The sequence below is a fragment of the Pyrus communis genome, chromosome 9 (assembly GCF_041283825.1).
Source record: "Pyrus communis isolate YQ-2024b chromosome 9, ASM4128382v1, whole genome shotgun sequence".
Taxonomy (NCBI): Eukaryota; Viridiplantae; Streptophyta; class Magnoliopsida; order Rosales; family Rosaceae; genus Pyrus; species Pyrus communis.
In genome coordinates, this window is record NC_142573.1 from 11,109,960 (window position 1) to 11,182,048 (window position 72,089).

General features: G+C 35.6%; 6 protein-coding genes and 2 long non-coding RNA genes across 10 annotated transcripts; 6 read left to right on the plus strand and 2 right to left on the minus strand.

The window, feature by feature from the left end:
- Window positions 1–13,676: 13,676 nt before the first annotated feature.
- On the plus strand, window positions 13,677–14,933 carry LOC137739058 (uncharacterized). 2 transcript variants are annotated; one of them, XM_068478535.2, is made up of 3 exons: window positions 13,677–14,024; window positions 14,223–14,347; window positions 14,650–14,933. In XM_068478535.2, exons 1-3 carry the CDS (start codon window positions 13,857–13,859, stop codon window positions 14,789–14,791), a joined length of 435 nt encoding a protein of 144 aa, XP_068334636.2. In that variant the 5' UTR covers window positions 13,677–13,856; the 3' UTR covers window positions 14,792–14,933. The 2 variants fall into 2 exon arrangements, with proteins under 2 accessions (XP_068334636.2, XP_068334637.2); XM_068478536.2 differs by having other exon boundaries at window positions 13,710–14,024; window positions 14,653–14,933.
- Window positions 14,934–15,497: 564 nt separating this feature from the next.
- LOC137739059 (1-phosphatidylinositol-3-phosphate 5-kinase FAB1B) lies at window positions 15,498–24,620 on the minus strand. 2 transcript variants are annotated; one of them, XM_068478538.2, is made up of 12 exons: window positions 24,074–24,620; window positions 22,858–23,702; window positions 21,949–22,686; window positions 21,173–21,326; window positions 20,705–21,049; window positions 19,639–20,550; window positions 19,222–19,553; window positions 18,847–18,970; window positions 18,600–18,770; window positions 16,702–18,231; window positions 16,302–16,568; window positions 15,498–16,166 (listed from the first exon to the last, which is right to left on the minus strand). In XM_068478538.2, exons 2-12 carry the CDS (start codon window positions 23,463–23,465, stop codon window positions 15,846–15,848), a joined length of 5,502 nt encoding a protein of 1,833 aa, XP_068334639.2. In that variant the 5' UTR covers window positions 23,466–23,702; window positions 24,074–24,620; the 3' UTR covers window positions 15,498–15,845. The 2 variants fall into 2 exon arrangements, with proteins under 2 accessions (XP_068334639.2, XP_088556079.1); XM_088699953.1 differs by lacking the exon at window positions 24,074–24,620 and having other exon boundaries at window positions 22,836–23,026.
- A 4,698-nt stretch (window positions 24,621–29,318) lies between these two features.
- On the plus strand, window positions 29,319–30,734 carry LOC148694245 (uncharacterized). Its single transcript, XR_015966950.1, has 3 exons — window positions 29,319–30,351; window positions 30,442–30,571; window positions 30,677–30,734. It is a non-coding gene; the product is annotated as an uncharacterized LOC148694245 (long non-coding RNA).
- Window positions 30,735–30,960: 226 nt separating this feature from the next.
- On the plus strand, window positions 30,961–31,591 carry LOC148694246 (uncharacterized). Its single transcript, XR_015966951.1, has 2 exons — window positions 30,961–31,258; window positions 31,410–31,591. It is a non-coding gene; the product is annotated as an uncharacterized LOC148694246 (long non-coding RNA).
- Window positions 31,592–35,749: 4,158 nt separating this feature from the next.
- Window positions 35,750–36,709, plus strand: LOC148694247 (uncharacterized). The gene has a single exon (XM_088700653.1). It carries the CDS (start codon window positions 35,750–35,752, stop codon window positions 36,707–36,709), a length of 960 nt encoding a protein of 319 aa, XP_088556779.1.
- Window positions 36,710–42,669: 5,960 nt separating this feature from the next.
- Window positions 42,670–43,615, plus strand: LOC137740039 (protein LURP-one-related 11-like). Its single transcript, XM_068479826.2, has 3 exons — window positions 42,670–42,909; window positions 43,000–43,230; window positions 43,433–43,615. The coding sequence occupies exons 1-3, from the start codon at window positions 42,670–42,672 to the stop codon at window positions 43,565–43,567; spliced, it is 606 nt and encodes a 201-aa protein (XP_068335927.2). The 3' UTR covers window positions 43,568–43,615.
- A 5,506-nt stretch (window positions 43,616–49,121) lies between these two features.
- Window positions 49,122–49,715, minus strand: LOC148694248 (uncharacterized). The gene has a single exon (XM_088700654.1). It carries the CDS (start codon window positions 49,707–49,709, stop codon window positions 49,122–49,124), a length of 588 nt encoding a protein of 195 aa, XP_088556780.1. The 5' UTR covers window positions 49,710–49,715.
- Window positions 49,716–54,555: 4,840 nt separating this feature from the next.
- Window positions 54,556–57,881, plus strand: LOC137740037 (uncharacterized). The gene is made up of 5 exons (XM_068479825.2): window positions 54,556–55,557; window positions 56,225–56,377; window positions 56,493–56,634; window positions 56,975–57,216; window positions 57,500–57,881. The coding sequence occupies exons 1-5, from the start codon at window positions 55,093–55,095 to the stop codon at window positions 57,704–57,706; spliced, it is 1,209 nt and encodes a 402-aa protein (XP_068335926.2). The 5' UTR covers window positions 54,556–55,092; the 3' UTR covers window positions 57,707–57,881.
- Window positions 57,882–72,089: the final 14,208 nt, after the last annotated feature.

The following is a 72,089-nucleotide window of genomic DNA, read 5'->3' on the forward strand; positions in this document are numbered from 1 at the left end:
TAAGCGAAATCAAATTTGGAGCTATGATAGAGATTTTGTGGATTTACGAGCATGAAGGACGATTAGATAATTTCAATTGGGAGATATTTTGTGACTTGTTTTATGAGACATGTGGGGCCCACGCCCCAGGAACATGACATATCTTTGCCGCTACTGTTCAATAATTTTCCCCAGCGAAGGTGAGCCTCGAAACCAAACTAAACTTTCTTGGAGCACGTTTTAGTGTAGGATTATAGTAGTTTTGAAAGTCTATTACGATGGTTGACTGCAAAAGCAACTAGGGGAAAACTTCCTAGATTTTTCGGCGGACTCGAAGCTTTTGCAGGTGTTTTTCAGCCATGGTTGTGAGCTAAAAGGGTATTAATCAAATCTCCATCCTCCTATTTTAATTTTGACACTTAAATGGTGAAGTCTAGTTGTGAATGGAGCTTGATCAGAGCTCTAGAGAACAAGCCAGCTCCAGCTTTCTCTTTCGTGGAATCCGGAGACCCGTGACTAAAAACCTGCCCAACTCAGTTATTAGGCCAATGATCCACAACCCAAAACCTGCCCAACCCAGTTGATGGGGCCAATCCAAAAACCCTTGGCCTATTAACCCAATCCAACCCATCTAGGCAATGCCCAACTTAAAAACCCAAGCCCAAGTCCAACTAGACCCAATTTCAATTCCTTGAGCCGACGCGTGGGAGCGTGTCATGGCTAGTGCGTGGGGCATACGAGCCTTCACCAGAAGTATTGTGCTCAGGCATCATTAAAGACAGTGTCGGCGAACTTTTCGGCAACCAAAATTGGCACGTGCAATGGCGCTTGGCTTTCCGAGCAGCCCTCTTATGGCGGTATGTGTAACAGTACATGGAAGAACCCGAGGTCCCTCCTTAGGTTTCTCAAAATCCGAATCTACCATCCACTTTTTGAAATTTTACCGTTTTAAGATATTTCTTTATTAGCTATACTTTGTACGAAAACACGTAATTACATTACTACGTTATATTTACCTAAATGGTTTCGTTTCTAGGCAAAACGCATCACAAGGACTCTCAATGCTATGAGGCGGGTTCGACTCGACGACATGATCTGTGAGTGGGTCTTTTCTTTGATATATACATATATTTATTTAGTTTCCATATATGCATCTAATAATGAATTTTCTATATGGCTACCATAATTAAATTATTTATAGAAAATGACACAACGACAAGAATTAGGAAATCATTATAAATCCTATGGGATGCCTTAGCTTAACTTATAGCTATGAATAATGTTATGTCGACTAGAATTATCGAATCATTATGACATGATTATATTTGTGTTAAACTGCTCATTGGTTGATGCACCAGTGTTAGTACTCTCCCAGGTCAAGGCCAGTCTTTCACGTGTATGCGCACATCGCATCGTACGCTCACTTTGGATGCATTGTAGGTGCTAGTTCTATCCTAGATTGCTATAGGCAATTAAGATTCATATGTGATGTGCATAAGCACCAGTCTTCACGTGATTGTAGTACTAGAGCGTATATTATTGTTACACTAGGGTTGGGTTCGGATCAAAACAGGTCGGTTTTTTGCCAAAACCGAAACTGAATCGAAATTTCGGTTCGGTTCTTTTTTTTTCGATTTTTTTCGGTTTCGGTTTTTTCCGATTCGGTTTTGGTTTTTTTCGGTTTTTTATTTTTATTTTTAAATGATGTAAATGGAAGGAACCTACCTATCAACCTCCTAGTTCTCATATATCAGAGAATTGAGAGCCTCAAAATCCTGAATATATTCAAGTAATTCAACTACTTGTGATCAAGCAGAACGAATTCAAATTTTCAAAAGTTAAGCAAATACATAAACATATATTCTTTAAGGAAATGTACATCGCCAGGATTCAAAATTCAAAAACTTTAAAATTTACAAAATCATGAAATAACTCAACAAATTAACTGATCGATGCAAATAAAAAAATAAAAAAGCAATTGAGTTCTTCTAAATACCATAATCGGACTTCAATAGCGCATGCCCAATGCCCACATTCAAATTCATAGTCAAGTCCACAATAGATCTAGAAAATTCCAAAACATATTCAGAGAAAAATACAAACTTGTTCACCTTAAATTACATAAATTTCAAATGGGTAACCATACAATTAAAAACCTATGAACTGACAAATAAATAAAACCACAACCTTTGTTGCAGCGATATCGCCATGATCGTCGCAAGCTCTTTCAATTCCTCTTTTCATATGATCTCGAAAAGGGCGAGGGAAAATCATGGTTTGGAAGAAGGAATCCGCGAGGAGGACAGGAGAAGACTGAAGAGATAGTGATTTGGAGGAAGAGAGGAAGGAGAGAGAGGGGGAAGGAGAGAAGGAGAGAGAGATAGAGAGGAAGCAAAGGTAAAGAGGAAGCAGCGGACGGAACAGATAGGTGTTTGAGATCTGAAATGAAATGGGAGTGAGACGGCTAGGGTTTGTAAAGTTAAGAAATTTTATAAAGCATTAAATATAAGAAACCTATAAATAAATTACGGGTACAATTATAACAACACAAAGCCTACAGTCAAGTTGGCTTGCAACAACCAACCCCAACCCGCAGGGAAAGGGTTCAAACCCTGACGGCAACATGTATTTTTTAGTATTTATATATGATTTTTTCTTCAGTTCGGCTCAGTCCAGTTCGGTTTCCAAACCTCAAAAATCGAAACCGAACCAGCCAAATTCGGTTCGGTTCAATTTGGTAGTTTCGGTTCGATTTTTTTTGGCCTCGGTTCGGTTTGGTATTCAGTTTTTTGAACCCACCCCTAGTTACACCCATTCATGTTCATGTCAGAAAAAACTCTGCATGAACTTATGTCTCAACATGTGTCGATGAGCACTCGATATGATATGTTTGCTTATGCAAGATTATGTGACTGCGGACGTCATGTGCTTTACTTACGAAATATTGTGCTGTATTGAATTCTTGAGATGTTGCAAGCGACAGTAAGTATTTTCTTACTATACGTAGTATGTATGACACATCCCGACCCAGAAAGTCCACTTGGACCCTGAATCGAGCTGTGTTGGCCGACACCTAGAAGGTGACAAAGCCAAAAAATGTGATAGTGTACAAAAAGTGAATAAATTTGAATGTAAAAGTGTCTAAGTACCAGAGTGCGCTACGAGTGGGAGCGAACCCATTTCACACACGATGTCAGAGCATAAGTAAGGTACAGTAGTGTGGGTAAGAATCATACCCTTAAAAGTAGCCACCAATACTAAGATTAGCTATATATCCTCGTCGATACGAACTCAGCAGTTAAAACCTGAAGGGGTACAAAACAGAAAGTGTGAGTAAGCAGTAAAACCAAGCTTCCCAAAACTATTACCTTTCTAACAGTAATAACCCCTCACTGTAATTCCCTTATCGTTTTCTATATGACAGTATAACATATATACATATATCCAAACCATACTCAGAAATGACCAAGACCACGGTTTGCCATCAACTCCATTATACATTAATAAGTAGGTCAAATGAACTTAATCAATACAAAGTGATATATCAGTCAGAGTCATCTAAAATGACATGTACAACTTATCCATATCTCATCAATCATGGCTAGCATATAAGTCGGAGTCACCTATAGTGACCTGTACGACTTATCCATATCTCATCCATATCTTATCAATCCTGGCTAGCATATAAGTCAGAGTTTCCCATAGTGACCTGAACGACTTATCCATATCTCATCAATCATGGCTAGCCAATAGCTCAATAAGTATACCTGCACACGAGTCGGAACCACCTAAAGTGGTCTGTACGACAGGACTGGGTGTAAATAAATACGCTCAAGTGCTACGATCACGTGAAGACTGTGCGAATAATCGCGGGTCACCTGCGAGTCGGAACTACCTAAAGTGGTCTGTACGACAGGACTGTGCATCTACCTTGGATCCAAGGTGAGTGTAAGCTACGGGAGGTGAACATCACGTGAAGGACTGTGCCCTGGCCACGGACGGGAGCACTAACACCGAGGGTGCAGGTTTATGAGCTCTCAATGCATCTCAATATAACATGTGCAACTCATGGCAACCAGTACGACAGTATCGAAATTGCCTAACACATAACTGTAGTCATGCTATAACGCAATCGATTCAACTAATACTATAAACTCACCTGAACTTACCTGGGTGTCCTGAGTTCACCTTTGCACTTGAAAGCATTCCCAATAATTATATGCAAGTAATATACATATGGATATACCATGATGCAATCTAATACTCAACCATGTCGTAGCATTTTCAATTATAAACAATACAGTGTGAAGTGTACAATCAATAACGCCCTACTTCCGAACTACTTATTTTCAGGGATAATTATCCATGACAACCTAATTAACACTAATTTAACTAACTGATTCACAAAACTAAAACTTGCCTTTATCAATTTCCTTCACATTACTCAATTTCCCAAGCAAGGCTTTTGTCTCAAATATTTTATGGCTGCATCTAACGTCTCGTTAGACTGCCTACGCACCCTAAATAGGGATCAACCCATTCGTAGTTCATATAGGTACTTCAAGCATTCACAATAATTATATGAAGGTAATATACCTAATCAATTTAAAAGTGTCGATAGAACTTTCAATAATATGTACGATAAAAAGGAAAAGATCCACTCACCTGGAGTCCACGCTATGATTCTCTAGTGCACGCATCGAGGCATCCTGAATGATTGGTCCTTGTGACCAATTATCAAATCACATCTCAGAACTCGTATCCATAGAATACGTAATTCACATAAAACACAACCTCAACGACATTCTAAAATAGTTTGACACCCATTGACCACAAGTCAACAGTCGATCAAAGATCGACGGTAGGGTTTACAACCCTGTATAACTTGACCTGGAAGATCCACATATCAGATTTCCAATTCGTAACTCCCAACGATCCACAATATGTTTCTAGAATAACATATTAAAATTTCACTACGATCCAATGGTCAGATCTCCGCCAATTGCCTAAAACAAGTGGCCGTGAACATTTATTTTACTAACTTACAAATCCAATTCAGGAAGATCCGTAAGTCGGATTCCCGATCCATAAATTCCTATGATCTTTAAATATTACGTATTATGATGTATCCAATTTTGGTGACGATCCAACGGTCGGATCATCGATTCACATTTTTATCAAGTAACGTATCGTAACGAATTTAGGTTCCAACGATCAACCTACGTCATTCAAATGACAAAACTGAATTCAAGACATTCGGCATAGCCTAAAAATAGCATTGGCAGCCCACTGGCCACGCGCCGCCGCGGGTGGCGGTCGGCCGCCCCAACTCGCCGGAAAATCCAACTATTTCCAAAAATTCTCAAACTTCACAGAAATGAAGATCTCAGTGAGTGGAGCAACTTTCATACCTGCCACAAAGTCCAAAAGTGGACGGAAGATGGTCAATTTTTCCCACAAAGCCGGTGGGTGCCTAAAATTTCCGGACGTCGATTCGTCGTCTATGGTGGTCCAACAGGGTCAAGGTTGGTTGGGTTTTGCTCCTGGGATGATGGGCTACAAAGCCCAAGTGGTGGCATCAGCCATCGCTTTGCCGATTTGCAGGAAAATCGAAAAGGGTGGCTGGAGCATTATTGATTTTCGTCAACTTTCGTGGCCTCAAACCGCCACATACCATGGTTAATCAAGGTGGTTCTTGGGTGGGTTTTGTAGAGGGGAATGAGAGCTTCAAGATGGTGGTGGTGGCATCGAAAAACTCCACCGGAGTTGGCCGGAATCGGCCTTGGAAAATGGGAAGTCGTGGTGGGTGCGGGTGGACGGGAAGCCACTTCCTTTTCCCTTTTTTTTTTTTTTTTTTCTTTTCTTTCTTTCCTCCATTTCTGATTGGACTTCACCCCACAAAGTGGGGATTTAATTTAAATAAACACTAAACCTTGAATAACCAATTTCGAACGTCCGTAACTATACCGTTATAATCCTGACTCGCAAACGGCTTTCGCCTATACGTTCGTACCAATGAGTACTACGAGGATATGCTAAAAGAATAAGTCCCACATCTCTCAAGTCGATGGTCAACGGAAGTCAAAGTCCTTGCCTCTAGGGCAATTTCGTAAATTCACGCTTTTAAAATAAAATAAAAACGTAAAATTTGGAACGGGTTGTCACATGTATATTTTGGAATCCATACTTATTTTTCGGCAAGGGGTTATTATGTTTTCGAAAAGGTTTTTACAAAGCTTTGTTTTTAGGCTCGCTCACCCTTATTTTTCGCCCCTCCAGGTTTTAGTGCTGAGCTTTTATGTTGATGAGGATTCTTGGAAAATATCAATATAGGTGGCTGCCTTCGATGGTATAACTCTCATCCCACTTTACTGTACTTTATTTATGCTCTGACATTACGTGTGAAATGGGTTCATTCCCACTCACCAGCGTACTCTTATATTTAGGCATTTTTAAGTTTAAAATTTATTTACATTTTCCACATCACTACACTTTATGGCTTCGTCACCCTCCGGATGTCGACCAGCACAACTCGATTCAGAGTCTAGGTGGACATTTATGGTCGGAGTGTGTCATTGGGTCATGCTATGATCCAGAATTCTTAGTCATTGAATCTTTGGCTAAGAAATAATGGCTCACGGCTAAGAATTTTGGACCATAGCATGAGCCCATTGGTTATAGTATTTTTGGTTATTTTAGCCTTTCGTATAGCTTGATTAAAGTCTTACTTTGATCTTGTAGTATGATCAATTGTCATAATTTAACCGTTACAACATATTGATTGTCACTTAAAAAAAGAAGTGTTTAATTTGAGTGCCTATAAGGGGTGACATACGTGCGAACACAAGTTATTTTTACAATTTGCATTTTCCTAGATTTCAGGGTTCAAGAAATTCGTTGTCACTTATCGTTCAATCTTAATTCAACGGTGAAGAAGAAAGAACAATAAAAAAGTTAAATGACAACTTATCGTCAAATCAAGATTGAATGATGGATAACTACAATTTTCTTGAACCCTAGAGTCTAAGAACAAATATTTGAATTTTTACAATTCAACCAGTGTTTATATCACAACAAGCAAAATTATAGATTTAAAGTGAAAGTTCGCTAAAATTGCTTGAGCCAAAATTATAGTTTGGCTTTCTAAGACCATCTTCAACTCTTGGGTTAAAACCTATAATTTTTAGCCTAGAAAATTTAGGTTTTAACTCAAAAATTGTTTTTCTGCTCCAACCATTCTGAGTTAAAATTTTAGCCTTATATTATTAAAGAATAAATTTTGGCTTTTTTTTTCTTTTTCTTAAAGTAACTTTTTTAAAAGAAAAAAAATATGTAAACTATTCTAATTTAATTTTATGAATATTTTAACCTAAACATATTATATTCCAACAAATATTGAAAAATACTAACCAATACCATGAAACTCTTAAAACACTATGAAAGAATATGAAACATATAAAATAATTTTTTTTATTACATTAGCCGTTGGATTAAAATGTGGACCGATAAATCTTTTTTTTTACCGTTGGATTTGATCATATTAAATCTTAGCAGTTGAATTCAATGAATTTATAATATAAAAAGAAGAAAAATACACATATACGGTGGGCCAATCCCACTAACTCTGGGGGAATCTTGATCTAAATTTGCCCCATAAATGAATTTTGGGTTAAAACTCATATTTGCCCCAAGGGTTGAAGCAAGTTAGGGTAAATTTGGAACCTAAAATTTAAGTTTTACTCCAAAAGTTGGAGTAGGTCTAAGAAATACATACAACTTGCAAGTATAAAAGGTTAAAACCAAAAAGACGTGATAAAAATTAGAGTGAGGAGCTCTCATCCACGTAATAGACAAAGTGAATAGTATTGTTCAGTTAAAATACGTCATGTGCTATAAGCTTCTATTTACAAATCCAAACTAGAGGATGTCTACCATTCATGTTGTTGTCACTCAACAATCTTTTCTTTGTAAAAGAACAAGTCCAAAACACCAAAAAAAAAATTCATACCCGGAATATAAGTGTCATACCACGTGTTATTATATAAGTAAAGAAAAGTTTTATTTTTTTGAGTTGTTAGTTTTTTAATAACACGTAGTGTGCCACTCTGCATTTCGGTCATCTTGAAAAATCTCTTCAAAACACTAAGGACAAAAGCTATGCAATTATTAATAAAATTCTTTATTCCACAACAATGTGACAACTTAAAAGAAACAATCCTCTTTGTGAGGATTCCAGGGATTCTTACATCGTATTCGTTCATCGTACATCATGCAGTCATAAATCAATTTAAGTATTTTTATTTAAAATTAAACACAAACAATACCCGATGAAAACTGGTTGGACGATGTACAATGAATGGACACGTTGTAAGAATTCTCATGATCCTCAGAAAGAAGATCAGGAGAGGATCATTATACAAAAGAAACCACCATAGCTATTTGTGTTTGCAGCTTCATTTTTTTTTTTCATGCATTTTCCAACAGTGTCTGTTTTTTAAGGAAAGGGCTAACTGAAGTTGGAAAGGGATCCTCTCCGGATCCCTTCCACCAAATCCATCTCATCAATCAATCCAAATCCTTGAAATTTGATCCAACGACTATAACTATGGAGCTCTTTTAAAAGTTATAATAATTTTAACCGTTATATCAAATTTCAATAGTCCAAATTAATTGATAGAATAGATTTGATGGAAGGGATCCGGATCCCTTTCCACTAAAGTTAATCAAGAGGTTTAGGAGATTCATGTAACGACATCAAAGGCGTTGTCGTTTACAGCAAGCGACCGTTTAAACTATTATTGGAGTCCTTTGTTGAGATATCTGATGGGAAAGACGACGTCAATTATCATGGACTTTTGCATTAAGAGGACCCACGTCATAGAATTTCTTCGGACAAACACGTCGTAGAATAGATTGGGATAACAGCAAAGTCTAGAGAGGAAGAATTTTTTGGGAATTTATTCTTAGTGGTCCATTATTCACATGAAAAATATATTCACCTAAAAAAAGAGGTAACATACGTCCTGAATTGTTATGATAGAGTTTTTTTCTTCACATATATCAAACGAGGTATATAAAAGATTGATGACAAGAAAGCGGTCTATAATCTAGGGCGTGTTTGTTATAAAAGATTAAACTGTAAGGGATAGTCCTATAAATTTAAGGCATATTGAAGATAGATGAGATTTTTTTTTTTTTTTTTTTGAGGGGATTAGAAGATGATCAAACATGTAGAAAACTTATTTATTCCAATACTACCATCTGGAGTAATCATTGTCCTACCTCAAGGGGCTAGTATGGGATTATTGTATTATTTTTTTTTAAACTGTTTCTGCTGTATTGTAAAAATAAATATATATGAAAAGAAAAGAAAGCAGCATATAAGAGCAACTCCACCCCTAAAGACTTTGCGCCAGCACCCAGCCCATTTATCCACTTCAGTGAACAGTAATAGACCCTAATGAACAGTAATAGGTCAAAGCATCTCCACCCCAAAAAAAAATGTGCTGGCACCCAGTCTAAAAATGCGCTGGCACAAACGATCTCCACCCCTACAAAATGCGCTAGCACCCAGTCCATTTAATATATTAAATAATTTTTTTATAAAATAATAAATAAAAAAATAGTTTTAATTTCGGATAGGATTTTTAACCAATCTTGTCACACCACGTGTCATTATCTGAACGTACTATTTTGTGAATAGATTTCCGCTAAGATTTTCAACCAATCCCAACAACCCACGTGTCACTTCTTGTTTACAATAATTTAGGCAAGATTTCGATAAGATTTTTAACCAATCTTGTCACGCCACGTGTCATTATCCAAACGTACTATTTTGTGTGTGTGTGTGTGTGTGTGTTTTTTTTCAAGTTTAAATGGTGAGGTTATGTAATTTTATTTGGTGTTTTTTTTTTTAAATGTTTATTTGGTGAGTTTATGTAATCTTATTCAAATATTTAAATAAAGTACAAAAATTACATAAGAAATTAAATTAAGTTCTAAAAATAAATAAGAAATTACATAAGAAATTAAATAAAGTTCTAAAAATGTTAAGAAATTACATAACAAATTAAATAAAGTAGTACAAATAAATGCGAAATTATACAAAGTCTGTGGAGTTAGGATATGTGGTGCTAGGATCTTGGTTGCTAGGATTTCTATAGCTGGAACCCCCTTGACTTGTTTCGGCATCTCTTGCACGCCTCCTTCGCACGACATCTCTTTTTTCTGATGTCCAAAAATATTTTGAAAAATTAATTTTTTTTAAATTTTTCTGTATTTTTTTTTTAAATTCGCAATTTTTAATTAATTTTTAATAAATTTTAATGTTGTAATTAATCTGGACCGTTGGAGTTGAAAAATAATCAAATCCAACAGCCAATCAACTGCCACGTGGCCAACGGTCAAAATTCTGACCGTTGGGCCTTTTTTTTTTTTTTAATTTTATTTTTGGTGAAAAAACGTGGACCGTTAATCTGTGATCGGACGGTCCATTTTAAAAGTCAAATTTAATTTTTTTTTACCGTTGGAAATCCAATGGCCTACAAAAACTAACCGTTGGAAATCCAACGACTCTGAGGAGGGCCACGTAGCCCTCAGCTGTTCGAAGCCAAGTTGGCTTGAGACGCAGGCCCCGCCGCCTGCAACGCGGTCTCCTACTCGCGCCCAGTCGCGAGTGTTGAGAACGCGCCAGTGTTTTGGACCGGCTTCTGGGTTTGTCCGAAATGGGCTGGCCTGTTGCCTGGCATGGGCTGGGTGCCAGGCTATTTCACGGGCTGGAGCTTTGGGACAGGGTGCCAGGCTGTTAATTGGACTTGGTGCTGGGCAAAAAAACCTCTGGTGGAACTGCTCTAAGTGTTTGGGTAAACTGTAGTGTCAAAAGGGCTTTTAGCACAAGAAAAGATGGGGGTATGATTGTCAAAATGAATGTTTCAATTTTTTTGGGACAAAAATAAAAATTTCATTAATTAATATTGTTCACTTGCCTCCAATGAAATGAAAAAAAAAAAAAAAAAGGTTTTTTTGAGAAGCATGTGAGATGCTTCTACTTTCTGCTGCTTTGGACCCATGATTATTTATTCTTTCTTATCCAAACGTCAAAATTTTTTATTCTTCTTAATCCAATCACGTATATGCATTGATTTTGAATGGGATAATTTAAAATACATGGATTAAGGCTGACTTCCATGGGGCTAAAATCTTCCAATAATTGAATGGTAATGAGGGCAGAACTCAGAAGATAACTAGAAAGTGGAGGAAAAAAAATAAAAAATAAAAAAATGAATAAAGATTGAACAAAACTTACACGAAAGCAAACTGCATCACCTAAAGAGTAGTTGTTTGGTTCTTTAAAATTAGAGAGGTGATATATCTCACCTAAAAGAAATACTTCTAACTTAAAGTCGCCTAACATTTGACTCTCTGTATTCTATCTTAAACCAGACACAAAATTAGGGCCATGTAAAGTTGACATTTGATACAATTTATATATATATATTCTCCAATAGAAGCTTTGAAACCATTAAAACCTCCTTTTAAAGAATTACTCTAAAAAAACTTATCTCCAACAAAATCTATGAAAGAGTCTATATAATAACAAAATGAACAGTTCCTCTTTAAGTTTACATAGCAATGCTCATAAGCCAAATATTAAAAAGGATAATGCTAGGGAGACTAAATTTGCAGACTAAATGATGTGTCACAAATAATAAATAAACACGTTGATCAACACTTAGTAATAATCTAATTACCAACTTCCATATCATTTAGTTTACAAAATTTAGTCTACATTTTTAGTCTTCCTAGCATTACCCAAAATAGAAAGTGTTGTAGGAGAGGAAAAGTTAAAGTGAGTAGATAAGATAATTTTTTGACATTGTTTACCCGCTAGACTAGCAAACATCTAACAAAATTGTTGGAGATGCTCTTCAATGACAGAGCCAGAAATTTATGTTAAGAGGGGCACACTTTAGACTAAAATGGAAATAATATATATCTAAATTGTCTCTTTCTTTTGGTCACATTGGTATCAAATTCAAAGATGAGTGACTATGCATTTATTCTTCATTATGCATGGTCAACTCTATCAATAGTTGAAAATAAAACATTAAAAGCACATCCATTTAGATTTCATATATGATATAATAACAGGAAATGAGAAATTAACCAAAATAATAGTCTACAAGCAAAGAAAAACAAAATGGTATATATGCAAGAAACAGAGAATATGATCAACAAATTATTATGTAACTATAGTTTTGAATCTTTGATTTAAAAGATTTAAAAAGTTAAAAGGCTTTGTATTTGTTGGATTGGAGTTAATTGGACTAATCAATACAACAAATTAATAGGTCTGAGTCTACCCTAGTTTTAAAGTGGCTCTGCCACTGATGCTCTTGATAGGTAGAGAATTTGAGTAAGCCACATAATAAGTCAGTCATAATAATTTAATTACGAACATAACATAAAAATAAGGCCAAATTGTAAGGAACATATTCTAATTATGTCAATCCGGAAATATATTCGAAGTCTGGATTCTTCAACACTTTTTAGGGCACTTATTGTTATGTGGGAAGGTGCTAAGTCTAGTTGGAAATCATTGCCTCAGGCCCTCAAACCAACGGTATAAACAACGATAATAAAAGAAAAGATTTATATTTTATTAACCCTTGATTTTGATTGATGCCTAAACTTTTTTAAGAATAAATAAATAAAATCTTGCTGATGCAGAACCAATCCTTGAGCAAGTGACATTTAGAAGCAATTGCACCGATTAAAAGTTGAAAAATTAAGATAACTTATTATAGTCACAATACACATCACAATTGAATGATCATGCAACATCACTCCCTATTATTTTACACAACTTCTTTCCCCATCCAATATTATAATTTGAGAAATCCTAAAGGCATTCTTTTAAAGTATGACTTTCCATGAACTCTATGTTACTTTATAGTTTAACGTCAATTCTTGTGTCAATATTATAAACATTATGTAAAAACATAAGATGACAAAGTGTTCATGAAAAGTTCAACTTTTGAGAAAATCTTCTTAGCATTTCTTATATAATTTTCATCGATATCATCTATTTCTTCCTAGCTACTACTAGCTTTTTTCTTTTTTGGGTTTCAAACATATGAACACAAAAATTGGCTCTATTTGGATGATTTTTTTTTTTCTTGCTAACATATCTCATCAAATATGTGTAAAAGCTTTTCGTTTATTGTTTTTATCTGTCACTTTGTATGAACATGTAAACAAAAACAAACAAAAAAACAAAAAACGTCACGTTTTTCCATTTTACGAACAAATCAAGCTCGTGGTGCATATGCACAAACTTTTCTTTTTATTGTTTTAATGAGTTACTCGAGTTTATCTAGTTGTCAATTAAGAATGAAAATCTCCTTCAAGAAAAGGAGTCATATAGTACCAAAGTTTTATAATGTATTTGTGCATGTAATACATCGATGTATTATGTATTGTACGATTAAATTTATATAACTGAATTATTTAACCGTTCAAATACCAATGCATCACAAAATTACTCAAAACAGAAAATAAAGAAGGGCGGTAGCATCATCAACCAACAATCTAACTAGGGTTTCACCGGCAGCAAAAGGTAGAAGATAAGCAAGACGGGCCCCCACACCACCTATATTTACAAATATAATGCAAAGTATGACAAGACCATTACCCCATCTCAATTTTCGACCAAGAATAAAAGCCATCTCAATAATTCAATTATTTATTTTATCTCTCTTAAACCTGCAAAACATAAAATAAACTCTGAGCATCATTCCATTTCTAGTAACCACATTATCTTCTTTTCTTCTTCCTCTCCATCTTCTTCTTGTTTCTGCAACATATATTTCACGTCAATGGCTGCAGCAACAGCATGTTGCTTTTCTCCTGCTAATTCTCTCTCCATCCAAAAATCTGGGCCAGTTTTAAAGCCTTTCAGCAGAGTTCTGAGGCTGAAAAGCAGTCAACTAACAGTGAAGATCAAAAGCTCAACCCTCCAGATCAGATCCTCCTTGAGAGAAGAGGTCAGTATTAATTTTTTTTTTTTTTTGACTTCTATAAAAATATAGAGTGAAATGGGATTATTATTATCTTTTAAATATAGGATTATGCGATATTAGTTCTTCAATAAAACTACGTTAACGTTTTTTTTTTTTTTTTTTTTTTAATGTCAACAAAGATTTCTTGTTTATATCTGATATTCCTTTTTTTGGTTGTTGCAGGTTTTTGAGGATCGGTCCAATGGAATAATATGCTACAAGGATGACAGAGGGGAGATAATTTGTGAAGGGTTTGATGAGGGTCCTAGGTATCACCAACATAATCCAAGAACTCCTTGGCAACCCAGGTAAACAAATCTTACTCATATATATTCATAATCACAATCTTAATCACCAATCAACATTCTAACACAAGTGAAGTTTGATCATGACATATGAAATTGATCGGCTAACAATTTTAACACTCCTCGTTTAGCTTCCTGCGCACCAACTTCTACTTGCGACTACAAAAAAACGTTTGTGAAATATTCAATTTAAAGCGCGGACAAAAAAAAAAAAAAAGAACAGTGTGTCACAATCGCTAGCCGGCTAGTTTCGATTCATCTGATTCTGATCTCTATTTTTTATTTTTTTTTGGCACAAATTACAGCAGAGACACAGAGATCTTTGATCATCTTCAACAGAGGTGGATTAATTTCATAACAGGCACAGAATTGAGCCGTGGCGACAAAAGCAGTGTTTTTCTGCAAGAGGACATAAAAAACTGCAATGGCTTCAACACTCTCCGCTAACCAGATCATGCCAAGTGTTCCCCAACAACTCTTGTCAACCATATCAACGGTTCCTAATTATAGTATGTAACATATAAAGAAACGCATATGCTTCAATCATAAAATTGAATAACATGCATAAATGCAGTGTCTTCGAAGCACATTCTGTTTTTCTCTTTTTTTTATTTTTTTATTTTTTTTATTTTTTTTATTTAACCCAGGACGTATACAAGGTCCAATTTCCAATCCTCTTTTTTGCACTCCGTTTTCTCGTATTTTAATGACACGTTTATTTAGTTGAAATGAAAAAAAATCATGATTCGAAAAAGGTTGAAAGAATAAATGAGAATGAAATCAGCTACTCTTACTAATTGATTTTTTAAATACTGTATTACAGAATATAATGTGTAACTCACGTTTCGTATAAGTGAACATTACATAATTTTCTGACTAAAGTTGAAAAATAAAGAGTCTCAAGCATGGACGACAATTTGTTATCAACAAAATTTAACATAAACATTAGACAATGAGGACAAATATCATATGCCTTTTGCACCCTACTTTTCCTTTTCTTCCATCACTCCCTGATTATTCATAAGACAGCTCCCCTATTATATTTCCACTTACCAATTTTCTTTGATCAAAAGTTTGATCAACTTGCATTTGATCAAAAGTTTGGTGAGAGAGAGAGAGAGAGAGAGAGAGAGAGATGAACATGAATCTAATATACAGGTACACAAATCTAAAGGACTTTCACTGAACATAGATATTGTAATGCTAAATACATCAAGAATTATATTCCTTCCTACACAAGGATTTAATGGGGAGGTCATCCAATACTATACCCCTGACCAAAATTTCCATGGCTTCAACAGCCTTCTTCTGCATCTTCTAGCAAAATAATCATGAATTTCTCATGTAAAACGAGAAAATGCAAAACAATATACTTCTATACAAAAGAATTGGGATAGCGATATCAAAAAAGGGAAGGTAAATGAAATGAGGTAACAATTCATGTGGCAGGGTCAATTCCTGAATGGCATGCTTACATGTACATGTGGATTGACTCCCAGCGTCATTCAACCGAATTACCACCTGTGTCTTCACCCAAATCAGACTGGGATGTACTTGCAACAATCGATGGAGGAGACCACTGATCTGGAACCATCAGAAAATAGGTTGTCATTGCTTTCCGGAACCTTTTTTTGTACTGCTTTGGGGAAACTACAGTTGGAGAAGCGTTCTTTGGCCCACCGAGGATGCCCGAAGCTTTAACCCAAGTTTCAAGGTGCTTATCCCATGTATACTGCCTCATGAAATCAATAATTCCAAGTACTAACTCATGCTTCTCTTCGTCCACCCCAACCAGTAGTGAATAATCCATTACGTCAATTGACTACATCAGAATACATAATAACATGTTAGATTGGACAAGGGATTACCTAATTTTAGTATACATGGAAATACAAGTTCAGCCGATCAGAATTTGGCACGCGAGCATACGCACAAAGAAGAGAGTTTCAGAACTTACAGCAAGAAAAGCAGTATCATTCCAGACAGCTCTCTCCAACACACGCTTTGCCTTGTTTCCCACAAAGATCGGAGATGTGGGCATTGCTTCAATCAAGTTCTGATCCAGCAGTACTTTGTTGCTCCCACTAGAATCAGGATTATAACGAGACCGTGAAGATCCTTTGAGATCATAGAGCCGTGTAATATTTCTTCCAAACAAAAGATTCTCCATAACCAAGACATCTATCTTCGACTCTTTCCCTCCTTTAAGATGTTTTGATGTAACCTTCAATACAAATACAACCACAGAAAGAGTAGGTATCATTCAGTGGTAATAAAATATAGTTCTTACGGCAAGCTATCAGGTTAATCTGGTTAAAATAGTTGACAGCTTTTGAGGTTAATTTAAAAGTAAGTACCTGATAGATCCCCAAAATCTTTGCCAGGCATGTTGGACTTTTTGTGCCAATTGATTCAGATAGGTATTTGAAATAACTGGGAGCGAACTTTATGAAAGATTCCAACTCCGTCTTGGTGACTTGTTTGATGATAAACCGGTCATCCAAGCTTTTAGCAAAAAAGACATTGCTCTTTCCACCTTGGGCTCCCCACTTTTTACAACGACTAAGAGATCTTACATAGTCAAGCTCAGACGGGCAGCAAATCCTTCTTAAGGCTTCAAAACGTTTTGCATAGTAACACGTCACTGAGTATTTAACCTGACCAAGTGGGCTATCATCTCCGAAAGAAACTCTTGCATGCAAAGCTTTTGTGTATGAAAGCGGATCCAAACCCAGGGAGCTACGAGATCCATACGTGGACAAAAGGCTCTCCTCAGTAGACCCAAAGCTTCGATGAGATTCAGATGTTGTGTCATCATCAGGATGGTGTGACTGCGTAGTGAGAGAGTCAGACAAACTAACATCGCCATTGTCTCTTGTTCTTTCCCCCTCGCCACTTATTTGCAATTGATAATCTGGTGAGGCAAGGGCATAAGATATAAGACTCGTGGGCTCATCATCATATACAGGGACAACAGTATCATTTACCCCCACAGGCAGAAGCAGCCTAGCCCCACCTTTCTGTTCCAACTTTCGAAAGGATGAAACATAGACTGGATTATACTCGCCAAGTGTATCAAGCTTCTGAGAAGCAGATAAAAAATTCTTATTGAAGCCACGGTAGAAGTTTAAAAAGGGCATTTTCAACCAGCTTACAGAGTCTTCCATATTTTCAGACCCCTTGGTAGATAATCCAGAAGCAGAATGCGCAAGCTTGGGCCCATTCTGGTCTTCTGCATGGTCTAAGTTCAATCCGTCCTTCACGGGAGAGGCACTTGAATCTGCTCGACCTAAAACAGGAACTGTGCGGGTACTGTCCTTCGCTGTTCCAAATCCACATTGATTTTCACCAGTCCATGCAGTGTCAAGGGTATCTGACAAATCCATTATGACAGGAAACTGACCATCAGAGAGGGATTTACGAATACCTGCCCTTGGTTTCAAAGGATCAGATTGATCACAGGTACTAACTCCATCAGAGAGATTACACTGATCTTCGTTTTCATATTTTGAATTTCGGCCGCCGTCTCTCTCTTTATTCACCATTTCAGAGTGGACAGTGTTGGCAATGTCTTCCCCGTGGTCAAATCCTTTGTTAACCATTGCATCCACAAGAAAGGAATCACAACTATTATAACTTTTTCCTGGATTTATTGCCACATTACCGGCAATATCTTCACTATGAGTTGCAGGTTTCCCCTCATCTGGAATTGAGCTATTCAAACCATCGCCGTGTCTATTATTCTCTATACTGGCAGCATAAACTAAGCGATGGTCCCACATGTAAGATTGGAAAAGCAGCTGCCTTCGCAGCCGATTGATCTCCAAAATGTCGATAACAGGCTGGCCCTTTTTAGCTTCTCTGTTCAAAGTTTTCTGGAGCAATTCCTGAAAAATAAAGCATCAAGGAAAACATATTAAGCCAAATATCAAAACAGAGAATTTACTTCACATACGAAGATTGGTCAGAATCATCTTCACAGACAAGGCCATGTTGAAGTAAATGAATATATAAACCAACAAGATTATCCATTAATTGATAAGAAGAGTTTGTGACAATCAAAGATATTTCCGCCACTCGTGCTACATTAAAGGAGCTTGAGGATGAATCACAAGGGTTATAAAAAGGAACTTGATTGACTAAGTATTGTTTCTGGTCCATCCACATGAATGTGCAGCGACAAAAAGAAAACTCTGCATGTATCTTCCAGCCAACTAAAGCTGGAAAGCGACCCATGAATAATTGAAGGGCTCACCTCAAATTCCACCTTCTCCTTTTGTAACATTCCTTCCAGTTCGACAATTTGGTGTCTCGATTCAGGTGTTACCATGCCACTACTATGCGATCCTGAACCAGATCTTTTCTCCGTAATTTGACGAAGAACATTAAGTACTTCAGAAAAAAGAAGCTCTGCCCGATCAATAACCTATTATAACCAGACAAACACATCAACGACATAAAGCAATGCAATCCTAAAATATCCAAACATGGAACCAATGTACCTCATCTGTTTCTTTTTGTATCCATTCCTGCTTCTCATAATTGAAATCCACTTTGGCGGGTGGAAGGTAGACAGAATGAACATCAATTGATGCATACCGAAAGCAAGCGACCATCTTCCCGAATCTGCATGAATACACATATTGAGAGAGAGAAAGCTAGGGACTTCTATGCAATTATATATTCCACCGACATATTAGTTATTTTCGACAACTTGAAGGGCATCGATGAAGTTATTTGTCAGCATGTACTTGAAATTAAAAGAGAGTTAAGCATAACCATCAGAGTTGGGTTCAACCCAACCAACAAGAGGCAAAGAATATCATATCAATTATATTGTAGTACCACATATGCAAATTCTGGGACACAGAAGATACCCATAGAAACGAAGACAATCTCTATGTAAAGAATGGCCGCAGCTCGCCACCCTGCTTGCAGCCGCATGGTTTGAAAAACTGAGCTCCAAAAATTTCCCAAATGACAAACCCCATGCGGCATCAGACATCACTATTCTCCGAGTAGCCGGAGGAAATCCATTTGTCCTCTGACACTTCAAGCATCTGTGCCACATCCAGATCCTTCCTTCCTTTTCACCTGATAAGAGAATTTCTGGCAGCCTCTTAACAGATATAGTGAGAGTACCCTGACGATGAGTATAACAGTGAACATGTGCTTCTGATGGCATCTCGCAAGAATTGCATTGATAACTCTGACACATGATTCAGCATTTTCAGTTTCAAGTTGTATCATAAAGTTGAATGAGAGAGAGAACGTAAAAGTCAAAAAGAGCTCACCTGATCAAATAAATGGTCTCGTAAAAACCGTCCTAATGGTTTATCGAAACTTCCATAGTATTTGATTCGAAACAGATGCGACCTCTCACAGACAGTCCCCTTCCACACGCACCGGGATGATAAGGAAACCAAAATGCTCTGATGGTCAGAAGGTGTCGGAGGAAAATCTTCATTCATAGGTCCTGGTTCATCAGCTTGAGTTTTACCATCTTCATGCAGAAATGAATTGTCTGAACCACCTAGCTGATTTCCAGTAATTACACTTTCATCATTTTGGGCAACCGAGAAGATACCCTGTCCCATAGTCTCTAAAGACCTCAAATTGTTGCCAGCGAGATGACTAGAAATGATATCAGAGCAAATTTTGGTTGCAGAATTTTCCACCTGTGAAAATTCTTTAGAACCCATTTCATTTTGATTATCAAACATATGATAAGAAGAAAGACTCTTGTGAAAAGTATCTGGAGCATTCCCAGATGGAGTAGAGTACACAGATGTGGTATCTGAAGCATTCCCAGATGGAGTGGGGTACACAGATGTAGAATTGGTGAAACCTGAAGTGGGAGGTGTGGGTAGAGAGGTACGACTACTTAGTAAAGGAGGTTGTATACTTCTGATAGCTGAGTCCAAATCTGAAACTGGGACACTGTTGGATCTTCGTGGTTCATTGCGAGACTGTCCATTGCCAGCAACACTAAAACCAGGTACCGTGGAAATGGACCTCTCAGTGCTTGATGGTTTATCTGGAAGTGCCACAGTAATTGGAGTGTTCAATGGGAGTTCTGGCAGAGAGGCTCCTTCATCGGCAAGGAAGGATGTCTCCAAAGCCAAATGATATGCGGCAAAAATCCCATACTGAACCACATGCTTCACTTTTTTCAGCTCATCCCCATTAGCACCTCTAAGTAGAATCTGGAATGACATGGACAAAATAGCCAAATGAAAACTTCATAGCACTTCAGAATCGCATGTACAGAGCTATACAAGGATAAAAAAAAACTGTCAACGGTGTCAAATTAACACAATCTTCATAAACAGGTGTAGCAGGGATAATCCGAGGACTTACAGTACAACCCAATGGCTTTGGGCAGCCTTCAAAATACATCAATGTCTTCACCAGTTTTTTCCCACCCTGACCAGCAGAACCAAGATCTTCCATGAACCTCTCCACATGAAATAAGTCGCAGTAGCCCAACTTCTGTGATGAGAGATGATCAATTGAAGGGACTATTTGAGCACCTGTGCAGCGAGCTATGCGCTCTAAAAGTGGCCTCTTGATATTCAGAACAAGTGATATGTCTTTTGCAAGAAGATATTCTTGGGCATATCGAGAAACTGATTTCTCTACCAGAAGGACATCAGGGTGGTGTGCATCGATCTTTGCTACTGCCATCTTTAAGTGGTCCATCTCCTAGATAAGGATATAAGTGCATAAGAATGATTAATTTATTATTAAGGAAATAAAAACAGTTTCCAATGTTCTAGAAACTACCAAGTGAAAAACTAAGAGAAGAGAAGAGTATGCAATCAGAACCTGCTGCAATAGAGTATCAAAACTTGACAAGGAGTTAGAAACGCGCTGGTACTCAAGAGCACCACCAAGTATCATAAACCGAGGTTTCTCTAATTTGGATGTCATTCGTCGATGAGCCACATTTTTCTTACACACAACTCCTTTGACCACCATACTAGAAGAAAAACACTCAAAACCTTAGAAAACAAGCAATTGCTTTTACAGCAACAATATACTTTAATTTCTTATTCAGATGGAAGGCAACATTCATACCACTGGGGCCATAAGCACCGACAAATCAACTACAATAAATACAAACAAGTGACTTCGGTCCAGGTTTTTCTTTTTCTTCCAAAATGATTAAAAATAAGTCAAACTCATTTGAAGTAGGCATAACCTAAAAACAGAAATATTACAGGTCTATAAATATGAAGCGGAAGGTACTATATAGAAGTACATCACTAGCAGAGTAACTCATATCAGATATGCATTGCAATAATTCATCAGAACAAATTCGCTTAACAGAAAAAGTAATCCTGCAATCATATGAAAGTAACACTGCTACCTTTTAGATTTTGAGTTCTCTTTCTAATGGTTATAAAAAATTTCTTCTTTTGTTATTGCAAATGGGTAACTATGCAATAATGATTTGTACTAATATATGGTCTTCGATACGTTTCAATTGTGTTTTCTTAATCATTCATGCACATAAATCAAGCCATGAAATCACAAATGTGCAGTAGAAGTACATACTAATTATGCATGAAAAATTCAATGAATCATAATGCATCAGTTACCTATCATAGTGAGATCCAGAAGCTATACATTTTACTTTTACATAACCACCTGGGTCCATCCCTCCACCTTTGCTCATATCTGGCTTTAATAGTGTGGCAGCCTCCCAGGACAGAGTCGTAATGATCTCCAACCAACCTTCTGTTTCTCCTTCCTGGCCGATTGGAAGGTTCTCAACCTGCAATAGTTGAGCTACCAAAGCCCTAAAGTGTCCATCAACTACATTCTTCATGGCCTTCTTGTGCTCCTCACCTGACCGATCCCTATTGCGATATTCCCCACTTCCAAAACTGCTTGTTGCACGTAAATGGCCCCACTCTCCTGTAGCATCACCATCATCGTCATCATCAAGCAGAACAGTTTCCCTTTCATCTTCTTCATCTTCTGGTTCGGGGGGGAGCCATAAAAGTCCATTGTTCTCAAAATCCACAGGTTGTATATCACCATCCCCTGCAGAATAGATAGACGACGATGCCTCACATTCATCCCCAATATCATGTTCATCTTCTTTTTTTTCGAGCTGTGGGATTCCCTCCAAAACCTGTGAGTCATAACTGGGAAGTAACGAGGAGCCACTTAAACTTTTCGCATCAATATTTTCACCATCAAGATGCACCTTATGGGATCCATCATCGTTGCTCATCTCATCAAAATCAATGTGACTAAAGTAGTCACTGACTTGAGAATAATTCTTTGAATCTGACTGATATACACCAGACTCAACATCCTCATCATCACTCCTGATACCAAAGAACAAACAAGTGGCTCAGCAGCTGCTAAAAAAACTACATATAATTCATTGTTATCTTCTTATAAACTATGCACAGAATGGGAATCATAGTTAACTTGAACATAAATCTTAAGGGCACAAATAATAAGAAATATAAACCTGCCAAAGAAGAAATATAAACCTGGCAGTTGCAACTTCATATTGGTTTGGAGACATATTGGCACCAAAATCACTGTTCCTCCATGGTCCGAATTTGCTCTGCGTTTCTGTGTTAGTTTCTGTTAGAGATGACTGACTGGGGCTGAGGCCAGAACCAAGTTGAAGTCGTTGATATGGCCCAGCTGAGTGTGGCATTGAGTTAGTGAAGCTACTACTGCTACCAGTGCCACATGACTTAAAGCTAGCAAAACTTGTTTCTGATGGTGAAGTACTGAGATCTAAGTTGGCAATCAGGATTCCGCTATCAGGAATAGCTACGCCTTGTTCCCGTTGCTTGTAACAAAAATTGCATACACGAATCTTCTCCCACTCTTCCCGATCTGTTCCTGGATCACCAGAGGGGGCAGGAATTGAGTTCTCTGTACACTTAGCACAGAAAACTCGTCCACAAAGTCGACAATGATGTTTACGGTTAAATACAGTAAACTGTGCATCACACTCGTAGCATACCCTACAGCTACGATCAGGCATCCAAAAATCCCTCGAAACATTAGCAGGTTCTGATCGCCAAGGGATCCATGATTTCACCATGGAAATGAAATGGGAGAACATCTTGTTGGGCGCAGCCATCAACAAACGATTCTGCTGCCCTGCTCATTTGCCAATCACCGCTCTTAACAAGCCAAACTCTAGATGGGAAACCTGACCAATTCACCCCCAATACTAAAATCGAAACACTAAACTCTTCACAATCGTATTCTTGATTGCAACCGCGCCAAATTCACCCCATAAGAACAAAGACTAACAAAACAAAACACTAAAGGCACCCCATCAGCAACTCCTCTTTCTCTATTTCGATTCAACAACCTGGCACGAAAGGGAAAAAAAAATCCTCAAAACCACAGCTCAATTCACCAAACAAAACTAACCCAAGTTCCGAAATCGAATGAAAACAAAGATGAACACTGGGTTCAGAAAACCCAGAAACTCAATAAAAAACCCCACAGCAACCTCCCAACAACCGCCATGAAAATTCAGGAAACCCAGAAAGCTTCTCTGCATGTACCAACTCAGACCCATCCGTCTCCAATAAGCTCCCACACGCAAACACAAACCCAAAAGTTCCAAAAAACCAACAAATTCTCTGCTACTAACAAACAATACAAAAAGAAAAAAAAAATCGAAAAACAGAGTCTTTATTTTTCTACACAATTCGGATAAAAAGATTAAAAGTTTACCTTGCGAATCAAGTAAAATGGAAGCAGAAACCGTTTTCAGATCTTCCCTCCAGTGAAAAGCCAAAATGGGGCACCCGTATATTGCCGCCACGTGCCCTCAAGAATCCCCGACGAACCAAAAGCTCCAAGAAAAACTACAGAGAGGGTACATAAAACTGCGAAAACCCACCTACCCAGAAATCGATTCGTCCCCAATTCAATGCCCTACGCTTCAATTCTCGATCCCCATTCACAAATCTGCCATCATTGCAGCCAGAAAAATCTCAGAGTATCAATGCAACAGCAACCATCTCCATCGATTTTCGAAACTTAATTCTCTGAATCCAGTTCGTTCGTCGTATTTGCATCCGCATTGATGAACAGAAACAATCAGAAGACAAATTTTTGAAATATTTATATCAAAGAACTTCAACATCAACATCTGATCGACAGATTTATTTTATTTTATTTTATTTTTAAAAAAATTTCTGTACTTTTCTTCGCTTTTTTTTATTTTATGATTTTTTCTTGTGGCAGAGACAAAGGCGGCTCCGATTAACGTGGTTGCAAATATAATGTGCGTCTATTTTTCTCTGTGTTAGGGAGAAACGACGCCGCTTTCGCGACAAAAGAACCATAGGCCCAGAAAAGTGAAATACCGAGAGTGCCCTCACGTGTGTTCCTCGGGAAACATAGATTTTGTGCGCATGTTACGTTTGACGGACGCCCGTGTGCAGTTTGGTAATTTAATGTAGCTGTCCAAAGGACGAGCAATTATCTGCTATGTCTCCAATCCACAGTATCCAAATGGATATTTATTGACAAAAACGCGTCAGCAGCCCATTGACATATGCACTCAACAAACATGCTAATTTTAAGGGCAAGAAATACAAAATTCTATTAAATTTCTATATGTTTTTTCCAATTTAATTGTTTTGATGCTTCTTTTGCGTGATGTTTATCCATTTTTTAAACTTTTGATTTGGGAAAGAAAGCTGTATTTGGAAGCTGTAATCTTATATTTTATAGGAATTATTGGCATGAATATTTTTTTCTGTTCACCGTCTAAAAATTATTTATCTTATGATGCGTAATTTAAAATCTTGACGCTCACTTATTGATGAATGTTCAAATAAATATATGGGTACATAAAGAAAGTTGCAGGAAGAATCTTTGTTATTGGCAGATCCAACCTTGAGAATTTAGAGGTCCTAGGCAAGCCTTTGAAGTAAGGCCCTAAAATTCTCTGACCCTCAACTCTTTGTAATTCTTTAGTATTATGATTTAGTGGTGTTTCTCTTCCATTGTGATGCAATATTTTTTGTTGAAAAAAATACATCAAAAAGTTGATTTCTATATCAAATATTATTAAAATTAATATAAAAACATTACTTAAATATTACACGTCTCGCATTTTTAAACGCAAATGTACTAATTAAACTCTAATTAGTACTAATTAAATGCATTTTTAAATATTACACGTCTCGCATTTTCCAACTAATTCTTTTTTAATTGATAAAATAGTTAACTCATTCAATCTTTCTTGTGACATATTCGAAGGAAGATTTGATCAACCTTTAATTTTGAAAAACTTCTTTTGCAAAGACAAGTACTTGCAAAATTATAAAGCAAAGACCCAAAGTATGTAAACTTCTTATTTGAACATATACGAAATTTGTAATATTAATTTATAAAAAAATGTCACTTAGTACTACGAGTCTAGTGGTATTCCTCTTCACTAGTAAGTGAGAGGTCTTAGGTTCGATTCTTGACAAAGGTGAATTTGAATCAGATTATCGCTAGCTCATTGTAAGACTATTTCATCCTCTTCCGTTTAATGTAAATAATATCGATTGTCCAAAACAAAAAAACAAAAAAATACCCCTCCAGAATGGGGCTCTAGTCGGACCTCTTACTCCGGTTACCCTCAAGGCTGACACTGGTTATTAGACCGACAGTTTGAGTAGAAATGTTGAAGAGCTAGCGATCGTTGAAGATATTTTTCGTGTATATAAAATACAAAGTATGATATTAGGGTAAATAACCCTGATCACACAATTTCCTATTTTTTAAGTAGCAGCTCCACGGCTTACACACTACTCAAAGCCATGAAGAACACAATATTCAGATATTATTTATTATGATTAGTTGTTCCTAATTACAGATGCATAATCTAAATCTATCACTATCATACCTTTTAATTTATATTTTCTTCTTGAATATAATTGCTGAGAAATAATTGTGTATGAAACCGTGTCAAATTGGAATTAGACGAGTATAGATTTATGTTTATATCCAAAAGACTTCCCAAAAATAAACACGAACTCAACTACTATTGAAGCATTCGTCAAGTAGCTCTTAGTTTAGTAGTGTATCTCTTCTCAATCTTGGAAGAGAATTGCACTTCTCTTTTTTATGTTCCAATTGGAAATAGATTCTAAATTTACGAGAGAATCCAAGTTTGAATCTTTCAACTTGATTGGTGGAAGCTTAGGGGAGTGTGGTGTATTAAGATTTATATGGATTTTTCTTGAGTTTTTAAAGTGATAGAATTTTACTATTATAAACTCCTTAATTTCGTAGACTTTTAATGATATACTTTTATGGAAAAGAAAAGAGTTAAACGGTGGGTCTTCTCCACCTGTGAGACGATACCGCATTTATAAAATATGCCTATTGCAAAACTAAGACGCCATGGATCTAGGTTGAATTTCGAACTGGTAGTATTTGTCTATGCCAACATAATGCATGCATCCATGCAAATTGCTTATATCGAGTCTTTTTCACTAGTATGGAAGAAGAAGTTTCTTGTCACCACAATAAAAGTGAGAAACAACAATCCTAATCAGTGATTATTTTGGTAGCTGTTGCTAGGGTAACAATGATGTTGTCAATAAAAAAATGGCAACAAAAATGATGACTAATGCATTAAAATACACATATTTTATTAATTTTTGTCACCATTTTCTCATTGGCACCATTATTGCTCTCCAAACAACAGTTATCAAAATAGTTACTAATTAGAGTAGTTGTTGCTCACTTTTGCGCAGGGCGCCACGCAAAGGGGAGAAACAACCGAGTAGGCATGTCCGTATGTGCATGTAACAAAGGGGCCAAGGGGGTTGAAGCCCAAAACTAGTAAAAAACAATGCATCTAGCAAAATCCTCAACCCATTGCACTTAGCCCACTTTGAGACCCAAATTTATTTTATATGTTAATGAGCCCATATTTTAGTAGGTCATGGCTTAATAGCACAATTACTATAACACAATGTTATAAAAGGTGGCCGCTTAGGCGTTAGGCGACAAACCGACGCTACGATTAATTTCGAATCGATTATGAAATCGGCAAGCTTATCATGCAGCTGCTTGGGCTGGGTTGGGCGGGGTTAGGCCGGGCTAGGTAGGATTAGGCGGAGCAAGGGAGGGGGATGCGCGGGGATGGGCAAGGCCATGTGAAGGAGAGCCGGAATTTGGAAATTTTTAGATATAGAGTCAACGGACGGGCACAAAATCGTGAAGAAGATGATGAGTTGGCTCTTTAATATAATGCTTGACGTCGTCATTTTATACTTCCTTCTTTTGCAGATTTTTTTTTCATTATTTAATTTTTTTTTACCCTCACTTAAGAGGCCCAGCATCTTCCTCTGTTAACTTTTGTTTTTATTATCCCTTTCTTATCCTTTTAAGGCCCCACCTGTTTTCCACCAAACCATGAACCTAAAACTCCCACCTCATATAATATCTATAAATATGTTTTTATTTACAAAGATTTATTATATATAAGTATATGTTGTTATTTATTTTGTACCATATTACTATATTTGTATATATAATGTAGTAATTTAATTAATTTATATGAAATTTATTCAAATCTACCTAGTCTACTTAGTCTGCCTAATCTGCCTAAGGCGCTAAGCCCTAGCCCACCATCTGACTAGTATCTAGCGTCTTTTAGAACCATGCTATAACATTGTTCTCAAATAACATAACAACCATTTTTATTTTCTCACACATCTCTTTTTATTTATGATCATCGGATTGAATATCAACAACCATGTTAAAGCAAGAGGGTGTAAGAGGCTAAAAGATGTGTGAAAATCACTTCCGTATATTGTATCGATAAGAAAATATTCAACCTTGACAACATATTGATGCTTTATTTACGACATCTAAAAGATAATTTGAAATTGTTTGTCATCGATATAATTGGACATTATCGATAGCATTGACAACATATGAAGATTATTTATATAATATGACAATATATAATGACAATTTTAATTGCATACCGAGATGATATCGTTACAATAATGAGACTATTTGCAACATCCTTTGCTACAAGAATTGTGTTATTTGGTAAACTAAAACATGTAAAAAACAAAACCACTGTGTAATGCCTTAAAACTTTGGCAAGCGAACATGCTCGCATTCTTTTCCTTTCCATCAAGCAAATAAGAAAGTCAATGTAACCAATGGTTCACTTCACTTCCACAAAAATGAAGGCATAATTAAATAGTTTATAATTATCAGCTACGCCAGATTATATTTATTATCATATACTAAAATCTAAACTCTCAGTTACTGTTCATTAACAGTAAACGGGCAAAAATGCCCTCCCATGTTTACGCTAATCTCGGTTTTGCCCTTTCTTCCCACCGTTTTAGTATCTCGACCCACCTTTTCTTTGCTTGACTCCTACTCTCCCTATTTCCCTCCTCGCCTCACTCTTCTATGCACCAAGCAGCTCGATTTAGCGCTTCACCATTTCTCTTCGAATCAAGGTCTCCAGTTTTCTCCCTATTTTGTGTTGCTCGTTGTATTTTCGTATTTTTATGCTAAAGTTTCCAATTGAGGATTTAAAAGACTTTAATGTATTTATAAATTCATAGATTTTTATGGATTTTAATTGATTTTTAGAGATTTCATATAAAGGTTTGATTCAATTCCCTTGAAATCTCATGGGAAGATGTGAGATTTGTGGATACTTAAAATACACTAGGAAATCTCTCTAATTTCCTCTAATTCCTCAACTTTCTCAAATTCTTTAAAATCAATTTCTAATTGAATACATCTGGAATGTCATAAATTTCTTTAAAATCCTAATTGAATACATCCAGATTTATAAGGATTTTAATAAACTACCTTAAAGTTATAATTGAATACACCTTGAATTTCAGAAAATCACTTAAAATCCTGATTTAATACCTCTAGATTCATTAAAAAAAATTAAAATCCCTTAAAATCTCAATTGAATACAACCCCCGAAATCGTTAATTAATCTTCTTTTTTTTTTTTTTTCCGTGAAATATTTGGGAAATCGGTCCAGAAAAGGATCGAATCGCATTAATTAGCCGATTTTCCATCTCATCCGATTGTAAATTGGTTTAATTGAACTTTAATTTCATTGTTCAAAGCTCCTAGCTTTCGGTTTCGTGGGAAAATTTCCTATCTAGTTGAAAAATAGGCGTTCATTGATAATCTGGGTGAGGAGCAAATATGGGTTCCATTGTTTGGTAGCCGAGAAAACGTAGGAAAATAAATCTTAATAAAATTCTGTGACTTTTTGCTTTTGTGTCCAATAAATTGAAATCTTTGGCTCAGCCTAGCTGTGTATTAGTTAGGTTCAGTTGCATGGATTTTGTTTTTATGATCAGCAAACAATTTGAGATTGAATTTTTTGTATTTTTTTCATTCCGTAGTTATGGTAGCACTTATTACTAGATGGACTCTAAGATCTTGGATCGAACTAATGGTGCACATCCCTTCAATTTTTTGTTTATATTGTAGAGTAGATGTATTCGATCCTCGGTTGTTCACAGCATAACTTGCTGAGTGCTTTTGTAGTTTAGCTCTACTAATAAGAAGTGTCATTGCAAGTGTGAGATTGCTTTCACTTTGTGATACACTGATTTCCTAAACTGTTGTCCAAATATGTGTAATGGTTGATTATGGCTCGCATATGTTGTTCTTCGATTAGTAGTCAGGGTTGTTAATTTCTCTGCTTTTTTGGTTTGATTCCGATAATTTTTTCGGGTTTTTGGTTGGTTTGAATGGTGTTCGATAACTTGGTGTTTCCTGTTGTGTTGCAAAGGATCTTAGCTTAGGTGGTAGCAAGTTTTTGTGAAAATTAAATTTAAGAAATAATCATTAATTTCATAAAACTTGCATTGATCGTCTAATAATAATTGCTAAAACACCCTTTAAACGGATTATTTATAATTGATGATGTGAAAAAAATGTAAGAAGTTTGACAACCATGGAGAGTGGGAGATTGATTTGGCATCTGAGCACGAAAGGTAGTCCCTTTAGAATTATTCTACTGGTTTGTTTTATTATGCTTACTGATTAAATAGAGGCTATCGATTCATTGTTCTGATTTTGTCCAGATACGTGACGGAGGTATTATTTCAAAAGCTTATTATCGTTTACAACTATCCTAAAGGGATCGAAGCATTCTACAGAAAACTTAACGATAATTTAAAGACAGTGACTGCTATGGATGTCTTGGTACCAGAGGTGGATATTATACTTTGAACTTTGAACCGTTGAGTTCACTGCTCTGTTGTATACTTGAGCATTGTGTATCTTTTGATTACCTTATACGGTTTTCTTATATTTCAGGTCCAGAGTTGATTGGGAGAAGGTAAGAGGAAGAGCGTTGCAATGTTATTACAAGTAGGTATTATTCGGTTTTTGTCTATTTTAGTGACTTTATCTACCATTATTGTTGTTGTTGTTATTATTATTATTATTATTCTTTCCAGTGGAGTTATATTCAGGAAATGGGTCTGCCTGCTGAACCATATGAGTGGTACATTGACTTGCCGCACTTTGGGACCATCAAACATTGTGGTTTTGGTTTAGGATTCGAATGGATGATTTTATTTGCTACCAGCATTGACCACATTAGAGATGTTATTCCTTTCCCTGGACATCCAGGAAGAACAGATCTTAGAATTAGTCTATAGATAGCTATTAGGAAACACAAATAGGAAAAAATCACAATCGTTACTTTATAGATACACATAGATTTTAATCATTCAATTTGTGCCAAATTTTTTTTTTTAATTTCAATTTATATCGGCTTTTTAACTTTTATTAGGAGCTTATATAGTTATTCATGTGTTTTTTTTAGCAGAATTACAACGAAGGATTACAAAAAATTAGCTAATGCTTTGGAAAATTCCTTGGTGATTCTATTTGGTAAGCTTTAAAAAGCCTCATCTTTTTATTCTTGGTTATTTCCCCTTAATATGCATTTGTCCTGTTTGTACGTTTGATACAAATCTGTCTTCTTATTATTTTACTGTCATCTGTGAGGATTGTTTTTTACTACTTCCGTAATGTTTTGCAGTATACATAGATGGCAGATTTCATATAACCTACCTGCCTCCAACTATGTAAGCCAATGTTCTTCATTTCATTTAAAATGACCTACGACAACATCAATTGTTTTTCTTCTTTGTTGTCATAAAAATTGAATTCAATGTCTTTCATTCAATTGATTGCTTCATGATCTATACTTTCATCTGTTTAGTTGCTGGAAAAATCTTGGCAAACAAAAGAACTCAATTTCAGTGCTATTGTTGTGATGAATACTTATTTTAACATGCTTATCAAATTTTGGATACTTTATGAATTTAAGATCTTCCGTTTTAGTATTTTTTATGAAATTGTAATGAATTTGCAAATTTGTCAGCTATATCTTACATTCACGATTCCATATATACCTTACCCATAACTATTGAATTTTGTCTCTTGACTGGATGAATTTTTATAGTTTCCACAATCTACAGTTGCAATGTCTTTGATGGATAAAACATAGAGGACCTAGCTACTCTTATACAACATCTTTAGCATCATAAGTTAAAATTTTTGCTTCACAGAATTCTTTATGTTAATAGCATACCAATTACGTGAAACCAATTGTTATCTTAGCAGTTTCTAACAATTGGCAAAATACGCATAAATATGTGCAAGTTTGAATTATACATACGAAACTTTCATATATTACACTCTTTTGCTAATTTTTGTTACACGATCAATCATTCAAATGTAATGCTACTCATACAGTGATTCAAAGAATTCCAAGAGCTTCATTCAACCAATTCATGTTCCTCATGTAACAATTCTTTCAAAGACCTCAAACATGTTTCAGTGTAGATAATATTAACAGTCCGTAACAATATATTATAGTTTTAAAATGTATTTTTCCATACAGTTTCTAATCCCGCATCAACGCGCGGGCACTATTTCTAATTAGTCCTATGCAGCCATGCTAGTCTCAAGCAATCAATCCCTATTCATATCAAGGCCGACAAATTGAATCGGCCGTAACCTCGAAAACAGTTGTTGCCTTCTCACCGTATGTCATCTTAATCTTTTAATTACTGGATTTTTTTTCTCCAATACATGGTACAAATTTTATTAAATTTAAATAGAAACGTTCAGAGCAACTCTACCAATTCTCCAATTGATTAGACAATTGGGTTGAATTGCTCCTGATCCCTAAAAAAAGCCCTCCACCAATCCACAAAAGAAGAGGCAATCCATTCGGTTGCTCTTTCAACTGAAGCCTAATCCCAGCTGTTGGACTTCCAACGGTGAAAAAAATTGTCTTTTCATCTGTAGCTGCCACATGGCAAGATCCTGGGCATCCAATAATAATAACTTTAAAAATACCAAAAATTACCCAAATTTTTTTTCTATAAATACCCAATCATATTATTTATTCTCCACACTACACCACAACTAAATACTTATTTTTACTACAATCTCTTATATTTGTTTTTTGCTCCAAATCTTTTTGTTACCAAGAAATATGAAAGAGAAGTCAAACTAGTTGACTGGGGAAGATGTTGCTATGCTTCAGGCTTGGGTGTTTGTTACTCATGACCTGATCATGGGAAATGAGATAAGGAAGGGACATGCGAAGTAAGATTCATGCACAATTTCTTGAGAAGATTTAAGGCACATCCCGAAGTGAGCAATCTATGCCGAATAGGTACAGACATCTGCATAAAGATTTGAAAGCTTGGCAAGAAGCCCCTGAAAAGCGGAAGGAATTTATTGAAGTAGCTTTAATCTAGCCGATGTGGTAATATTATTTTATTATTATTAACTTAAAAATGTAATTAATACGTTATTTTTTTTACTTTTCTCGCGTAAATCTTTATGTTGTTTCACAATTTTGTATAGCAACTACAAGCTCAAATGTGGTTCAATCTTAATAATAAGAAATCATTAACAAGGCACATATGTTAACATTATGAAACATACTTTGAAGTACAAAGTTCGGCCTGTTGATCCACAAGTTTAGTTAAATGAGACTCCATTGCACAAATCAACTACCGAATCGACATTGGAGGGTCCCAAATGAATTGGTAGCACAAATTGAAAAAATCTTGAGGCCTATTGGTAAGAATGCTGCTAAGAAAAAAAAATGCAAGAGGGAGTTCTTCGAATAATGATTATTCAAAATTAGATGACGAATTGGCTCGCCAACATTCACTGAATATGGAACGAGACAGGTTAACATAGCAAGATAAGGCTAGAGATGAAGCAAAAGTGAGAGAAAATGAGTTGAATAGGCAAGAAAGGCAAGAGGAGAAAGATTGGTAGATCATGTCCCGACACCTCAACGATGAATCCCCTAACTCAAAATGTTTTTGGAGAAGTAAAAAAATCGCGTCATGAGATGAAGATTTTCCATGGAAGATGAGGAAGGTCCATACTCTTAAGAGAAGATGGACTGAGAAGAAGATTTATCCTCCTGTTTAAAATTAATTATATTTGTTGTAACGTTGTGATGTTCCCTTGTATTTGAAATAATTTATGGAATTAGACTTTATTTGAGAAATAATGATAGGATAAGGCCAAGAAAACATAAATAGTGTGTATATATATATATAGACTTTATATAGATTTCATATATAGACTTTATATATATATGAAGAGTAATCGTCTTTGCTCTTGCCCTCCCTCTTTCCAAACAGATGAACTTGTACAAAGACAATTACTGCATAAAGTGAATAATAACGACAATTTCATTGCCCTTAACCTTGCCTTACCCTTGGCCTCCTAAAACGGATGAAGATGCTCTTAAAGGCTTATTTATAGCTACACTTTTAGAACTCGAATTTAATCTAACTTTGCCCTTGTAACTCAAAAATTGTCACTTTACTCAGAAGTCGACTTTAATCTAACTTTAATTTGGGTGCACCAGTCTATAAAATTTCCCTGCTTCTATTTCTATGAATTTGGTCATGGCCATAGGATTTACAAGATTTAGAAATTAAATTTAAAACAATAAAATTTATGAACACAAATGTCCTGCTTCTCTAACTCCTCAACTGTTTGGGCTCTCATGCCACTAGGAGTTGATAAATTTGAGAGAGAAGCCCATTCCAAACTTAAATTTTGGGAGAGAGAAAGAGAATCAAAGATGAAGATTCAGATCTTAGGATTTTCTTCGCTACAGATTCAAACTTCATATTTTTCTTTCCGGTTATATATATTGGATATGGGGTTAGAGAAGTTTTTCATGGAGTTCTTAAAATTTGGTGCTTCTGGGTTTCATCGCTTAATTATTAATTTTTAATGTACTAATGAGGGGACTCCTCTTCAATATTTGATTCCATAAAAGAGAAATGCTAATAGGACTATCTTAAAAGTGAGACTTTTCACAGATTTTCTGTCATCTGATCATCAAATATTGTGCAAAAAACATAAGGTAACAGAAAGTTAACAAAGAGTCTCACTTTTTAAGAGTTCTTTAGCATTTCTCTTAATAGAAAGAAAAGATAATGGCATACGTGGTGGTGGAGAGTCTAGAGATACTAACTTTTTGAGTGAGTTTCCCAACATTTCTCTTGGTTTTTCCCCCAACGAATGCCTTCAATCGCCGCATCCTTTAGTAGCTAGTACCTGATAGGGATTATAATGAAAGGCTAGGATGTTGACACTTGTATGGAGATTAGAGAGTTAGTTAAGTTGTTAGTTTGTTAAGAAGGCTGAGATGTATAAATACAGAAAGATGTACTAGCTTGGAGGTTAAGAAAATATACTGAAGATTACAGTTTCTATACTTCTCTCACTCTAAATTCTCTCGACTTTCTCTCTCTATATTTCTGTCTATATTAGTTTACATGGTATCAATCGCCATGAAAGCTCACGCTTGATCTTCGATCCAAGTCTTCCGCAGCTCTGATTCTTCGTCTTCATCTCTCTTTCTGCTTCTTGCTGGTTATTTCTGGTTGAATTCTTTGTGTTTACTCTGCAATCTAGGGTTTATCTTCATCCCTAGGGTTCTGCAACTGTACTACTGGTTGCGATTCGTCTTCTTCAATTCGTGCACTCCAAGTATTTGGTGTTTGGTCTCAACAACATTTCTGCCAAATTCAGCAGTCTTCGACCTGCACGAGTGTAAAAATGGTAACTGCCTCTCAATTACAGCTTCTTCAATCTCCGATAACTGCATTGGTGTCATCGATTTCCACATCTGTGAGTGTTAAACTGGATGATTCGAATTATCTGAATTGGCACTTTCAAATGAAATTACTACTTGAAAGTAATGGAATTCTAGGGTTTGTTGATGGATCTCATCCCTGTCCTGCTCGATTTAGCGCAATATCTGGCGATTCTGTTGATAATTTGTTGTCTTCCACTGATAGTGATGAGTATTTGGTTTAGATGATGCATGATAAAGCCTTGATGCAATTACTTACTGCATCCTTGAGTCCTGTAGCCATGTCTTGTGCAATTGGGAGTACCAGTTCTCGAGAGCTCTGGATTCGATTACAAGAGCAGTTTTCCACTGTCTCGAAGACTAGCATTTTTCAGATGAAATCGAATCTACAAACAATTAAGAAGGGTTCTGATTCCATTACTCAGTATTTGCAGAAGATAAAGGAAGCCAGAGATTATCTTTCTGATGCTGGGGTTAATTTTCTGGATGAGGACATTGCTATACTTGCACTCAATGGTTTACCCGCAGAGTACAATACTTTTCGGACTGTGATAAGGGGACGTGAGAGTGTCATTTCTCTGAAGGAATTTCGGACACAATTACTGGCTGAAGAAGCTATTCTCGAGTCCACTATCAATGCACCATTTATGACAGCCATGGTTGCCAATACTCCACCTCCGAGAGGATCCTCTCACCCAAGCTATGTACCTGGTGGTTTCAAGCCGTTCACTGTTAATAAGAACAAGGGCAAGGGCAGGTTCAATCACTACACCAGGACTTTTTCACCTCGACAATATATGCCTACTCAGACACATGTCATTCAAACTCCAAGTCCTGGTATTCTTGGTCAATTTCCCAATACACAGCAGTCTATTCTTTCTGCTCCACCTGAGAAGTCAAGGTGTCAAATTTGTGGCCGATTCAATCACACTACATGGTTCTGTTTTTATAATGAGAAGGGTCCCAACTATATTGGTGCTGCTGCTCATCCTGCCTATTCCCCGATGGCGTCCTCTTCACAGCAAGGGTATCAGTACTCTCCAGTTGCTGCCTATCCGTCACAAAGGACTCACTCACAGGCTCCCCTGCATGCTTATCATACTATGGTCTCACAATCAACTCCTTCACCTGCTTCTACCTCTAATTCCCAAATGTGGATCACTGATTCTACGCCACGAATCATATGACTGCTGATCTCTCCAACTTATCACTGGCATCTCCTTATCCTACTAATGAAGTCATCCAAACTGCAAATGGTGAAGGTTTGCATGTATCTCACATTGGTAGCACTGTTCTTAAACCTTCTGCTTATCCTATCCACTTGAAATCTGTGTTATATGTTCCCAAATTAACACAGAATCTTCTTTCGGTCCATAGGATATGTTTGGACAATAACTGTTGGCTTATTTTCGATGCCTTCTGTTTTTGGATTCAGGACAAAGCCACAGGGAGGATTCTATACAAAGGGTTGTGCAGTAATGGACTCTATCCCATTTCTTCCCCTGCCACTGTCTGTCCTGCAACATCTCACAGTTCTGTCCCATCTAAAGCTTTCATTGGTCAACTGGTTAACTCTAATGTCTGGCACAATCGATTAGGACATCCATCCAATTCTGTTGTATCTCTCATGTTGCATAAGTCTAATATTGTTTTTCCCAAAGACTCTAGTCCTGTCATGTGTCAAAGTTGTTTAGAGGGAAAATTTTGCAAACTACCTTTTTCTTCCAGTGTCAATAAATATGTAATTCCATTTGAAGTGGTGCATAGTGATCTTTGGGGTCCTGCACCTTGTAAATCTGTGGATGGGTATAGGTATTATGTTGTATTCATTGATGAATGTACCAGGTATTCCTGGATTTTCCCATTGGTTAATAAATCTGATCTTTGTGCCATTTTTGTTGGGTTTCATGCTTATGTTCTCACCCAATTTTCTGCAAGTATCAAAGTTTTGCAAAGTGATGGGGGTGGTGAATACATTAGCAAATCTCTTCAATCCTTTCTTTTACAAAAAGGCATTTCCCATCAGAAATCATGCCCTTACACCCCTGAACAAAATGGCATGGCTGAACGCAAGCATAGACATCTCATTGAAACCACAGTCACACTGTTACAAACAGCCAAAATACCCTCCCAGTTTTGGTCTTTTGCATGTCAAACAGCTCTCTATCTTATTAATAGGATGCCTACTCCCATATTGTCTAACAAGTCTCCCTTTGAAGTCCTATATGGTGCTGTCCCAGTCATTACTCACTTGAGAATTTTTGGGTGTGCTTGTTATCCTTTATTACGCCCATATAACTCCACTAAACTTCAAGCCAAGACTACCAAGTGTGTCTTCTTGGGTTATGCTTCCAAATACAAAGGGTACATTTGTTATCTTGTGTCTCAACATAAATTCTTTGTGTCTAGACATGTGATGTTTAATGAGTATGAATTTCCTTATACAACTCTTTTGGCACAAACACAAACCAAATCCTCTGCCTCATTTGATGGTCTTTTTTCATCTCATGTGGTCACATCTCAGAATATAGTCACATCTCCTTCTCCACTTATTAATTCCAACCCTTCAAGTCCCTCTGAACCATCCCCCAGTCCACCATCTGTTGTGTCTTCCTCCATACCTCAATCCATTACTGGTGCAGTTTCAGCCACATCTCCCATCCCTGTGGCTCCTGATCATAGTCCAGATATTGTACACGTGGTTTCCTCTATCCCGCAGTTCAACTTACATCCGATGCAAACTCGAAGTAAGAGTGGTATTATCAAGAAGAAGGTGTTCCTTTCCACTCTTGAGACCTCTAATGATATTGATCTGTCCCTAAGTGAACCAGCCTCATATAAATCTGCTCTTAAGAGTTCAGTGTGGTCTGAAGCAATGAAGGATGAGATCAGTGCTCTACATAAGCAAGGGACATGGAGTTTAGTCTCTTTACCAGCCAATAAAAACTTAGTGGGCTATAAATGGATCTTCAAAATCAAAAGGCATTCAGATGGGTCCATAGCAAGGCACAAAGCTCGATTAGTTGCCAAAGGCTTTAGTCAAGAACCGGGTCTTGATTACAGTGACACGTTTAGCCCAGTTGTCAAACCCACCACAGTGAGGATTGTTTTAGCTCTTGCTGCACATTTCAATTGGTCACTCCATCAACTCGATGTCAAGAATGCTTTTCTTCATGGCATTCTGCAAGAAGAAGTATACATGGCACAACCACCTGGATTTGAGGATCCTCAGAATCTGTCTTTGGTCTGCAAGTTACATAAATCTCTTTATGGCTTGAAGCAGGCACCCAGGGCATGGAATGAAAGGTTCACTTCTTTCTTGCCTCGGTTGGGTTTTCATAACACTTACTCTGATTCCTCCTTATTTGTGAAGACTGTTGGTGCCCATACTGTGATATTGTTGCTCTATGTTGATGACATTATCCTCACAGGCAGTGATCTTCCTGAGATCCAACAAGTGATTCGGGATTTAACTTCTGAATTTGATATCAAGGACTTAGGTCCCCTTCACTTCTTTCTGGGCATTCAGATTTCTCAAACCCCAAACGGTCTGTTTCTGTCACAACAGAAATATGTGCAGGATTTGCTTGCTAAAACAGAAATGCTTGAGTCCAAGCCGTGTGATACACCCTGTCTTCCATACACCAGATTACTCACGGATGATGGGGTACCATATGCTAATCCTACCATGTATAGAAGTGTAGTGGGCGCACTTCAATACCTTACATTTACCAGGCCGGATATTGCCTTTTCTGTGCACCAAGTTTGCCAGTTCATGCAGAATCCGATGGTATCTCATTTCACTGCTGTCAAAAGGATTTTGCGCTATTTGAAAGGCACAATGGAGTTTGGTATCAACTACTCTAAGGGTGATTTGACTTTACATGCGTTTAGCGATGCTGATTGGGCGGGGGATCCCAATGATCGCCGGTCAACAACTGGTCTGGTTGTGTTCTTAGGCAATAACCCTATCTCCTGGTCATCCAAGAAGCAACAAACAGTTTCACGATCCTCAACTGAGGCGGAATATCGTGCTTTATCTACCACGGCAGCTGAACTGGACTGGATTCAACAGATTCTTACTTTCCTGCATATTCCCATCTCTGCGACACCTGTGCTGTTTTGTGACAACCTTTCTGCTATTGCCTTGTCTTTCAACCCAGTTCAACATCAACGGACCAAACACATTGAAATTGATGTGCACTTTGTGCGGGAGAGGGTTGCCAAACACAAGCTACTGGTGCAGTTTGTATCCTCCAAAGAACAGTTTGCTGATGTTTTAACCAAAAGCCTCAGTGCCCCTTTGTTTCGCTTTCATTGTACCAATCTCATGTTAGTATCCTCCAAACATGCGCTTGTGGGGGGATGATAGGGATTATAATGAAAGGCTAGGATGTTGACACTTGTATGGAGATTAGAGAGTTAGTTAAGTTGTTAGTTTGTTAAGAAGGCTGAGATGTATAAATACAGAAAGATGTACTAGCTTGGAGGTTAAGAAAATATACTGAAGATTACAGTTTCTATACTTCTCTCACTCTAAATTCTCTCGACTTTCTCTCTCTATATTTCTGTCTATATTAGTTTACAGTACCTCCCCCTCTTATTAAAAAATTAGACTAAATGTATGGTTCTTGTGATTGAATATTAAAGTCGGTGCGACATGTTTGTCCCAATACACAACGCACATTGGAAGTATGTGTTTTCCAAATTAAGAAATTAGTATTATTGAAGGAGCAGGAAAAATCAATGATGAGAATCCAATGGCGCCTGGAACTGGAAATATTAAAGAAGCATGCATGCAGAAATATACTCAACCAAAGAAATGTATTAAGTATTTAACAAGATAAGTCAGCCATCAATTATATATTTTCTTCTCCGCTAGATCTTATCCAATGAACACAATAAAAGAAAACCATTAATTGGATGCCAATTTAGACTTAAAAGAATAATCAGAAAGAAACGTTTCAGGCATGCCAAAAAGTAGCAGCCAAACAATTTACAAAGAAAAGTGTAAATGTCAAGTGAAAGAAATTAAATACGCAACAGATAGTAGAGATTGAGAGATTGCAAATGATGTTAAAAATATAAGAAGGCTGAAAACCTGCAATTAGTTAAGGATATATACAATCTCTTGCACATTGACTGGAAACTTATCAGTTGATGATAGTCTTTGATTTTTAAATTTACTTATAAGCGTATACAACGTCTTTATGTATCTATTTATTCTCATTAATGAATATTGTACTTCTAAAAAAAGTTTTTGGGTGATACCATAACATAGTCATATGATGTTATAACTAATATATCCATTCAGCGTATTTTACTTACAATACTAGTTAAGTACAAATCCGTCCATACATATTAGGCCATCTTCAACCGAATGGTCCAGAGGGCCGAAAATAGTTCGAAAACCGTCTCCAACTGAGGGCTAGGCTAGAGGGCTCGTGGGCCCCACGGAATCTGAAAGGGCCAAAGGGCCAACCGGCTGGCCCAGCCAGCCAACCCTGGGCTGGGCCAGAAATTCTAGCATTCCTGTCGGTTATATCCAATAGGAATTCTTGGCCAAATTTCAAATGCAACGACTAGTTGATGTCAATTAGCTGTTATTTTTTAATTTTTTTTTTACAATTTTATTTTTTTACACAATTTTTTTCCTATAACTTCTACTTTTTTCTATAACTTCTATTTTTTCAAAATTTGTTTTATGTTTTTTCTAAATTTTTTTTTTCCATATAACTTCTATTTTACAAAATTTGTTTTATGTTTTTTCTAAATTATATTTTTTCCCTATATAACTTCTATTTTACAAAATTTGTGTCATATTTTTTTTAAATTCTATTTTTTCCTATAACTTCCATTTTACAAAATTTGTTTCATATATTTTTTAAATTCTATTTTTTTCCTGTAACTTCCCAAGCCATTATACAACATTAAATTAAATTAAGTAACATGAAACAAATTATGTTTGCCCCTCGGTTGGAGACGGTTTTTTGTGACAGGGCTAGAACGAGCCCTATGGCCCTTTGGCCCTCGGTTGGAGATGGAAGCAAATATGGCCTTGTACTGTTTATTAAAATATTAATATCTTGAAGGACCGGAGGGCTAAAACGAGCCCTCTAGCTAGCCAACCTTCGATTGGAGATGACCTTATAACCCATGAATTATTATATACATAGCCCAGAATGGGTCATACACTATTAATTTATTTCATGCCTTTCTTTGTATTTAACCTTTGTAAGGAGCATGATATAAATGCCATATATAGTAGGTTTCTCCAAGCTGCAGACTCACTTCGCACTCATTTTTGTCAACTTGCAGCCTGCAGGTAGACAAGTACATACAAAAAGTGCGGCCAAATCCAACCTTCTAGCTATGAAATTCTAGTGATTATTTCAAACCTACTCCCTCAGACAAACTGTCAATACACAAATGGTTTTATATGCAAAAAGTAAGGGTCATGATCAAGATCAACAAAGCAAAACTTCCCAAGTGATCAGGAAACTCTGATTTTTCCAATAAGTAATTGGTTCGAAATCACCTGTATATGTTGACCTAGCAAATCTGTGGGCTTGCATTAAAGCAAAAAAGAGTGAACTATATATATATATATACACACACACACAGATATACATATATATATGTATATATATAATATCTGCAAATGAACCATTATATGCACTTGGCAGGTTAGCTGATGAGCTGAACTCCATACAGCTACAGTGAAAGCCGCAGATGACATAGGGCAAGCTGCTTAGTTTCGTTAGTGATAAGATTCGTATTGATCATATGATATTAAGACATTTGGGTATTAAAGACTGTAGGATTTACCCTTTTTATAAGATTAATAATACTCAATGGGTTTCTTAAGACAGTTGGGTATTAAAAATGATAATACCCTTTTTGGGTGTGCTTTAGTAATTATTTCTTAATAAAAAGTACTCAGATTAATTACAATTAAATTTAGAATTTTTATTTGTCATGCATATCTTCAAACTCAAGCAGCAAACGTCATAATCCAAATTATCATCAGACATTAATTAGTTTATTTAGTTTCTTTTCACTGTAGCTTCTTTAGTACATGCATGTGCATTTGAGAGCATATAAACCTCTTGGGGCTGAATGTACCATCAAAACATAAACTTCCCTGATGTTCATGATAAAGGTTCACCCTGAGGCACCACTCTCCTCCCCTGCCGAATACTTTACTTCGAAACAAGAAACATTCACCATATGGATGAAGTCACTCATACTGAATGGCAATGGCTGCACGGTCTTTGATTCGAATGGTAAAATTGTGTATCGGGTAGATAACTATGACTGCAAATGTAGAGGAGAAGTTTATCTTATGGATCTGAAAGGAAAAACCTTATTCACCATACAAAGAAAGGTAATTTTATAGTCGCTAGCTAATTATAGCTCCATTAAGATGGAGAGTATACTTAATTTTGCTGACGATCCTGGTGCTTTTGGTATGCAGAAATTCAATTTGCTTGGGGTTTGGGAGGGCTACAGATCTACAGATAAAGAGATGAACCCAAAAAAGCCCGGATTTCAAGTAAAAAAAAGTTATAGGTTGTGTAGAGGAAGGTCGCAATGTAAGGTTGTTGTAGGGCTAGACAAAAACCAACCACACCAATACAGATTAGAAAGCTTGAGCAGCAAGTCATCCTACAAGATACTTGACAAGTTTGGACGACCAGTTGCAGAGGTAAATTTTGTCTTACCTTTATATTTTGGGAATTGTTGTAGTATTTCAATTGTTCATTGTGTGCTCATATCTCTCTCTTTTTCTCTCATTCTTTTTCATCAGTAATGAGCTCATGATATAAATTTTTGAGTAATAATATAACTGAAATAATATGTTATTGATAAATCATGTTAATACTAATTAATGGTATTTTATTTAACAGGTAAAGAGGAAACAATCAACATGTGGAGTGGTTCTAGGAGAAGATGTTTTGACAATGGTAGTAGAGCCGTTCATAGATCATAGTCTCATCGTAGGGCTTCTTGTTGTGTGTGGCCTCATCAACCGTAAAATGTGAAAGTGTGGAAGCAAGTTAACGACAAATGTCAAGTCAAATCAAGTCGTATTGTCCTATATATTTTTAGATAGTTTTATATATATATATATATGGGAAGCAGGATCCCTTTTTTTTTTTATTTTTTTTTTATTTTATAAAAATGAGAATTAGTTGTGGGGCTCACATCACATCAAATTTTAACGATCCAAACCGTCCATTTTTTAAGTTGTATCTCATAGATCATCCTTACAAAATATTAGCCAAATCGGAAATATTTAAGACATCTAATTAGATTCAAAGAAATGAACGAATACTTTGTTATATAAGAAACAACTAAATTTGATCTTGATAATTAAATAGGCAAATGGTTTCGGATTGAATTGAATTTTTATAAGGATGATCTATGAATTGAGACTAACAAAATGGACGATTCGGATCGTTGAAATTCGATGTGGAGTGGGCCCCACATATTATCCCCATTTTTTTTCAAAAAATGGGGATCCCTTTGTATAAAGGGCCTACTTATATATATATTGAGGATCTCTTAGTTTTCCACCTTATTTTTACTTTAGAATCAAAAATTGAATTAGGATTGTATTTTGTAAAGACTTTTTAGTCAAAATGGTCCATGAGATTTGCATAACTCATCATTTTGCTCCCTGAGATTTGAAATCAATAGAATTTGGTCCTTGAGTTTGTCCATCATCAATCATTTTGGTCATTTCTTGAAAAATCTCTATTAAATAAGAATAGAATAACCAAAATACCCTTAATTTTTGTCAAATCATTTTGGCCCATTATTTATTAAATTGAGGGTATATTTGTCATCTTGATCCTTATTTAACATAATTTTGCATTGAAGGACCAAAATGATTGATGTTGGATAATCTCATAAACCACTTCTATTGATTTCAAATCTTAGGGACCAAAGTGATGTGTTATGCAAATCTCAAAGACTATTTTAGCTAAAAAGCCTTTTGTAAATGATTCAAAATAGTGAAAAGAAGAGACATCCTAAAAATGCATTTCGTGAAATTGATCAACTATTTAGGTTTTTGTTAATCACTTTTGTGTCAAATTCAGGGAAAGTTAAATTTAGCTATTTTTGCCTTATTAATACCGTTTATGAACCCGTAATCGAAATCAAAATGTGTAATTGGATTCCGATTACAGGATACCTCCGTTCACTAAACTTGAAGGAATAAAAAGAAAAGTGGGATCCACACAAAAGGATTTCAATTTCTCATTTTGAAGGAATTGGACTCCTTGATGGAGGTGGTAATCCAATTCCGGGAGCATGGAGGAATCGGAATCAATTTTTCTTACCCATTATGCCCTTAGATATTTACTATAATTTCACTTTTGCCGACCACTGCTGTATGCAGCTAACAAAATGACCTTTTGCTAGGTTGTATTTCTTGAATTTCATGTGTCTTTAAAAAACATATGGATTAAACCACCATTGGGTGGCCAGTGGTTGGAGGCGAATTGCAGGCCTGTATCTCAAGATGGTGAATCACAAGATGGTGGATAGGGGAAGACTGATATGTCTTTGTGAGTCTTCTTGGCCCCCATAAGGGTGGATTGCCATGGCGAAGCCACCAGCTGATCCATTAAAATAAAAAACATATAAATAAAAAAAAAACAAATAATTAATGTTTATAGGGTAATTAATATTAAGGTTTTATTATGTTCCAAAAAATATCACTAATGATACAATTCATTTGAATAAAAAATTATCCAATCATTTAGCACATAAATATGTTATTTAAAATGAGAGTATTTTACTAATCATATTCATTTCTATTTCGATTTAGGTGAACTAGTTAACAACTTATATGAACTCAGTCTTATTCTTACTCCGATTTTAGAACATTTAAGTAAACAGTTTCAAAAGGAATCTGATTTTGACTCCTCCCCATTCCAACTCCTCCTCAATTCAGTTGCTCTTCAATCCAATCCTCCTATTTTGTTTAAGATTACGTAAACGAGATCGACAAAGTGTCATATTTACTATCCATATCCACTAATTTGGCTTTGTTTGGTAGGACTATTCTAATTAAAATGGTTTATTGTCATGTCTCGCATATGACACTCCTAATATAGAACGGAACCAAAGTTAAATTTGACAATGCGTCGTGTTATAATCTTACCATGTTTTACCAGTACATAGTAGACCACTTAAAGTTCATGCTCACATTGTGTAAATCTCTTATAAACCTAACCGAACAATACTTGGCCTAAATTCTTAACCTCTCGTACATACTCATGCCATACATGATTTTGTCAAATCTAGCTAGACTGGATTTCATCTCAATCCAATTCTAACCTGCCAAACGACCTAAGATACTACTATGTCATCAGCTACATCACTTACTATTATAACTCAATTTGTGTCAAATCAAACTTATCATGTGCCAAAATGTCCATACGCAAAAAAGAACATTTAAAAACAACTAGTGTCGTCACTTAATATTATGATCTAATAGTTTTTTTGTTTCCTTCTAAGTGAAAGGGCTACAAATACCAATATTTACTATTCCTCCTCCCCTTATTAAGTATTTGTCGTTATATAAAAAATAAAAATAAAAACAAAAGGACTGATGTCTAGTAAAGGATGGGCCAACTTTTAAACGACGATCCAGCCACATCTCTCATCTCAAGGCATATTTGGAGTTACAACTAAAGGGAACTTAGTTAAAAGTGTTTTTATTATATTTATTTAAAACATTTATAGGAAAATTGAAGTGTTTATGGAAAACACTCACAAGTTTTTTACCATAAAACATTTAGATGTGACGCTTAAATGAGCTAAGACCGGGTCTATGTGTTTTCGTCAAGCACAATCAGAAGCACTTTTCCATGTCGTAAAGTAGTTTTATCCCATTACAAATAAGAGTGGGCACTTGAAATAAAAAACCGAAACACAAACATAAACCGAATTGCACTAAACAATTTGATTTTTATGGTTTTGAAACGGTTTCGATTTGAAACCTAACCATAATGCGAAAAAACAATTTGGTTTAAGTTTTGAACAAAAACGCAAGGACACACAAATCAACTCCCCAAAACTCAAAACTCAAAACTTTCTCTAATTTTTCCCAAAACTCAAACTCTCCCTAATTTTTTTCATCATGTCTCATAAATTTTCTATCCATCCAATCACTGGATGAATGCCCTTCACTTCAATCGTATCCACAATTATGCGGATTTATTGTATCGAATTTGGCTAGGGTATTAATTGTATGATTTACTTCTTTTATTCTTTTCTTTTCAAGTTGTAAATAAATTACAACTCTCGTTATTTTTTTTTTCCAATTTGTGTGGATTTGCTTTTTGAATCCTTCAATTGGATCCAAATCCACAAAGTTTTGTTTAGCTACAAGTTTTATGTTTTACTTTTATTATTCTTTTCTTTTTCCCTCTTTCACCTATGCTACTTTATTTGGTTTAATTTCTTTATTTATGGTATTTGTGTACTTTAATAAAATCTGTGTTGCTTTCACGACGAAAATTTCAATTAAATTATGTTTAATTTATTCGTTTTAGTAAAATGCTTTAAAAGCATTCTATTAATTTTCATTAGAATAAGTTTTTTTTTTCTCACATATCACATACTTATGTTTACATAGTATATAATCATTAATCCATAATTCATATATGTGTTGTGGTTTCATATGACATTCCCTAGACAATAATTTTAAATTTTCATGTTTTTGAGCAACTTTTCACCATTTACATTGAAGGCAATCGATATCAATATATCTATCGATATTTTCATAAGTTTGCATATCGATATTTTCATCGATACTAATATTTTAAACACTGAACAAATCTCAATAAGGTTTTGGAAAGTTCTCCATTGGTCGTTTCTCCAACTCTTTGACTTTTCTCTTAACTCTTTTAGAAAACCGCCCAAATTCCCACACACATGTCTCTCGGAATGTCAATCCACCACCTTCTCAATCTAGGGCTCTGCACTTCCATTCAATCAATTGCCACCGCCAGTCAATTCTCCCCTTCCATACAGTGCATTGCCACCTCCGGCAAGATCTCGCCTAACTACTTCTTCTCCAATGTGGGCTCTATTGAGAATGCCCAGGACACCAAGGAGGTATTTGACAAAAATCCTCAAAGGCTGGTTCATAGTAGGATCGACCACACAGATAACCCCAAATGCCCCAAATGCTTACTGGCGGTATAGCAACAATTCTAGTAGCTTTAGGTATATCGATCGATATTTCACATATTTATTTTTTACATAGTATCTAATTATTAATTTATTATTCATACGTGTGTTGGGGATTCATATAACATTTCCTAGACAATCGATACAGATATTGGTATCGATATATCCATCGATATTTTCATAAATTTGCATATTGATATTTCTACCGATACTGATATCTTAAACACTGGGTATATGTATGGTGGTTCTAGGTGCTTTATAACCACAAAAGTTTATTCAACCACAACATTATATTCGATTGGTAGAATTGTTTGTTGTACGCCATCATACAAGTTATATGACGGTACATTAAATGGTTTGAATGTTTCGGTTTTTAAATTAACAGATATGAAAGAATAAAAAAAAGTGGATATCTGATTCGAAGTCGTTTATTTCTCAGTATTTTCTGAGGATAATTTTTCACGTTAATGGCCCAAACGGTCTGTTGCTATTCACATATAGGATCTCAAGTCCACTTTGTAAGTTTTTGGTTGGGAACGAAATTTGGGAGCCATTTAACACAACGACAATACATAGTACGGTCTTACCTATTTTCATAAGACTTGTTACCTTTGTTAAGGATTTTGAAAGAGTAGATGGTCACTGGAACATAAGAACGCAAAATATGTTATGGACTAGAAGCCAGTGGTCATTTTTCGAAAGAACAAATGTGATAGCGATGCTATTGATGATCGAAAGGGTTTGGACCGTTTGGTATGATTTTTTCAAGATATTTTTCATGGCCCAGTGCATTTCCTATGTTGTTCATTATGATTCTACATTACTCTATTTGTTAAAGTTTATGTATTTGATTGATGTTTTTAAAATTAACTGAACATAAACTGTTTTTATAATTACATAGTTCATTTCAATACTTATTACATAACCACTTCGCTCTTATGAGCTCTAAGACCATCTCCAATGGTGATCTAAAACCTAAAAATATTTAGCCCAGAAACAGTTTTTCTATTCCAACCATTCTGACCTAAAATTTTAGCCCCAGATTATCAAAGAATGAATTAAGGCTATTTTTTTTAAATTAACTTTAAAAAAAAAAAAAACAATTATGTAGACTATCTTAAATTAATTTTATGAACATTTTAACCTAAAAATATTTAAATTCTGATAAATTTTGAAAAATCACTAAATCAATACATGAAAATCATGATAAACCACATAAACTTTAAAAAAAAAAAAAAAAAAAAAAAAGACAATTAATAAACCACATAAACTTAATACAATCGAAAACTCATAGACTACATAAATTTAATAATGATATCCATCATCTTGACTTGGTGATGGACTTGGGTGATAGTCTTGAGATGAATCATCATCTACTACATAAATTTAATAATGATATCCATCATCTTGACCTGGTGATGGACTTGGATGATAGTCTTGAGATGAATCATCATCTTGAAATATACTCCTTGTGGCATTCCTTCGTAAAATTTCCTTTTGTTTACCACGTAAGTATTTCTTCCTCTCTGGAGTGTATTTGTCGAGGTCCTCCATTATCAAATTAGTTTCGTACCTTTCTTGCTCCCTATCCCCTTCTTCCTTCATGGCCAAAAACATTTGGGCCGATTCTTCTTGCCGACGGCACTGGTTTTCGTTCATTCTTGCCATTTCGCTAGCAAATTGTGCACGTATCGGATCTTGGGACTTCCCTTTTCTCTTTGCTTCCTTTTGCTTATCTCTACCTGGGGGCCTTGGAAAAGAAGAAGTTGGGCTCATTTGGTCGACACCTTCATTGTCGGCAAAATTCACACCTTCATTGACATCATTTGGGGGTAGGGCTTCATTATGAAATAATCTTCCACATTGTTGATTCGCATCAGTTCCCCACCTCGGACAATCCTTGAGGATGTTCCAAGCATGATGCAACTTAACAGCTTGATTTTTTGGTGTAGTTCTTGTCTTGTAAATTGCCATTGCTTTGTCACCCTATGCAACAAATACATAAAAACAATTAGTTGCAAAATACTATTATGTACATGACAACTAAAATATCAACAAAGAAACTCACAATTTCTGAGGCGCCCCTTCCACTAAGCATGTCAACCATGGCTCTCTCCAAGCTTCCTTTCCACAAAGTGCACGCTTTGTTGATAATCTTCTACTGATCATAAACACCACCAACTTCCCTTCGACCGGCATTGGAGTTTTCATGGAACTTATCAACGATTTTACCCCACAAAACCTTTCTATTTTGATTGGTGCCGACGACACCATCTTCGCTAACAGAAATTCATGCCAAACATAAAGCAATATCTTCGTTAAAGGTCCAATTACGACCTCTAACATGCTCTTTTGCCATCTCAAAAATTTTGGAAATGAGAAGAAATGGTAGAAAGAAAAATTGGAAGAATTGTAGGAGAAAAAGGAGTTTTGTGTGGATATTTGAACAAATACATAGGTATTTATAGAGTTTTTGGTTGAATTTTAAGTTAAATAATTTTTTTAAATTATTTTAGCCGTTGGATTTAAATTTGGCCCGTTAGATCTTTTTTTTACCGTTAGATTTGATTATATTCGATCTAAGCCGTTGGATTCAATAAATATATAAATATAAAACTTAAAAAAAATAATTTGAACCTAGACCGTTGGATTAACCAACGACCCATTTAAATCGAGCTGTTGGATGAAGAAAAGTAGCCGTTGGGCTACAGTAAAACTGACAGCAGATGGGACAACCCACGTGGGTGGGCTTCAGCTGTACTGTTCATGCGTGTGAAGGAGATTGGGTTTTGGGTTTTGGGGTGTGAGTCCCACTTCAATTTGTGGGCTAAATTTGTGACTGGTATTTGGGTTCATTTTAAGTTTTAGGTTTTAGGTTGGAGTGGATTTTGGGGGGAAAAAAAGGGAAAATTTAGGTTATAAGCCATCATTGGAGATGGTCTTAGGTGGTTCCGACTCGTGTGCAAGTTTAGAGTCATACAGGTCACGTTAGGTGACTCTAGCTGACATATCATTTTACATTGATTTATTTCACCTGACTTACTTATTTCATTGATGTGATACTTGACATGACATATACTTGATTTTTCACTACTCTTGAGCATGATTTCTACATACGTATGTATTACTATTTTCTAGGAAATTATACGGGTTTTATAATAAGGGGTTATTATTTTTGGAAAGATAAATGGTTTTAAAAAGCTTTGTTTTTGCTCCCTCAAGTTTTCTGTTTTTCACCCCTCCAAGTTTTAGTAGCTGAGCTTTCGTATCGACGAGGATTCTTGGCATATCCTAGTATAAGTAGCTACCTATGATGGTATAATCCTTATCTTACCTTACTGTACGTTACTTATGCTCTGTAATCACGTGTGAAATGGGTTCATTCCCACTCACAACGCACTCTTATATTTAGGCAGTTTTAGGTTTAAATTTATTCATATTTTCCACGTCACTCACTACACTTTATGGCTTCGTCACTTTCCAGGTGTCGGCCAGCACAGCTCGATTCAGAGTCCTAGCGGACATTCCGGGTCGGGGTGTGTCATATATGTATGGTGGTTCTAGGTGCTTTACAACCACAACATTGTATTCAATTGGTAGAATTGTTTGTTGTACGCTATCCTACAAGTTATATGATGGTACATTAAATGGTTTGGATATTTCGGTTTTTAAATTATCAGATATGAAAGAATAGAAAAAAGTGGAAATCTGATTCGAAGTCGTTTATTTCTTAGCATTTTTTGAGGATAATTGTTCATGTTAATGGCCCAAACGGTCTGTTTATTCACGGACAGGATCTTAAGCCCATTTTGTAAGTTTTTGGTTGGGAATGAAATTTGGGAGCCATTTAACATATCTGCTATACATAGTACGGTCTTGCCTATTTTCTTTGGACTTGTTACCTTTGCTAAGGACTTTGAAAGGGTAAATGGTCACTGGAACATAAGAACGCAAGATATGTTCTGGACTGGAAGCCAGGTGGTGGCCATTTTTTGAAAGAATAAATGTCATAGCAATGCTATTGATGAATGAGAGGGCCTGGTAGGATTTTTCCAAGACATTTTTCGTGGGCCAGTGCATTTCCTATGTTGTTCAACATGATTATGCATTACTTCTGTCTTGTAAGTGTTTGTCTATTTGTTAAAGTTTATGTATTTGATTGATGTTTTTAAAATTAAGTGAACATAAACTGTTTTTATCATTACACAGTTCATTTCAATACTTACTACATAACCACTTCGCTCTCATGAGCTTTGAGAGGAGGGTGGCTTGTAGGTATTTTGTAGTGAGGAAAATACTAGAAGCTTAATCATAATCCCTCCGTGGAATGATATATTACGCCTTGTCTATGGGGGTGCTACTGGTGATGAAATTAGCAGATGGAATGGACAATTCAACGATGGAGTGCAGTACTTTATAATGGCTTGGAATCTTGCTGAACATCACATCCATGTACTTACTTATCTTTGTTCTTATTTATTATAATTTTTATGATCTTTTTTGCTTGATCAATCCAGTTTTTATTTTTATTTTTTGTGCGTAGGAACTTGGATTGAGTCAGGTCGACGATGATATAATGACAACTTTCTCAGAAAATGAGACCATCATTCAGCATTGTTTGCGAGACTTGAATCATGATATGCTCTATAAGAAAGGCTAAATCTAGGTTTTAATATAGCAACAATTCTGGTAGTTCTAGATATATCCATCGATATTTCACATACTTATTTTCTACTAGTATCTAGTCATTAATTTATGAATCATACATGTGTTGTGGCTTCATATGACATTTCCTAGACAATAACTTTACATTCTCATGTTTTTGAGTGAATTTTCACCATATCCATCAAAGGCAATCGATACAGATATCGATATATCCAATGATATTTAAACAAATATGCATATCGATATTTCCACCGATACCTATATTCTAAACACTGGGTATATGTATAGTGGTTCTAGGTGCTTTACAACCACAATAGTTTATTCAACCACAAAATTGTATTCAATTGGTAGAATTGTTTGTTGTACACTATCCTACAAGTTATATAACGGCACATTAAATGGTTTGGCTTTTAAATTAACAGATATGAAGAATAAAAAATATCTAATTCGAAGTCGTTTATTTCTCAGCATTTTTTTAGAATAATTTTTCATGTTAATGGCCCAAACGGTTTGTTGCTATTCTCGGATTGGATCTCAAGCCCACTTTGTAAGTTTTTGGTTGGGAAGGAAATCTGGTGATGAAATTAGCAGATGGAATGGACAATCGAGCGATGGAGTACAATACTTTGTAATGGCTTGGAATCTTGTTGAACATCGCATCCATGTACTTACTTATTTTTGTTCTTATTTATTATAATTTTTATGCTCTTTTTTGCTTGAACAATATATTTTTTCGTTGTAGGATCTTGGATTAAGTCAGGTCAACGAGGATATAATGATAAATTTCCCAAAAAATGAGACCATCATGCTACTCTGTTTGCAAGACTTGAATCCTGATATGCTCTATAAGAAAGACTAAATCTAGTTTTAGTATTCCTGACCTCTTGCAATGAAGGTGCATTGAGTCTTTCTCATGTTTTTGTTCTTATTTACGTTTGTCTTAGGCTGCACTGAAACGTATGTTCATTCATGTTGGTCGGTGGTTTCAGGTATGTTATGTAGCACTTTTCAGGTTCCTTTCATGGAATTTTGGGTGGTATTGGCCGAATATAATGAATGACATTGTGATTTGTTGTGTTTTGTGAGTGGACTCCTTCTTAAATTGAATGATTTTATTAAAATACTAGGCTTGCATTCATGAAAAGTATGATGTCATTATTTTACGTTTCATGAATTATTTACGATTTATTGAATTTACGCTTTATGATACGTTTATGAATTATTGAATTCATGCTTTATGAAATATTATGATTGACTGAATTTACATTTATTGAAATATTTATGAAAATGTTTATGAATAAGATTTTTGATATAATGATTTCACGTTTATCAATTTATGATGAATTATGATGAATGTTTTGAATTAGAAAGTTGCTATGGTTGATGATATGATGCTTTGAGTTTTTGAGCTCCTATGATATGATATATGTGATTTATGTTTTCTGTGCTTACTTAGTGGGTAATCATACAACACGTACACACAATTGGGTTGTATTAATGACATAAATCATTTAGTTTGCAAATAGCTTGAAACATAAATCAAAACCATTGGAAACCAAACCGAACTACAACAAAATGATTTGGTTCCATTTTGATTCAAGCTTCAAAACTGCACCGAATTGAATTGCAAAAACATTTAGTTTTTGTTTCGATTTCACCCTAGATGGAACCAAACCAAACTATGGCCACTCCTAATTCCAAATGCTTTTGCAAACAAACCCTTAGGGTTGGGCACGATGCGGTTCCACCCTCAAATCGGAACAGGAATTGAGAAATATCAACAGTTCGATTAGGTGCGATTCTGCTTAAATTTATTACTAGAACTGTATAATTTGGTTTTTACACCGGTTTTTGCCAGTTTACAATTCCAAATACTAAATATTTGAATTCCGAATCAAAATGATATTCAATGTTTACTTGTTTTTTTGCATTCTTGCATTCAAATACGTTCTCTAAAATGGTTATACAAAGTTATAAACAAAAAAAAATCTTTGTAAATACTAAATCAAAATGCAAATATCCTTTGCACCAAGCAAACAAATGTCCTTTGCAAATACTAAATTAAAAATCTGTAGTCCTTTATTGTGATGCAGAATTCTGAGTTACCTACCTACTCTATTTGTTCATTTCCCTTGTTTATCTTTTTAGGTACCGAGCTTTTAAGTAAAATACATTAACCATTCAAAGATCAAGCAAACCAATAAAACCCAATCCTAAGGTCAATGAGTCTCTCTGCAACAAGAAGAGAGAATCCAAATCTTCCTAAACACCCCAAGTAAACCAAAATTCAACCAATCTGAGCTAACATAAACTACATGACACAATAAACACCCCATTCAACTTATTTATATTCACGATTCAGCCTGATGTTGAATTTTTTGATCAACATGATTATTACGGTTTACTTTGTTGTGATTCAATTCGGTTTAGCACTTCCACGATTTTTGTGCCCACCCCTGGAAGCCCTTAGAAAAGTATGGAGCCGTCGTTTACTTTACATCTCTCAGCCGACATGGATGTATGTAATATGAGCCCATTTGGTGTAATTACATCTAATCCCCTGCTGTTTGACTTTAAAGTGCTTAATTACACTCACCGGAACCTCACCTCAACAGTTCCCGGTAGATTCGCCATTGATTTTCTCATCAATTCGAAAAAGTGACGACCCACTCAACCCTCCACGTAGGCATAAATGTGGTGGAGATCAGCCTCTTTCATTCTCGACAAGCAGGACGAGGAGCGAAACGCCGCCGTCTTAGCCTCCAAACCTGAGTCCCTTAATCTCTCCCCGCCACCGCCGTCATCATCCATGGCCGACGCTCTGCAAAGCCCTAACCCTAAGATTTCGGCCTATTACCAGACCCGGGCGGCCCACCACGGCGTCGTCACAAGCGACTGGCTGGCCCAGGCCCAGGCCGCCGTCGGCAGAAACCCCGACGAGCAAGGGCCAATCACCGCTGAGGTTGAAGCTAAGCCGGGGTCTAATTCTGGCAAGCCCTTCAGCGTCATCGAGGAGTTCAATAGCTGGCGAAAGCAGCCCGATTTGGCGGAGGCCGTGGCGGCGATTCGGGCCTTGGCGTCTGTGATTCGGTCCAGTGAGGCCACCACTATGATGGAGCTCGAAATTGAGCTCAAGAAGGCCTCCGAGTCTCTGAAAGTGAGTCCACTATGCCCTGTTTGTTTCACTGAAAAAGCAGTTTTCAAAATTTGTGGTTTTGTGAATGGATTGTTGAAGATTTGCCATGCCTTTCTGATATATCTTAATCAGGATCTGTATAGATGTTTGGAAGGCAGTGATTTAGGGGTTGTTCTATGAGAAAAGCCTCTGCCTTTCTGAAATTATCATAATAAAAAATGTGTTAATCAGAATTCAAGTCCCTGAATTGCATTGTTAGTTTTTGGGGCAATTGAACTTGGTACGAAAATTTTCCTATTTGGTGATTTGCTTGTCTTGTCGTCTGGATTGCTTCCATTCGTTAACTGGTTTTCCATTCGTTAGAAGCAGCATCATATGAGATGTCATTTTGTTAGATCAAGTTGCAGCATCATATGAGATGTCAAGTTATAATCTTTATTTTTCTTGAAAACAAAAGAAAAATTATGATCTTGTAGAGGAAGACCAAAGAAAACTTTGGAAGAGACTCTAAGAAAAGACTTAGAGTACTTGGATCTAACGGAGGACATGACACAGAACCGAGAGCAATGGCGTTCTAGGATTCATATAGCCGACCCCACTTAGTGGGAAAAGGCTTTGTTGTTGTTTGTAGAAAAGTAGAAATCTTTGGATTTTTGGATTAATTTTATTTACCCTTCATGTGCTTCAGTCATGGGACACGACCTCTATTTCTTTGACGGCTGGATGTGACCTATTCATTCGGTATGTTACTCGAACTTCAGCTTTAGAGTACGAGGACTTCAACTCAGCCAAGTCTCGTTTAATTGAACGGGCAGAGAAGTTTGGGGAGATATCGATGAAGGTACGTGTCCTAATGCACAACACTTTGATGTAATACACAAATCTTTTTGTGTATGTTTAACAACTTTAACTATTTGGCATCTTCCGGTTATTGAGTCACACTTCTAATACTGCAGGCCCGCAGAATCATTGCTGTGCTTAGTCAAGACTTTATATTTGATGGTTGCACCATCTTGGTTCATGGTTTCTCTAGAGTTGTTCTAGAAGTATTAAAAACTGCGGCACAGAGCAACAAACTCTTTCGAGTTTTCTGCACAGGTTTTTTTTTCCTTTATGATGCAGTGAGTTATGTTTGTGTCATTGTGTGCAATTAAACTAGAGTAGGACGGGGTTAACAACATAAATTAGAATCTCCATCCTCTTGGCACCTCTTATATGGGATGGAGAGATTTTGGATTCTTGGTCTGTTTTTTCTTTTACATCAACACAGGTTGACCAAATAGAAAACTAGTCAGGTTGGAATTTTTCGTGCTTTGAATTATGTTCTTTGCATTCGATTTGTTTGTAACAGGTAGGATTAGTATGAAATGTTTTCCTTATGGGTGGTTCTGCTTTACTTGTCTGCCCTATGATTCAATCTTTATGCTGTAAACTGCAGAGGGAAGACCAGACAGGACAGGATTACGATTATCAAATGAGCTGGCCAAGCTTGATGTTCCCGTGAAGCTTCTAATAGACTCCGCAGCAGCATATACCATGGATGAGGTTGACATGGTATTTGTCGGGGCAGATGGAGTGGTTGAAAGTGGAGGTATCATCAATATGATGGGAACGTTTCAAATTGCCTTAGTGGCACACAGCATGAACAAACCGGTTTATGTGGCTGCTGAAAGCTACAAGGTATGCCAAACTGTGTTCGATCCTATATCGAGTGGATGAAAATGTGATATCATATTTTAGCAAAAGTAAATCGTTTTATCCCATGATACGGCACTTCACGTCACTTACTCATTGGCAGTGTCATTTCTACATGTTATATAAGTACCTGCATCGCAGAGTGGAAATTTATAATTGATTTAGGAGTAGAAATTGCAATCTAATGGAGGAATTTATGGATCCAAATATCAACATTTGATCATTAGTTTCCAAAACATCATCACACATTTGATTTGTTGTTTTCCAGTTTGCTCGCCTGTATCCATTGGACCAGAAAGACATGGCCCCTGCATTACGTCCCATAGATTTTGGGGTACCCATCCCATCCAAGGTTGAAGTTGAAAAGTCTGCCCGTGATTATACTCCTCCGCAATATCTTACTCTGCTTTTCACGGATCTGGGCGTGCTAAGTCCTTCAGTGGTCAGCGATGAGCTTATTCAGCTATACTTGTGATATTTTCCCTGATAGAAACATGCCTCTTCTTAACTCCCCCCACCCCCCAAATGATAGTATTCAAAGTATTCAAGTGAGAGGGAAGAATTTTGGTTATTAGGCCATGAACGGATCAATTTTGTTAAATTTGTACCTTTATGTGATATGATGTAGGTGTTAATCTTTCTTTGTTAAATTTGGTTCTTAGGTTCAATTATCGTCAAAGGCGAATTAGAACTATATTATTGCTAGCCTATTGTGAGACTGCTAAGCCCATTCTCTTTTGTTAGTGTAGATAATATCGTTTGTTTAAAGAAAAAAAAAAACAATTATTTTGTAGCAACGTGCAAGTAATAGTTGCGTCTACAGGCCCATGAACCTATGAACCTATTCCTTAATGTTATTTCATTCAACGGGTTTACGATTTATTGGGTGTTCTACTCTTGTTATAGTATTTTGCATGTATTCTCTTAGAACGAACTGGTACATTGTATCATATTATAACATGTGCATTTATTATTTGCTCAACTTTTACTTATAATGTTTTGCTAGCATATCCACTTAAGATGAATCGGCGCATAGTATAAGTTAGAACAGGTGGTTTCGTAAAGAGTACAAGTTATAACACGTGGTTGCGCAAAGGGGCATTTCGAGTGGGATCAGGAGAGGACCCTTAAAAACTGAGCCTGCTGAGCAGGTAATCGTGATCGTTGAAATTTGATCCAACGGTTATAAATAAGAGATTCTTTAAAAATTATAATAATTGTAATTTTTGGATCAAATTTCAACAGTAACGATTGTCTGCTCAGCATGATCAATTTTTAAGGGTCAGGAGAGATCCCTGACTCTTTCGAGTAGGCTTATTTTGATAGGATTGAAAATTTGACGTGTCGGAGAAGTTGCTCTCTGACAGGAGAAAGAGAATAAAAAAAGTGAAAACGAAAGTAAAGAAAATGTGGAACTTGTTGGATGCAGAGTCCATGGAAAGAGACTGGAGCTAAAAGAGAACGTTAGCGACTTTTTCACTCGGATTTTCTCCTCCGTCTTCTCTCTTTTTCATTGTATGATGTTATTTATGGTCGAAATCGTCTAAACCTTTAAGTTGCCTATTAAAGGTCTAAATCGAAAAATCAACTATTGGAAATTGTTTAATCATTTGATTTGCGTTATCCTAATTTCAATATTTAAGTAAGAAACATGGTTTATCATCATCTCAGCTCACGACTCATTCAATTTCAATTGGGGTGTAATATTCACACATCTCTTTTTAATTCTCACACACCTTTTTAATTTTCGTCTGTCGGATCGATTGAATTAAAGAAGATCAATGGATAGAAATTAGTAAAGGGTGTGTGAGAAGTAAAAAGGGGTGTGTGGATAGCACACCCCTTTCAATTTTGGGAATTTCAGGTCAACTAGAACAATAGGTATAATAAGCCTTTTGTTGGTACCATTTTGCTCATCTTGAATTGCTATCTGATCAACTTTGGAAGAATAACTTCTCAACACCCTGAACAATTATGCGTCATATTCCGATTTATAACACTTCCAGTTCAAGTAAACATGTCATTTCTTGATTGTTAAATGATAAACCATAAAGAATAATGGTCAACGAAAAAAGCTAAGAGATAAAATCGATTTTAATTGGTTCTCATCGATTTAATTTTATTAGTTTTTTTCCCAGGAATAGGAATAGATATTTAGAAAATAGGAACACTCTATTGAACATTTGAAAGCAATAGAAAACGGGGTTATATGTATAGTCATCTGATGATGATGAGATTGGCGGTCACGCTGAAGAAACATATAACAAATATATAAACTTGTAACTTCTTTTCCAAGTAAAGTCCAGCAATATGTATATGCCATGGCTGCATAGCATAACAGGCCACATCTTTAAAGTTTATTTTTGTTATTGGGATTACGGAGGAGCTTCTCCCTCTGTTCTGCAGCGTCAACCTCTCCAAAGTGAGTCTCTGGAATCCAGTTCCCCGTCTTTGGGTCTTTCATCCAAAAAGCTTGCTTATGTTCACCATCGTACTTTGCTGCACTATTATTGACAGTTCTACCGCCGGATTCTGTTGTTGTCGTCAACGTTGTCGCTGCCGCCTTCTGCCCTCTTACGCTCTCAGCTGCAGCCTTATACGATCGCCTGTTACAATTATAAACAAAACCCTAGATAACAATTCAGACACTAAACTCAAAATAAAATCATTAGGAATATCGCACTTGATAAATTATACGAAATTAAACAAAGATATAATTCTGATTAAAACTCATAATTCCAACCTGAGAAGAAAAGAAGATATTTTAGGAACCTTAGCCATGACTTAGAGAACGTGAATTAGACAGAGATGTATAGGCGTAAGGTTAATTTACTTGGGATCTCTGAAGAACTTCTGGCATATACATATAGGCGTAGGGCTTTATAAGGATGAGGGAATATATAATTATCTTAACTAATTTAAAAATTGTGACGCGATTGTTATTAAAAAAAAAATAGTATTAGAATTCAGTAGAGTTTAAGGAACACAAATGCTGCTTATCGTAGTGGTAGAATGTAATTACGTCTATACACTCTAGTGTGGTTCGATCTCCATCAATTCTCTTCCCGTAACAATTAACAAGTTAACCCACTAATGCTATCTATTAGAAATGAGAGTTTTAACGAAAAGGCAACGGTATTGTTCACTTTAATGAAAAACCATATTTTTACACTAAAAATTCAAACCTGGTACTATTCACTTTACCTTTTATTTTGTCCTTATCGTTAAAACTCAAAGTTTTCAAGCACTTTTCATTAGTTTTCCTATTAGAAATATGACTCCTTAGATGGATTAGCGCAAAATATTATAATATATAGGGTTACATAAATTCATTTTTTGGCGGAATACTACACTAATTACAATTGGAAAATTACATTTTTATTAGAACAATACTTGGCTACTTGATAATGAGTAGGAACTCCTACTCAAAATTTCTCAAAATTGTTCATTGTCAATTTATAGAACTTCGTATTTATAATCATAACCGTTCAAATTATAAATCACCTTATAAAGATCGCCTCTACAAAAAATCAATTAAAAATAAGGTCATTTAGTCATCAAACTATTTGAAAACAAATGAACGGTATTGGTAAAAGCATTACGAACCGTCTATGTATTTACTACAATAGATTGACTAAACGACCTTAGTTTTAATTTATTTTTGCATAGATGATCTTTACATTGTGATTTATAGTACGAACGGTTCTGATCATAAGCACAAAGCTCTATAATTAAAACACTAAGAGTTTTGAGTACGAGCTCCTACTCATCTTTGAGTAGCCAAGTATTGTTCTTTCTATTATACATGCAATAATTACGAAGATGATTACGGATTTACAATTAGAAAGTTACATTTCTATAATACATGCAATAATTACAAAGATGATTACGGATTAACTAAGTCAATTTTAACACTATCGTTTGTGAAAAAAGAAGTTTTGAGAACCTAGCTACATGACTCCATCAATCAGATGGTGTTAATGGAAAATCTGCTTTTTTATGATGTATTTGTATAATACCCAAGTGTAGGGATTTTATGCTTTTAGCATACAACTATCTACATCGCACCAGAATAAAAAGATGAATCTGAGTAAAGTGCTGCCGGTCCTTAATTGAGGGGCAAGGACTTGTTGAATATTGCATCTTATTCCTTTAATATTGGGAAACACCGAGTGGCAGATTCATAGAAATCGTATCATATACAACTAATGTTTTCTTGCAAGGCAAGTATTTATCTGAATGACCAACCTTTAGTATTGTTTACCGCTATGCTTAACGGAGGGGTATGTAATTCTAGTTATCCTTTATTATGTTCCACATTTAACTTATAACTCAATGGAGGCCTCGATTAATCAATACATATAATAATCTCGAACGCAATAAGTCGTAAGTTATGAGGATTTTTCAATGCATATATTATAAAATCATGTTCTCCTGCTATACTATCAAGTAGCAGAATACTATCATGTTACTAGATTGTGAATTTGTATCAAATATTTTGACAATGATTAACTAATCAATGGTCCTAATTACAGTGCGACAACGTATAATATGCTTACATTTAACCTCTGATACCTAGGGTTACCAATGAACTTCAAACTGTCGTTAATCACACCCTCATGAGCTTTGAGTAATTACTCAATAGGATACTAGAATATTGGTTCACACTCCAACACATATATTCGGGATAACAGCACCAATATTTGCATTTTCAAGCCAATTATTCTAAGAAAAATGCCAAGGGAACCCGCTCTCAAAGCGAGTCTCCATAGACTTGCTAGACACGATTTACATCAACAATTAATATTAAGAAAAATTAATGAAAAGAGTTTTAATAAAACTTTGAATTTTAACTAAAAACCATTAATAACTTTATTTAATGATAAGAAAAATAGTGTAGTCGTGCTTCTCTGTCATCTCTCTCACCTTTCCAGCACTCTTTTTAAACAAACATGACTCCATCCAAATTCATCTAATTTTTATTTCTTTTAAATTCTTAAAAAAATAGGGAAATTTAATTTTTAATTTGCGTATTGATGCTTAGAGCAACTAGTGTCAATGTGGAGGAGTTTGCTACGAGATGATGGAGTCAAAGACTACCTCGCAGTCGTCTCTGGACACCTCCATGACCCAGGATAACCAGGTATGGGTATAGCAATAGGCTAATAGCAGCAATACCATGGAATTAAACACCCACCTCCAAGCAAATAACAACTGCAGAATATGAATAAAATTTTTTAAAATCCCAGACTCTAATTAACCCTTTTTCTGAACAAATTTACAGCTATCCATCCATGTTAGAATTTCAGTGTAAAGTTTGAAACTTCGATTGAACCCAGTAAAATTTTGCCCCAATTTACATGGGCGGTTTGAATTTAACTGTTTTGGGATTGTCCCAAAGATTTTAGCTTTCTGATTGAATGAAGCCTTGTCACATTACAAACATTTTTGTGAGTCGCTTTCAAACCACCACTAGAGAAGGTTCACTTTCTGCAAAAGTTGGTCCTCCAATGGCAGGCAATGTCCATTCAATCCCTAAGTACCTTCTTCCAGCAAATCGACAGGGACTCGCTTTTAGCCGAGTCCAGCTAGCAAACCCCTTATTCTAATCAAATTGCAAAAGCCATTGATTCCCAATGCAACAGCCGAACTATATATATGGGGAAAAAAGAAATGGAAGATTCATGGGCATCCTCATCTTCTTTTACTTTTATGACCTCTTGTTATCTGCATGTGTGATGAAATTAATGAGTGAGATTATTTATAACATGATATTCTACTCTAAGAGACGAAAAACTTTAACAGAGCCACTCAATAAGTAATTAGATATAGATAAAAATACATAAAATTGAAAAGACTTTCGACATCCAAGTGAGTTGAGTTTGCGGTCTTTCACTTATACCAACTCCAATGATTAGGTTAAAATCTAAATTTTAGGTTTTCAACCCCGTAAATCTCCTCCAACAATTAGGCTAAAATTTGAGTTTGTAATAAAACCTAAATTTGGACAGATTTAGCCCAAAAATAAGCCAGGTTAGTGGCAGGCCTCCCATAGTACACGTAAACGCGTCTACAAATTGAAGACCGCCGCACCCCATATGCGCTCCACTTTCATGCACGCGGCAAAGCTGCAACTGGATGAACCCACAACTGACGGCTTTTCATGCCACCATATCCCATCCCAACGGCTATTTTACGGTGTGGTTATTTTTTTTCTTTACTTAAGTGCTAGCTCTAAAGTTCAACTTTATAAATTGCAAGTTTAGTACCTAATAATGGATGGACTCATTATATAGGGTCACCCAAAACCTTGCCCCAATATGGTTTTAAAAAATAATAATAATATGGTTTAGATCAATATTTACATGAGAGTGTTAGCAACATTTGTACTAACCTTTGCATTTGAACATTTTCACTTTAACAAACGACATGTGTCATTGTTTATCCAAAAACAAGATTTAATGTATATTTTCTATTTTTCATATTTAATTCCTAGACAAAAAACATTAAAGCTCTTGCTTTTTGTGTAAAAATGACACGTGTCATATGTTAAAGCAAAAAGGTCTAAAATGCAAATATTACTAGCATATCTCATATTTATATTTTGGCATACGTCAATGGTCATTTCATTTTCTAGCATTAGTCCAATTTTAAAAAAAAAAAAATCATCTTTAACTAAGGTCTATAACAACAATCCATCAATGCAAGGTCAATACACTTGTTAAAAAAAAAAAAAAAAAAAAAATCTTCACTAACCTTTCCTTAAAAACACAAAATATTGATTAACTCAATCCTAATGTTGAAAATATTTTGTAAGCTCAAATAAGTTACTCTTGCTTCTTTTTTCTTCTTTTTGGTTTACAGTAGGGCCATTGCCCAACATATTATTGTGGATGCAAATTTTGTGCACAGCTGATTTGACAAAATTTCACCTACAAAAGAACAAACATCGTTAGCCTAATTGGTGAAGTCATCCTCTTCAACTAATGTGAGTTAAAACAACTTCCCTATTCAAGTAAGGCCAATACACTAGCTAAAAAAAATCGTCATTAGCCTTTCCTTAAAAGCGCAAAATATTGATTGACTCAATTCTAATGTTGAAAATATTTACAAAATACTTATTGACTCAATCCTAATGTTGAAAATATTTTGTTAACCCAAATAAATTAGTCCTAATCTTTTTTTTTTTTTTTTTTTAGAGTTTAAAATTTTTCCTTCTTTTTGGTATATCGTACGGCCATAGCCGAACAAACTATTGTGGACGTAAATTTCGTACAAGGTTGATTTGATAAAATTCTACCTATAAGAGAACAATCACCATTAGCCTAATCAACGAACACCCAGAAAAAGAAAAAAAAGAAAAAAAAGGAGGTTGTCCCCAAAGGCCCTATGATGCTTAAGTCAGAGAAGTTTTTGAGAGAAAATAAAAAACTTGGGAGTGTTCTAAGTAATAAGTGACGCTTACCGTTTTCTCTGTTTGACCTAACTATTTATAGAGATCTAAAACCTAGTAGGTAACTAAGAGGGGAGGTTAGACTATACTAGGCAGTCCTTGATGTTGCAGGTTAGTCTCTTTAGTTTTGTTAGCTAGTAGTCCTAAAGGTCCTTGTTGGTAGAGCGCTAGCACGCCATACACCCAAGGAGAGACGCTAAAGAGTTGGCTTCTTGCCACCATTAGGTCGGGTATAGCCCAATGGTAGGACGTATCATGGGCCCAAAGCATATGTGGTACGGTGGTGGCCCAACGGTCTATTATGCAGTGGCGGAGCTGCATAGAAACTAGGGTAGGTCCAGACCCATTATGGTTTTTAATATTTGTATTTATTGCCTGTAAGTTATCACAATAGTCAGCATGTGGACTATTGGTTATTTGACTTTGAAAGTTTCTGTAGTACATGGGTTCAATTCTTGCGAATGCCAACTATATATCATTTTAATTTTTTAAAACCCCCCTCCCAAAAGTACCATATAATTAGCCTTATGTTTTTCAGTTTTCCTATATAAAAACCAATTCTTTTCTAGTCAGTTTATATAAAATAAGGTCTTGTAGAAGATTCAATGATCTTGAAATAAACATTTCACAATACATAGTAGTTTTGAGCTATGATTATCTAAATACTAAATACAAATTTTAAAATTGTATCCCTCATATTTGTTTTTTCATTACTAATAATAGAGAAAAAAAACCTTTAATCTAATTTCCTCCAATTAATAAATTTGCTATTTTTTATCTGATTTCTTTCATATGATTTAAAAGGCCTCCTAGGATGGTTTTTTGGCTCCGCCATTGCTATTATCCATGAGGCAAACAAATGTCACATTCCCTTGAGGTAATTTGTGGCTTATGATGTTACGGGTAAAACTGTCATAGTGAGCGTATAATACACGTGTCTTTCTTTTATTAGATGTGGTTAATTTTTAACTCAACAACTATTGCATTGGTTTCTAGAGACCCTCTTCAAGTGTTTAAAATAGCTTGCAAGGGATGCCTCAATTGGTTAAGAATATTCACCATTGCACCCAAAGTCCTAAATTTGATCCCTTCTCCTCTAGAATCGTTGAGTATTATTTATTAATTTATTTTCTTGTAAAAGCAAAACTTCTAATGGGTGTTTACTAACTAGGATCATATCATTTAATACTACGATCTAGCATTATTGCTCTTCACTTGTAAATGAGATGTATTAAATTCAAATCTTGTAAATAGCGAGTTCATAACCAATTTAAGTCTCCGAACCCCCTTTGTGTAAAATTGCAAATATAGTGTTGTATAAAAAAAAATAAAAAAGTCATCTTGCACTTCTCAGTGACAAAAAAAAATAAAAAAAAATAAAAATGCTTAGTAGAGTGCAAATAACACTTAAATATATATATATATATATATATATATATATATATATATATGCCTTTATTTTATTTTTTTAACAAACTATATTGTTTGCACTAAAGAGAAAGGGGGTGGGCTTAGCTTCATAATGAGTTAACAATAATGTGGTTCAAATTCGCCTTTGACGAGAATTGAATCTAAGATCTCTCACTTACAAGTGAAAATGATATCATCAGATCGCAGTACAAAATGACATTTATGCCTTTATTCTGTTTTCATGGTAAATTACTCACTAACTTGATCCTTGAAGGGATGTCATGCATTTCTTTCCCCTTCATGATCATTGTTTTCATTATTTTATTACACAAAAACACGCGCACAAAAAAAAAAAAAAAAAAAAAAAAAAATATATATATATATATATATATATATATAATTGGAGGATAAAAGAATGTGTAAAGCCAGACTGAAACTGATGAGAAATCCGGTTGTGGCTGGCTTTCGCGATTTTGATTTAATTAATTTTTCACATGTGTTCTTCGAAACAAAAGATTGATTAACTACAACCTAAATTAAACGATCTATTTGAAAAGAGAGCTAGACAATGCACGATATATATTGTTATCTTTTTTTTCCTTCTGAATATTACAGTTTAAACTATCATTTATCAATCACTTAAAAAGATACAAAAAAACAAACAAAATTGAAAAAGTAAGGTGGGAAGCTAGGAGCCTAGGATCATCTTAGAAGATTTTCCTTTTGCACATGAGTGTTGTCTTGAATTAATTGTCACTGATATATGGATGCATAGGGATGGTGATCAAAGCTGTTCGTCGAAAAACCTTGATTTAGAAAAAGTTGTATTTGAATCCCAAAATGTGTTAATCCCCATTCTAAATATAGAAACATATATGTATGTGTTCAAATATTAGTAATATAATATATGTCATGCATGTGAATTCGTAGTATTTTGATGAAAAGAAGTATGAAACGGAAATAGTGTGAGAGCAAAATATGAGATAATTTTGTTTTTATTTATTAAATAATAACTTTTAGAGTAGTGCCCTTTTTCTTTATTGGATGATTTTACTAATGTCATGCGAGTAAGAACACAATTGTCACTTCGCCAAAGTGGCAGAAAAACCTAATGGCCACTATTGTCGTGACCATTGACATTAGTAGGCACCGACTAATCAGTGCCCAGTATAATGCTTATTTTAATAATGTTTTTTGGTTTTTTTTGGGTATCATGTATGTTGATGTAAAAGTTTGCGCCCTCCTTCAGTTCACTCTCATGAAACATGTATTGATTCCTTAACATATGATCAATATACTAAATTAAATTAATAAGTTCTTTTCTTTTTTTATTTTCAAAGCATGAAGTACACGTTTCGAAAGAGAGGACTAATCCCTAATGATAGCCCGAAGCAAACAAATAGAAACCAAAATATATGTATCCACGTGGAAACAAACACAGCAAAACCAAAATCAAGATATATATGATGACTCTACTTAATTGCATTACACGTACCATTGCAGTTCTTATTTTATTTTTGGCGTTAAGGGAGAAAAGATCCTGAAGAATTGTAAATATGTAATTTCGCTGAAATAAATATTCACTAACAAATTGAATTTTAACTTGTCAGGGCTTACGTGGCGCACACTAAGGTCACATAAATTGCAAACATGGCATGTCACTTTGGAGAAAGCGAAATAAGCTCAAGTCTTGAAGAAACTAGAAAGCCCTTTCATTGAGGCAAATACTAAAATACCCAAACACTCTTGTTCTCTTCATCAAGCTCATGGAGAATTAACAAGCACAACAGGCACAAGTGCCGATTTATCCACCACTAAAGCCGAAGACTACCCACCAGTTGACAATACTCGTGGTCCAATTTCGTTTAAGATCAAGCCAAGACTCCCTTGAAGAAACCACAAGTCCCATTCAAGATCAAGTGTTCATCATCCTTGAATCGAATTCTACTTTGGAGATCGAATCAGAGGAATATTTGCTAGGATTTTTACCACCTACAAAAGTAGGGATAAAAACACTTAAAATTACTTGCAAGAAAACAGAGTGATAATTATAATAGAAACGGCTCAAGTAAGGTTGTTCATCACAAGGATTGATGTGAATAATTTGTAATTAAAACTAATTCTTAGTTAACTATTTAAAATTTTGAATTAAAGTAAAAACAGAAAAATAAAATATTGAAAATTGGTTTTTGTAAAACACGACACAAGGAAGAAAAGCAAATAATTTTGTGATAAATAAATGTAAAAAGCATTAGGCTTTAGCCGTCACCATTAACATTCTTATGTAGTCCTACTAATTACTTATGAATTACCACATACATGCTTTGAATATTAGGTTTTCCTAATGCATATTCTTATTCAAACATGAATGTATATCTAACATGCGATCCGTTTGTGACATTTAGATTAAATATGAACATGCAAGACTCATTAAGTTTTGTGAAAATCTTTTGAAAAACCATACAACCCTTAAGAGAGTGATATTCACTTTCAGTGAATTTATAATTATCAATCACATGAAGACTTAATCAATTCTAAGGTGATATTCCAACAAAATTTCATCCAATTACTGTGATCAAGCATCAAGATATATAGATAGTTTAAACACAGTGATTAATAATTCAAAGCAAGCATGCATAACATAAATTGATAAAAACTACATATTCATGCTATGACTCGTGTCCTTGCCTAGCAAAAGGAATTAGTTCCGCATATTTATAATTAAAAAGAAAATTATTATTAGAAGAAATGATAGAAAACACCTTGTAATTGTAAGTACAAAATCCAAAGCTATGTTGAGTTCTCCAAAGTAGTGCGTAGATAACCCAAATACACGGTTACACTATATTTATATTGTTGTATTCCTTAACCTACCTAAACACGGTCTTCTAACAAATGTGGAAATTGAATTATAATAATAAAGAAATGTTTTCTATTCAAAGTAAAATTTGGACGGCAGAGAAAATCACACTTTTGACCCACTTAATCAGATCCAATTTGGTCCCAAAATAATTTTTTAAAAAAAAAATTTGACACATCCGCTTCAAATCCTCAGAAGAAATCTTCCTCTAAAAACACCATCTTAATCGTCAAAATGGCCAAAACATCTAGAAACGTTAACTTGGGAAAGCGGCAGTGTCATCACTTATTTCTTCACCACAGTCAAACGACATGGAATAAAAATATGGAATTTTGACACGACCATCTTGAAATATTCACGAACCCACTTCAATTGTAAAAGAATAAACCACATAAATTATAACCCTAAACACTCATTAATGCAAAATTTTATTTAATACATGTGTTAATTTATTCGTTGCATAAAATTTTGTATTTACAAGAACATTTACTATTTTCTGCCTTAATAACATTTTGTATCAGATAAAGATATATCGATCCACCCATCTGTTGTTTTAAATAAATAATTTCTTGAAAGCTAATTGATCATGGTACAACAAAATCAAAACGCAGAGCTACCTGTAATGAAAGATAGTTCCAGGACTAAAAAAAAGGCAATTGACTGATCATACCCAATAAATAAATTGACAATATGCTTGAGTTGATTGATTTGAGCTGGGTTGGTATAGAATCAAAAGGTTTAAATTCGATTCTCCAAGGTTAGCTATTGATTCTTGTGATTTTGTCTGGATCGAACTTAAGGTGGATTAACTCATCAAGATGATCAAGTCAAGAATAAATCTCATTTGCGCCTGCACTACTTTAATGTATAAAAGATTCTTTAGTGAAACGAAAGGGGTTTAAAAAATAAAGGCGACTATAATATGATCACAATCTCTCTTTCATTTCAAGTGACATGGTTTAATCTCACATGTCGATCTGCTATTAAATTAATCCGAGGGTCCTATAGAAGAAATCCTCACAAGCCTCATTTATAGGACCTCAGGTGAGCAATATATAAGGTTACTCTCATCATAAGAAAATGTGCGTAACTTGCGGATGTTTTTTTTATTATTTATGTCTCAAGTAATATCAGTGTTCTAAACATCGGTTTAGGTGGCTGCCTAGACGCTGGTAGGTGAGATCCCGCTTTAATTAGGTACCAATAGGTGGAGAAAAGCGAGAAGATGTTAGGTGCCCTACTGGACGCTCCTAGACGGCCTAAACGGTGCCTAGATAGTGGTGCTAGGCGGTCTTTTCATTTTCTTGCCTTCTTTCGCACTCGTAGTTGGCGTGTTCCACAAACGTAATTGGCGGTGGTGCTAGGCGGTCCTTTTGGATACCGTTAAAGCACACAAAGTAACCAATTAAAAGTTAATTAGGTATATTAGGAGCATTACCAATAAGTTCTTAACTAGCCTACTGATACTTCTCGGGTTTCAATTTTGAACCACTCCCAAAGAAGTGATCGCAACACACTCAAAATATATCGAAATTTTTTATTTTTATTTTTGGATAAAACCTCACTACATGAGTGTATCCAGGACTTGCCATTTTCACTGCACATCTGTCGAGTCCCAAAGGGCCAAGGGCCAACATATAGAAGGAAGGAAGGGAGCAAATATACCTGCCATTCTGCCAACATAGTCACAACCACAAAGAAACAGAAGCAGTGCAAACAAACTCTTAACTGCAGCATGAACCATTAATTTAAAAATGTTTCATATTTAAATTCAATATCGATCTGCCAATCCTAGTTATTTATATAAACTCCTAGATAGCAAAAAATAAATAGGCTTTCCTTTCCTTATTGTTGATACTTTTTATTTTTCTCTCTATTAACAATTTGTGTTTCTTCTTATATACCAATATTATAATATATTTTTTATTGATATATTTACACCAATAAGGACTGAAGAATAAATTGGTTCCGAATTCGAAATTCATAAGATTCGAATTTAAGACCTTTCATTTACAAGCGAAGAGAACTGTCACTAAATCATAGTACTAACCACTAAATGACTATTATATAATGAAATGAGAACTTTTGATAATTCGGATAGTGAGAATAACTTTTTACATTATATTTTGTAAACTATATAATGTGGCATTTGATAATTATTTAAAGAAGAAATCCAATCATCACCGACACATATATAATTTACTAAATATAGTAAAAAAAAAAAAAGTCTCTCTGACATAACTCTTCCAAACAAACTATAATTATTATTTGGATAAATTACAAAAAACTAGCTCAACTATTGGTCTGACGACACTTTCATACCTCATCTTTTAAAAATGACAATATCATATCTCATCTTACGAATATGTGCCAATATCAGACCTCCGTCATTTTTTCTATTAAATGCTCACGTGACCAAAGATGGGACCCACTCACTAATCCAACTGGATTAAAAAATAATTAAATATTCAAAAAAAAATTAAAAATTAAAAACCTAAAAAAAATAAAAAATGGCCTAAGGGATCCTGCCTTCCCTTCCACCCGCACCAACCCTTTTTCTTCTTCTCTTTGACAGCCACCAAACCCTTCCCCGTCTCCCCAACCTTCCTTCACCACCCTCTCTATTCTCTCTCTCCTCTCTTTGGGATGCGGTCTCCCTCCTCCTTCCCTCTCCCCACTCACACTCGTCTTTCCCTCACCACCACCTCTCAACCCGATCCATCCCTCCCCTAGTCCATCCATACCTAACCTTCCTTCACCACCCCACCGCCGCCTCTCTTCCTCCATCTTCACCACCCCACTGAAGAAACCAAAAAAACCAAGCCCACACCCAGATCCCACACCCAAAAAAAAAACAAACAAACAAACCCACACCCATCACCCTCCTACCTTCTATCCACCTAGTCCCTCATCTGACCTCTCTCCTCCGTCTGATTCACCGTCAACCCCCACACCTCCTACGACCTCTCTCTTCCTCTCGACCTCTCAATTTCCTCCTCCTCTCGGCCGTCAAAATCCTCCTCTCCTTCCCACCTCAGCTTTCTTCGCCTTTAGACCTTTCTTCTCCTCCCTTTCTCCGCTGCTTTCCTCCTCGGTGCTGGTGGTTGCAGAGAGAAGAGGGAGTTAGAGTGGGAG

Coding starts and splice junctions, on each gene's coding strand:
- LOC137739058 (XM_068478535.2), top strand. CDS start 13,857: ATGGCTGCAGCAACAGCATGTTGCTTTTCTCCTGCTAATTCTCTCTCC. Junction 14,025..14,222: donor GATCCTCCTTGAGAGAAGAG/GTCAGTATTAAT, acceptor TGGTTGTTGCAG/GTTTTTGAGGATCGGTCCAA. Junction 14,348..14,649: donor AGAACTCCTTGGCAACCCAG/GTAAACAAATCT, acceptor CACAAATTACAG/CAGAGACACAGAGATCTTTG.
- LOC137739059 (XM_068478538.2), bottom strand. CDS start 23,465: ATGGCTGCGCCCAACAAGATGTTCTCCCATTTCATTTCCATGGTGAAA. Junction 21,327..21,948: donor TCTGGATCTCACTATGATAG/GTAACTGATGCA, acceptor TTTTTCTTCTAG/TATGGTGGTCAAAGGAGTTG. Junction 16,167..16,301: donor ATGATACTGCTTTTCTTGCT/GTAAGTTCTGAA, acceptor ATTCTGATGTAG/TCAATTGACGTAATGGATTA.
- LOC148694247 (XM_088700653.1), top strand. CDS start 35,750: ATGCATGATAAAGCCTTGATGCAATTACTTACTGCATCCTTGAGTCCT.
- LOC137740039 (XM_068479826.2), top strand. CDS start 42,670: ATGTTCATGATAAAGGTTCACCCTGAGGCACCACTCTCCTCCCCTGCC. Junction 42,910..42,999: donor TATTCACCATACAAAGAAAG/GTAATTTTATAG, acceptor TTTGGTATGCAG/AAATTCAATTTGCTTGGGGT. Junction 43,231..43,432: donor TTGGACGACCAGTTGCAGAG/GTAAATTTTGTC, acceptor TTTATTTAACAG/GTAAAGAGGAAACAATCAAC.
- LOC148694248 (XM_088700654.1), bottom strand. CDS start 49,709: ATGGCAATTTACAAGACAAGAACTACACCAAAAAATCAAGCTGTTAAG.
- LOC137740037 (XM_068479825.2), top strand. CDS start 55,093: ATGTGGTGGAGATCAGCCTCTTTCATTCTCGACAAGCAGGACGAGGAG. Junction 55,558..56,224: donor AGGCCTCCGAGTCTCTGAAA/GTGAGTCCACTA, acceptor CATGTGCTTCAG/TCATGGGACACGACCTCTAT. Junction 57,217..57,499: donor TGGCTGCTGAAAGCTACAAG/GTATGCCAAACT, acceptor GTTGTTTTCCAG/TTTGCTCGCCTGTATCCATT.